Source organism: Dromaius novaehollandiae, chromosome Z, assembly GCF_036370855.1.
Source record: "Dromaius novaehollandiae isolate bDroNov1 chromosome Z, bDroNov1.hap1, whole genome shotgun sequence".
NCBI classification, from domain to species: Eukaryota; Metazoa; Chordata; class Aves; order Casuariiformes; family Dromaiidae; genus Dromaius; species Dromaius novaehollandiae.
In genome coordinates this window covers 78817545-78889633 of record NC_088132.1, presented here as the reverse complement: position 1 = coordinate 78889633, position 72089 = coordinate 78817545, and the positions used below count along the sequence as shown (strand labels likewise).

Here is a 72089-nt window from a genome sequence, read left to right as displayed (position 1 = left end):
CAGAATACTGGTATTTCAGTACTGTTGTGAGTAGAGGTCACATCTTTCATTTGTAAGGTAGAATTTAGGGAGAAATCCTGTGACTGCTGTTTGAGTGCGTTTGGTATTTAATGATGTGTTTCTAGAATGTAGTTGCTTCATTCAAGGACTACATTCAGACAGAGTGAACCACTAGGAAGATCCTGATCTGAAGAATACATTGTTTCTACTCTCTGCTTACTTCTAGTATATTGAAGAGAGTTGATTAATCTTAATGGAGGACCACTCCTCTAAATTTCAGATCCACCTCTAAGACTCAGATAGGACTGTGGGTGTCTAAGTATCCCCCTTTTTTAGTTTGCAATGAGATAGATTCTTCTTTAATTTAATTCAGCCACTGTCTAACTTTCTCTGTGCTTTCTATTATCTACGCATAAAGACTTGTTATGTAGGGAAGCTTGCTTATCTCTAAGTCAGTTACAAAAAGATGTTATGAGGCTCAGAAAGAAAGCTAATGGGAATAGTAGTTTGAACAGACACCTAAATGCCTTCCTGATGGCATTGTAAGCAAGAGTGACAAGATTTCTTCCTGAATGGTGACTGAAAAGGAAGACAGCAAAATAGCAGGGAGTTCATAGAACTAGTGTTAAATACCGCCATAGGGTAATATTTCAAACTGGGTAAAATTGCTCTTCTGTTCTTGTTTTCAGATTTGATGATAATGACTATCACTGTTATACAGTGTCCCATTTTCTTCTAATAACTGCGAAAACATAAAGAGATTTTACTGCACTGATAAATTCTTGAGGAAATGAAAACACAATTAACCTGAGCTAGTTAATCTCTTATACATCTTAATTTAGTATATATTCCTTTCTCAGAGCAGGCTTGACCCTTGCATATTAGCCAGTGATTGCAAGGCCTGTGATAAAGAGATAGACAGATCCATTCAGAGGAGAGATAAGTGAATCCTGAAGAGCTGGAGGATTTGTAAAATCAGTTCCACACTGAACCTTTTGCCTAGTCCTTGAATTAACAGGGGGTGAGTTTATGAAGAAAGATTTCTCTCACAAACGAATGAGAAACCACCAAAAATTCAAGAATGCATTTTTAACTAGAAATAAAGGGAAGAATGACCTGTCTCTTGTGTTCCCATTCATGGTTTCTTTATTCTGCCTTAATGTAAATGAAATCAGGCCTTTGACATTTATCTTCCATTCTGTTCATGCTATGTGTTTTCTCTTTTTAACCTTGTTTTTAATGGATTTTCTTTACCCTTTTGTACTTTGGAGGAGATAAATCAGGAATAAACTTGGACCTGGTCTTCTTCTGTATAGATGATGATTTGTATCATGCAAACTGAGCAAAATCACTTGGAGAAATAAGAGATGCCAGTCAGGAATATAAATAGGAATTCTCTCAAGAGGGTCGGTGACTGAACTAAGACTATAATTTTCTAAATAGTTTGCATGTCCTGAAACAGAATAACTATAATCAGACCACAAAACACAGTATCTTTTTAATGGCATTTTGTTTGTATGTTTTAGGAAATACCTCTTCTCTGAGGAACAAAATACTAGAAGGTATTGGAAATGCCCCAAATATTTTTTGTATAAACCCACCCAATTTAGTCATGCTAATCTAAATTAACAGAATAAAGTAGTAATGTATATTTTCTTTTAAAAAGATCGTCTAAACTTGTGCTAGTCCTTGACATATGCCTTTGCAGAGTCAGGGCAAGTATATGAGGCAAAATTCTCACTGTTAGATCTTCTCTCCAGTCTGGCCTACAGCTTTTCAGCTTCCCTCTGTAGCTACATCAGGTTACAAGTCAGGAATTCAGATTAACTTGTATTTTGAAGATATTTCAGCTTCTGCAGGACACTTGGTTTTAATGTTAATTGCAATGTTTTGTCTTGAACAATAGTCTAGTGTTCACATCCTCCTATGAAATGGAGGATTGCTTAGATGGAGTAAAATGCTTCAGATGAGCACTTCATTTACACTTCCAGCCTCCTGTTGTGTGGGACCTTCTTACCAGCTTGAACTGGGCTTTTACAGAAACTGGAGAGGCTTGGAGAAACTAAAGCTGCAAGTGCTTAAACATATATATATTAAGACTCCAATGGTGAGAAAAGGTAATTTCACAAGAGCTCTCCCCTCTCTTGGGAACTCGAGCAGTTTTGCATATGTAAGGCTTTCTGTCTGGAGACTTTGAGCTATTGTAACAACCACTTCCTAAAAAATTTTCTGCCACTATTGGTCTCTCCAGGAGGCCCTCTCCATTGCTACTCCCTTATTTCCTTTTCTGTGATCTGCTCTTCTTCCTCGCAGTAAGTCTGAGGAGCAGACATCCCCATAATCCTTTCACCACCTTCACAACTGTTTTATCTTCACACCTCTGCCTTGCATCACAGAGGCCCAGACCTTGGCAAGGCATAGGATCTTAAGTGAAGGCTTAATTTTAAAGCCTCTGCTGAAACTGAGCATTGTCTTAGGAGGTGATAATGGGTGTGGGGGGAATCTTTAAAATAGTGAAAGGCTTAACCACCAATGTGATCAATATGGTGACGCGCAGGTGCTTGCCTCAATTTATACGGAGGCACATCCATTTGGGGACTTCCCTGCTGTTCCCCTGGTCCTCTACTGACAATCCCTGTTTCTGTTCAGAGTGCAATCCCAGCATCTGCCCATCTTTGTTAATTCTTTGAAATCCTTTAGTTGGCTGTTTTATACTTTCGACTGACATTCTTGTTATTGACTCAAAGGGACTGTTCCAACCGAGCAGAGGATTGCAGTAATGTCCCTGTGGTGGATCCCCAACATTTGGGCTGCCTGTCACTCACTGTACATAATGGGCAGATTGACAGACCCTTAACGAGAACTGCTGTAGCAGGCAGCAGTCTAATAAAAGTAATCCTATTTACAGCCTGCCTTGAGACGCTGCTCTAAGTTGAAAAGTTCACCTCTGGCAGTTTCCTGGGCTTGTCACCTTTCCTGCCATTTTCCTTGCATTTAGCTCAAAGGCTCAGATTTTTATTAAATGGAGAAACAGAAATAATAATAAAAGAAAAATACAAACTAAAGCATGTTCTTGAATATGGCAGGAGTCTAGTCTCTTGGAGTTTAATGGCAGCACGTTTTTGTCTCCCTGTCAGAGAGACAAAGCATTTCTTATAAACCTAATCTACAATATCACATATCCTTTGTATGTGCCTGATATTATTATCTCCTATCCATGGGCATTCAATCCTAACTTAATTAACTTGGCAAGCAGAAGTATTGTGCTGTGGCACAGTCAGTGTCTGTTACGCTCACAAACCACCATACCCAGCTGGGTATCAAGACTCTTTAGCTGCCTACACTTACTTTTGATCTGTGTGACATGCAATAAATCCAGTCAGCAACCCCGTAGAGTTTGGCTCTATATCACTACTTTCTGAATGGACAGACTATTTTTTTTTTCCCCTGTAAAATTAAAAGCCTTCTCTGCTCCCCAAATGAACCCAGACTAAGCCTTATTTTTTACCATTTTATTATATTCCTTGAGCCATTGTGTAGAAGATCAGAAAATAGGGACTATGAAAAGCCACTAAGATCTATTTTAAGCACCTACAGTTATACTGTTTTACACATTAACATTCATACAGTATGGATTCAGATTCCAATTATGTGGTTGTAAATACAGAAAAAATATCTGGTCTGACATGGTTTGGCACTCTAATATGAGCAAGAGAGACACTGGGATTGATTGACCAGATTTTTAATTAAGAAAATGGGCACCCTGAACCTGACCCTTTTTTGAGGTTTGAATGATTTCCAGGAATTAGCATCTCCTCCATTCCCTCTCCACTGATGTTTGTTCATCTTCATCGCATTCTGCCAAATTTTAAATGGAGAGGGATGTGCAGAAATATGACAGACTTTACAGCATGTCTGGAAAACTAAAATCTTATCAAAACAACATCTTACTGTAGTTTTATAGGCTATAGCAAGTGAAGACAAGGATCTTGTTAGAGATTATGAAAATTCTTCACTAAATGATCTTATTTCCAATATTTTAAAGTGATTTTTGATGACATTTTGGAAGGTATAACTGAAAGTACCTAAAATTTAGATATCTTTTTTTGTCAAAAATAAACACAGCATTTTTGCTACAAAATGAAGACCAATAAAATTTCATATTTTTCATTTAAAAACGTATTTCTAGGTTAATGTATATCAAATCCCTTATCAACAGATGCAGTTAAATAGCCTAAGCATCAATGACGTTAGGCTCTTTGTGGCATAAATGTGTCAAATAGCCATCACTTAATCCCAAAGTCCTGTTCCAAGAGATACGAAAGACTGGTAAAATCTGAACAGCCAGCTTTTTGCAAAAGGGAGGAATGTATTTCAAAATCTTGTGTAGGATTTTGTTATAGCATGAATTAAAATCTATACAAGAGCTATTCAGAATTCTCATTCTCTATGGTTAATGGTAGCTGTGTATCATGGGTTAATTAAAGACTAAGAGTCTTTTTGTTTTTCTGCAAGAAAAAAATGCTATAGTTTAAGTGATAGCAAATGGGCATGTTTAGATACAAAAATAAATACTTTGAATTGTTAAACACTGCTTGGTATATCTACATCTAAATGTTGGAAGCAAAAGACAAAGCCAGTCTGCCTTAAAGAGAGAATTCATTACAAAAACTGTTCTTTAAACTTTTGACACCACAGCAATTTAATAAGATTTTTTTTTTTTTACTGAAATTAACTTTTATGGTTTTAGCTGTATGACTAGAATATATATGTGAATCCATATATCAAATTAAGAACACTAATTCCTGCAATCACTTGATTGTAAGTCTCAAATATCATTTTAAACATTATAACAGCCATCTGAGGTAAGCCAGTCACATCTTGGAGTCCCTTTGAGCTATGGGGTCTTCGAAACATCACAGAAAAAACAGAAGAAAGGGAGTATATGTGCCAAAAGAAGAAAGAAAAGGTGGCACAAATGGTCGATTCAAAACCAGGCTTTTTTAATGAGGAATAGATTTGAGCCAAACTCCAGAGAGAAAGCCATTCCCACATGAGTCATTTTGGAATTCATATTAGGATGCAGTGGACCAAACTTTCCTAATAACCACAAATTTATGTAAACACATACTTAGCAACTTCTCAGACACAATAATCTTCACTTTGTTACAACATCTGGCAGCTGAAGGCTAAAGATTGGAAGTCTTAAAGATGTTGGGAGTTCACGTTGCCCCTCATGCGTTCCATCAAAGTTGGAGTGAATTGGGAGTCACTGACTACTCAGAGGTGGCAATGATGCAAAAAGTGAAACAGATTAAGCTGGTACTTTTTATTTTTCCTTGCAGCAGTTGATTATTTCATAGAAAAATACTAAGTTAAATGAGCAGATAATTTGTTAAAGTGTATGAAGACAAGACATGGAGGATGGGATCACCTTGGTTCACTGTAGCTGCCTATATAGAAGGCATCCAAAGTCAGTGACCGTCTAGTCTCCTTCCCATAGTCACTGCTGAGAAGCAATTGCCCTCAAGATCAATTCTGCCTGTCCTAATACTGATGACTGAGGTAAATGGTACTAATAACACCCTGAAAGTGTAAATTTCTCTCATATATTACACAGAGAACCTAGATGATGACCTTGGGCCAGATATTTAGGGAGCAGTGCAGTGTGTATCTGCTGGTTGTGCATCCTGCTGGGAGCCCAGATCCCTCTTGAAATGTGTGTTTCCGTAAGTCCTATGTTTTACCTGCCAGCAGCGCGTAGCAATATTTCATACCTGAAGATATCTCTAATGGCGCTGGATTTCTATCTGCGAGAAAATGAATCCTGCTCTTAGAGCGGCGTTCAATGTAAATGTCTCCAGTGCTCAACAACATTGGTGCTTGCAAGGTAGGCCTGAATCCTCCTCCCTCCCTCTGTCTTTAAACGGTAGGTGATGCGGCTCTTACCTGCCGCATCCAGCATAAACAACCGGCTGGCGGTGGTGAAGTTGCCTGGTGTGAGGGGCAGCCGGCAGCCGCCCTGTGCCGGTAACAGCAGGTTCCAGCCGGTTCTGTAACAGCCGGCGCGGCCCCTTGCGCCGCAGCTGCTGCCCTCACAGGGGCGTGTCGGCAAGATGAGCTCGGGGAAGCGAGGCGGAGGAGACAGGTAGAAGGGGCCGCGGCTGGAAGCGCTCCATGCCGGGGGGGGCACCTCTCTTAGCCGTTGGGATACAGCTCTGCTCTCCGCACAGAGGAAGGCTTTGGGGTCAGCTGGTGGAGGGTTATGAGGAGCAATGGCCCAATCCTGCCGATCCCTCAGAAAGGTAGTGATCACTGATACCATGGCCCAGAAGCTGGCTAGGTGCAGTTACTAATGCCCCTCCAATACGGTTGGTGGGATGTCATATCTGGAAGTTTGGAGAAGCGAAACAGAGGAGGCAAGTAGAAAGGGATGTTGTTGGGGACACGGCTGGAGGCGCATCTCTGGAAGGAGGTGGTCCATGCTGGAGGAGATGCACCTCTGAGTGAACTGCGGCCTGTGGAGAAACTCACAGCAGAGCAGGTACAACTCTGAAGGCTGCGGTCCTGGAGGAGCCCATGCTGGAGCAGAGGAAATGAGTAAGAAGCCAGGAGCAGTAGAAGAAAAGAGTAAGAAGCAAGGACTGGCAGAAAAAACCATTAGGCAGTGATCTCAGCTGCCTGGTGCCTCATCAAAGGGATTGGGAGGGCCTGAGTGTAACACATGGCAAAAACAAGCGAGGTGGAGACCAGGAGAGGTGTTGGACTGAAGCTGAGCCTGGGGAAGGGAGAGGAAAGGTTTTTCCTTAGGTGTGTGTTAGCTGTTTGTTGTTTTTTGTTTCTAAATACCCAAATCAGTAATTAAAAGTTTACGTTGATTGACAATTAATTAAATACAGTGAAATTCCCAGAGTCAAGACTTTTTTTCCCACGATACCTGGATGCTCAAGTAAAGTGAGGACGGCAGAAAGATGCAAGCAATCTCAGTTTAGATCCTTTGTATGTGCTGATTCAGTGTTTGGGAGTATGACTGAAAAGCTTCCTTAATCAGACTGAAATAAGAATTTAGGTTTTTTTTTAATCTCTCAACTAGAAGGCTGTAGAAGGAGTTTCCATCTCAGTTAATTTCTAAAGGTTTAGTTTTCAGCCTGGTGGGATGTGAAAACAGGAGCTGATATAGAACTGTTACTTTCCACTCAGCCCTGTTGAAAACCAATGTCATGCATTTGCCCCATCTTTCTCCATAGGTGAGTCCTATGATATCTGGGACTTCATAGCTGTCTCAGAGTACGTCTCTGTGACAGGGAAAACTGAACTGGTCTGATTTGTGGTAACCCTGGAACTAGAGGTTATTTCCAAACATAATTAGAGGCAGCTTCATCAGTTACTAAGCTGGTTGTATATGAATCACTTGGGATCCAAAAGTCACACAGATGCTTCATTTTGGTTCTGCACCTGAGCCTTCTGTACTCTCACTCTTTGGTAAAGGTCCCCTCTGCCTCGCTCTGTATGAAACAAAGGCATGCCCTAGAGAGTCTTATAAATGATCTTCATGCCACACATCACCATATTGTGTTCAGCTGAAAAAACTCAGTGAACACTGGATTAGGCCCAGGTAGTCATGAGGAGCAGCACTTTAATTTGACTGTCAGTATCTCATAGCAATATAGTTTATGGTAAGCCTGACAGCTGATTTCCTGCAGGATTCTGCAGTTCATCTTTCCTAGTAAGAAACAAAGCCAAAAATACTGTTTTTCTTTCTACCCCTATAAACAATAGTTGGCACGGTGTTCTCTTGTTTACAGATTTTTCCCTTGCAGGCGTGGATTTCACCTATACAAACTTTAAGAAGCAAAACGAAGGAAATGTAACACTATTGCATCTAATGCTATTATGATCTAGGCCCTTCATTGCTGCACTGGAGAAAATTAGTGTCATGGTGATGAAATCCAGCTATATCACTATTTCAAGTGATGCACTAGTAGTCATGGCAACAAGGTATTCCCTTCCAGTAAATGCCTGTAATGGTGCTTTTAAGATTGTACATCAAAGCCAAAGCATAACGTTGAATCACCCTTGAGCAAGTACTGACTTCAAAGCAAAAAGGTCAGAACAATAGGTTATTCATAAACAGAGAATAATTCTTTTCCAATTTATAAGCTTTTCTTTGGGATATGCCCTGAGATAAAAGTGGGAGCAATATAGTGGATAGAGCAGTACAGTCACGTACTCTAAAGTTACTGTAGAACCTCCTATAGTCTCCTGACTTTCTCTCTGGCTTCTGCTACTCTCTGTGGGCCTGCTGTGCACTGCTTATCCCTTTGAGCTCTACAACAGTCGACATGATTCAGTGTGGCAAGGAAGAAGGAGGTTTACAAACATTGGACTCAGAGGCAGTTAAATAATTTAAATAGATGGTGTACGTGTTCTGTTGTAGGAAGGTATTCTACTAGCCTTATCGTAAAATGATAACACTGAATTAAAAAGCTTGGTGACGTAATGGATGTTGAAGGAAAAAATAGACCTTGAAGATGGCTTTAAAACAAACAAACAAAAACCCCCCCCCAAAAATAGATATTCATGTCTCAGGAGTATCTGGGTTTTCCACAGGGTTGAGAACTTATTGCCACTTAATTTCATAAACCACCAAAATAGGAGCTGAGGAAAATTCCCTTCTTAAAGGGGAATTTTTTACACATAGTACTGAGGCCTGTTACCTTTCCTGAAAACTGAACATCCACATTTTTCTGTTGTAAAATCATTTCTGTTAAATGTCATGACAGAAGTTATTTTATTGTCTGATATATTTTTGTTTTTGAACATTTACAATGTAATATTCTTTATTGTGTGGTGATTGTAACAACCAGGTCATGACACTGATGCTTTAGAGGATGGTAATTAACAGTAACTATATACAGGGAAAAATACAGGGAACTCAAAACAACAAATATTTGGCTGAATGTCTGGAATGGCTTCCAAATAGAGTTCAGTGTTTTTGTGATTGAATTCCTCATTCAGCAGATACTTGAAATGCAGAGATTTTATTTAAGGGAAGCTGCGCACGTGTGTGTGTGTGTGTGTGTATGTATGCATACGTGTGTGTGTAGGATGAGAACCTACCATGATTCAGAGAAGAACCAGCTAGGGGCATAAGAATAACATGAGAACTTAAGTTATTGTTTTAAAACCTGGAGCCTGAAATTTAAAATCTCTTCTAAAATTTGGAAATGTTATCTCACTGAATCTGGAAATTACATAACTGACTACTTAGTAACAGCCATTACTAGATTGTTGGGTTACTTAGGTTTCTTGTCCATATGCTGTAGGAAACAGTTTTGAACTAACCATGTCTTGGTAAAGACTTGTTTTCTTTCTTTGCTTCACTATTAAGACTAAAGGAATGATGGGATATTTGAGGAATGTGAGGTGGAAGTGAAAAATCAAACAGAAAGGCGGGGGGGGGGGGGGGGGCAGCTAGTAGCAACAATAGGCATGAACTGAAACCTGAAGCTGATGTCTTCAAATAATGAAAACCTGAAGATTGAATTAGAATGATGTGATTCTTTTCTGTGAATGTCAGGTGGAACTTCCTAACTGCTTCATCTTGTACAGTCTCAGCAGGCTTCCAAAGCCAGTGTCCTCAAAGTGACATGAGCAGCCTGTAGCTCTGAAGCCAGTGAACTGCAAGTGTTGCACGTCAGCTATTCGCCGGTCTTGGAGAACAGTTCAGATCTTTCATTCCAGCTTTTCACAGTGACGGTTTCTTTTCTTATTCAGTTTCAGTCTCTAAACTCTTTGCTGTACCGCATCTCCTGCAAAGGTCTCACACATGTGCTGAAAGCTTAGTTTAAAATGAGATTTACATTCACTGCTGACTAATTCTATCAGATTTCTGTGGAGTTTTTCTTGCATCTGTGTGTTTTCCTTAACCAGAGGAGATGAGAAGACAATTGATTTTCTAAAGGTTAATACTTCACACTGCTAAGTCACCAAACCTGTTTTTTTTTTAAAAAAAAAAGTTCCATTTGAATTATTTAACCAATCTTTTTCCAGACAGCTTATTATATATTGAGAAGTCAGATACTCATCTTTGTAAAAGCTTTCATTCAAGGCATATCATGTGCTATTCATTACTATTCAAAATTGTGGTCATTTTGCTCCTATGAAGGTCGATAATTGTAGTCCAATAATTGTACACTTATATTGCTGTTTGTCTGCTTCTCATTTGAGAAACGAGGCTTAATTAGAATTCCAAGTGTAATCCGTTTGTTGCACAGAAAAAGCTGCCAAGCCTAAGATCTGACATTCAAAACAAAATCAATACTTTTGTAGAACATTTAAACATCTCAGGTAATATCACAGGACTGAAGTAATTTGCGTCATGTGCAAAGCTCTAATTAGATATGCGACAGGAGTAAGAATTGTATTTCTTCATTATTCAGTCTGTGCTTTACTCTTCTGCTCATACAAGGCTATTGATTAAACGTTCATGTTTATTATATTCCCCCCCCTCCAATCATGAGTGTGAGAAATGAGAGTTAGGATAGATGAAAAATTTTCATTCTTTGTCAGGTATAAGAGGCACTCAAGGTCAGGGGCAGGTAAGGAAAAGGGAAGAAATTGAAAGGTTTTGTTTAGTTAGTAGTCAGCTATGGTTGAATTCTATTTCTGTAAATGTTTCCTGAATTTCTGTCAAAGGAGTTAGGTATCAGCATAGTTCTTACTGTGTTAAATGTGTTAGATTTCCTGAGCTCATGGTATATGGATCTAGAAGTTTCTCTAGCACTGGAAAAAAAGAATTCATAGAGCCAAATTATGAAAGCTTATTTAGATGGCCAGAAATGTCACTGTAGGTGTAGTCCTTTTCCCCCCAGTGGAGCACTTCATGGATTAAAATGCAATTCAACACAATCAGAGGGCTGGCATAGACTGCAACAAGTCATGTTGTCTGCCTTAAGTTCCTTTTTTTTTTTTTTTTTTTTTTTTTTTTTTTTGGTAAATGTCAAACTTTTAGTTATAGACTTCCAGTGCTGGAATACTATTCTATAACTTCCATGGAGTTCCACTTTTTCACTCTCTGTTAGAAAGACTTTCCTCATGGCCAGTACGTCTGCAGCAGAAGTTCCTTATTTCCTGTCTGTTCCACCTTGGACATAGAACATAGATTCCCTTGCTGTCTGCTGCAGTTTTTTTATGTATTTGAAGCCTATTACCCTGTCCTTACTAAATACTTAGAGTATGGATCTCCATCCTGAATTCATTGAAATTTCTATATTAGAAATCTTGTTGCCAACTGGAGACAGGTAAAAAAGTTGACTCCATGAAAAGTTTTGACTCTTAAGTAAGTGGGATGAATCAAGTTAAGCTGGATAAGGCTAGGCTTAAGTATTTTGTTTTAGAAGGCTTTAAAGGCTTTATTTCATGTGGCAATAAAATTCTCAAAAGATAGAGATAGGAATAATAGAAAAAGTACAGTTACTTAGGTCATCTTCCGGTTGTCTGCTGCTGAAAGTCAAGAAATGAACAAGTAAGCCCAGGGGCATCTTAAATCATTTTGAAGAGGTCAGGTATCAACCTTAGAGCTAAGCCCATTTGTTTCAAAAGGAGCTGAATGGCTATTTCTGAGGGAAGAGCAGAATAGAAGGATAAATACACTGTCAGCAATAGAAGACGGAAAAAGCACAGCTTTTTTCATTGCACTTTCATAGGATTTAGAGGCCGAAGCCTTACCACCCCTAACTGACATGGAAGTCTACTCAGAGAAATGTTCAAATTGTTTACTGAATTTGTCTTCTGGTTAAAGTTTTCTAGAGTATGTGTCTGCACCCCTAACAGAAAACATAAGCCATGTCTGGCTTATGTTTGTTTTAGTTGCCCTCATCTAAGTGTCTTGTATGATTTGAGATAGCCTGTGTTGTGCTGTGTGGCCTCCAGCTGTTGCTCCAGAAGTACACAATCTCCCTTAGATCCTGTGTGAGATATGCCAGTATCATGCAGATGTTTTGGATACCCTACGACATCTCAAATAACACTAGGCCCTCTAAGTGTGGGCAATGGGAAGAAATATTAAGTCAGTGGTAAAACGGAATGCTTTTAGAGATGGCCAAACAAGAGCCAAGAAGTCATACAGAAGCATTAAGGTCTAACCCTAAAGCAGTAAAGCCACATCAGCATAACATTACAACTAGGATAATTAGCGTTAGTTTTCTGCAAAGAAAGTTCACTTGAGAATAGCTTGTCAGTGTTACTTGGGTGGTTTCTGTGCTTGTGGTTGAAACATAGCTGGTAAGACTAACTGTGCTGAGTAAGGCTTCGTAGGAGTATACAGAAACATATCTAGAAAAATAAATTTTGGTAGTGTTCTGGAACAGGCATATTTATGCACGTCTGAATTGCGTGTCAAGACATGGAATCCTGTCAAGAAGAAGCTGTCCCAGTTCTTAAATCCTAGTCTTCTCAAATTCAGAAATACTCCTAAAATTAATATTTTGACTTGAAATGTCCAGTTTTCTGGAATTCCATTATTTTCTGATCCGTTTGAATAAACAAAGTTCCTGGATAATAATATGTGATTGCTACGTGCATATCTGTTATTGTACGGGCTCAGTGGGGCAGAAATCTTCTTGTTAATCTTTGTACAGTACCCTGTACAGTGAAATTGTTCTCCATCACCAGTTTTCTAATTGGATTGCAATGCAAATGATAAATACAGGGATTTATGCAGTTTCCCATCCTATGGCTGATCTTGTTTTCTTTTACGTTAATCTGAAGTGTGAGAGGGATGATAGAGTGCACAGCTGAAATTTTCTTCAGCGTCTTTAAAGAAAGTATCTTTAATAGCAGTGTATTTAAGGAAAATGCAGTATTTAAGGAAGGTATTCTATCAAAAGAGGGATCATAGAAAAAGGCAGAAATTTGCTTTTGAGATAACTGGGGAAATGGTGATAAAGGCTGCTATTCTATCAAAGGAAGTGAGGATAGAAAAAGTAAAACTAAGATTTTCTTGCTACCAGAGGTAATATTTAATAATGAGCAGCAGAAAATGTGAAGCTTTGGGAGTCTTATTTTTAGGATTCTTTTTGTATAAGATAAAATTATATAAGAATGAATATTATGGAACAGCCTTCTGGAATATATTTGCTGATAATGGAAATAAGGCTGGCCTATTCATTGAGGTTATACACTGAACAGTTCTGCACTGTATTAAAAATTACTGAGTCTTTTCAGAACTAAGCTAATGCACTGCATGTAGCCATTCAGGTTCTGCTAACCATTAAACTAAATAGGATACTATTTCATGCATGATTTCGCTCAGTTAGCTGAAGAATGCAGTAGTGAGTCCGAAAAGGTGATGGGTAAAAGTGGAAATAAAAATCCCTTTGTTGAGTGTCATTTCCTTGTGATTTTAAATGCCTTATTAAGAGATCATTATGGATACTGCATTCATGTTTGCCAAAAATCTTAACAGATGATTCTATTCTTGATTCTGATAACACAGCTGTTTATATTGCTGCCAGTAGGAAAGGAACAGATTAAAAGTGACTGCTGATGATCTTGGAGCCTGAATTCGCAGGTAAGTAAATTCTCTAAGTCTCCTTGAAAACAGTAGCTTGTGGCATCCAGTCGGTCTAATGAGCAAAACCCTATAACTAAGGACAAACTTAAGATGCATTTTACCTGAAGATATCTGTCATCCTTCCATGTATTTATTCTCTTTTTGGATATGAAGAGTAGTATTTGTTATGTGCAAATCTAATGGGACTACTTTGCTACTTCAGTGAATGGAAAGTAGTCTCTGCGCTGAAACATTATGTAGATCTGGACGATACTTACTAGTTCTAATGTGCACTGCCATCTTGCTTATGCTTCTCTTCTGTTACATAGCTCTTATTTCTAATTGCTTCCTTTTTCTGCCACTGAGCTTGTAGCCAAAGTTGTTTCACTCAGTGGCTGCCGAATCATAGATTTAGAGTCAACTAAATTATTCTGAAGGAACTCCTAAATTCCATTCAAGTTTTACTTTTTCTTCTCTGATCAGTATTGCTTGTAACTTTCTTTTGGCCTTGGAAAATAGATCTTTTGAAGCACAAAGTAATGTGAATATTGTTTTCTGTTTGTCCATGTTAAAGGTAATTGATGATTGTCAGGAAAAAGCAAATCCTCAACTTCCATACATGCTTAATTGCTCTTCAGTCACCGTAATAGACTGTCCAGCAGTTATGAGGTGATGAAAGTTGACCTCTTTTCAAGATGGTTTTATGTATATTATAGCTATTGCACTGAGTTCAGTTTGTACAGATACACCATACAGGAATTTAAAATAGCTTGGGTAAGGTAACATAGCAGCTGTGAAAACATGAAACTCACTAGGTTAACTGTCAGGTATTGCCCCGGCTGATGGAGTGCAGGCTTGACAGTGTCAGATGAGCTATGGTATGTCTCTTATTCTATTATCAATACCCGAGTTAATGGTTTAAAGTAAGGTCATGTATGTCTATGTGAATTGCATAGGCAATTGTTGAGTATCTCTGCAAGCTTAAGGACATTTAAGTAGGCCTGGGGATTTAAGTGAAAGTTACACCATACTAACTGAATAACTGAAGTTATATTCAAGTAAGGCATATTGCTGTTCAAGAGCACTAAAAAAGACTTAGCATGAACACTTAATAGAATTTTATGAGACTGACTTTGTCTTATAATGCATTTAAATCATCTCAGAAAAGGAATTTTGAATTATACTTTAAAGAATCCTTAACAAGAAAGCTTTAATGTGTTATACATGTGATGGTATCAGTGGCAAACCTCAGTGTCTTTGCTTCCACATTTAGATATCCCAGAGGAGACTTCAGTAGGCTGTGCCACCTAAAAGTATCACGAGCGATATCAAAATTTTAAGAAACGTTATAGTTAACACAAACAGCTCTCACCATTTCCTGGCTCCTGAACTCTTTCATAATGCTTTCAGTCAGAGATGATAGCAGACTGAAACATTTCTGTATAGTTTCTACAACTATAAATTGTATTCTGTGCTAGAATTCTGTCTGTTTTGTTACAATCAACTTTTTTTATTCATAAAGGTTCTTTTCAACCCCTTTTTTACCTTTTAAGGGTTTTTCTTTTCAAGGGATAAAATTATATCCAATTAATCCTGTTACACTCCCCAAGACATTGGAACTGAAACAGCTTTACAGTAACCTGTTGTCTAATGCATCTCTGAGGTGGCAGTACAAGATTGTTTTGCTGAAATTTGTCAGCATCTGTGATCTTTGTCTTTGTTTTTAATTTAACGATATATTTAATATATTTACAACAGAAACCTTTCCATGCCCTCTAAAATGCTTTGCACAGCATCACTTTATCTCTCTGAAGAGTGCAGAATTTATAGCTTACTAAGACTGACAAAGATTTTCTGCTCTCATTTCCTTTGGTACTTGCAGTATTAACAAATCATTTAAGCGTAATTCCCATTCAGCATTTGTGCACTTAACAAACTAATAGAACAATATAACATAGCAATACTACTGAAGATAGCCCTACAAATTAGAGAAAATACAATCAGTTGGCTTTGAGAGTCAGTTTAAATGAGGGCAACAAAATGGTCTTTATTTCTTTAAAGAGGCTAATCAACAGATAAATGGCTGCAAAAAGAAACTATTCACATGTGGTTTCCGGGGAGTTGGTGGAATATGTATGAGCTGACAGTGGAAGATCACTACAGGATGGCTGATAGGGAATGAGCAAGACAATAAGACAGGGAGAAGAAGATGGATTGTAAAGTCTATTGAATGGTAACATCTAGTGTTGTGCTGGCACTGCAGCACTGATTACTGTCTTGCACTATTTACAGATTTATATAAGAATGGGAGATACCTAGTACCTCTAAGTCCATTAAGCAGTGTGCTCTGGAAAAGGAGGAAGACTAGATTGGCAGAGTACTAAGCGTCCTAATCCCTGTCTGCGAAGAAGTACCATTTCTAAAAGGCGGTAGCCCTGTATAAGGAAAATAAAGTTTTCTGGGTATCAGTGGGAGCAGGAGACAATAGGCTAGAGTCTGAGCAGGTGTAAATCCCTCTTCAAAACCCCCTCTGGGAGTGTTTACAAAAAAACTTCAGATGCATCAGTTTGATCATGAAAAACACTCAGGAGAGTATTAACAGTGTCTGTTTTAGGGATCTGACTGGTTTGGGTGATCATAGTCTTTGGAGAGAAGAAAACTTCAAATTCTGATGCTCTGGAGAAGTTATCTTTCTATGGGGGTACATCTTAGACCAGATCAGGAGTGTGCTTTTGCAGAGAATACACAGTTGTCCTTGTTTATCATACATCATGGCATAGTGGAACATGCAGACTGGATTACTTTTGGATGAAACTAAACCTGAAGTTGTGCCTCAGTTTACTAGTGGGCTCACAGTCTGTGGGACCAGAACAGAACTGGTTGAAAGTAAAACTGCTGAAACAGATCTACTCTTATTAGCCCCACTATTTGCTGATATAGGTATAGCCATTTAGTACCTAAAAAGTTGAAGTTACTAACATTGCCACCAAATTCAAATGCCTAAGTAGATGCAAGTACAAAATATTAAATTGCACTTTCCACTTCACTTGTACAGAAGTCACCTAATGTTCATCCACCGCTAGTTCAGTCTCATTCACTGGCTACATTTTTAATAGTGTGGATTGCTCCTTTTTTATTCCTCCAGTTGTCTGTAGTAAGCTCTGGTCTTGTAAACTTGTGGGCAGAAAACATGTTACTGTTTTGAGTTCTACAGCGTTTGACACCAGAAGGCCCAGGATGCAACTGCAATGTTATTGGCTTTACATTATATGCAAACTTAACTAGTTATGTTCAAAAGCTTGTTCGGGGCAAAAAAAGCAGCACACATTATATGTAAATAAAGAATTTCTTGTTGGTATAATTGACATTTTGACCATCTAATCAAAACCAGTTCATATATGATTATTACAGAAAAAGAAAGGAATACTATTACAGAAAAAAAATCTCAATATGAACAATACAGTTAAAATTGCCATACACACACTTCCTAGGATCTACCCCTTTTCTTTGTTATGCTTATCCCTTCCACTGTTCCTCAGTGTCCTAACGTTGATGGCCTCAGTCTGGCAGGTGAGTCATCAGCATCCATAGTCTTTTGCAGGGAAAAATTATGGTGCTGACAATGGTGGTTTCTTTCTTTTCAGTCTATGTTTGCTAACATGTTTTACATCTTTTTCTTCTTTGGTCTTTAAATTCACATTACATCCAAACTTACTGTATATAATGCAGTTTACGTAGGTCAGATGCTATTTCTTTGTGCTCTCTGTTACTGTCAAACGTGGTTTTGCACAGCTCCAGGTCTACATTTCTTTAACTGACCAATTGGTGACTTGTTTGTAGCTCTGGGCCAGCTCGTACGCCATTTTCTACCATCCCATGCTCCTAGTCCTCCACACCATGTCCTGTGCCTCCACTTCTTAAGGCCTCTGCTGTCATACCAGGTCTGTGTTTCTATACACTAAATCACTACATTACTCATAAATATCTCATTATACACAAAATAAATGCCTGTTGCATCTATCTGTTTAAAAACTATCATTGTACCATACAAATACAAACAAAACAGATTAGCCATAGCAACCTGGTAGTTAGAAAATTTATTTAAGCTAAACAAGCTAAGATAAAGCTCCAGTCACATCAACACATGCAGGCAGAGCAAGCCTGACGAGCCTCGTTTCTTAGGCCTTGCAAACTCTTAGCACCTGTTAGTATCAATAACAGTACAATATTTACAGGGCAACAAACCTTATTCACATACAACATACAACAATTTATAATAATTCCAATTTTAGTAGATCTAGTCTTCAAGATGACGGCATCAAAAACTTTAGTATACAATTTTACTTTTTTTTTTGTCACTTCTGAAATGGACACATGAAATCTTTGAAAAGCCCATCTATCACAATGAAGAAAGGAAAAGCTGGAGCCACATAATCCTAAATTGAACTAAATCTGACCTAATCAGGGATGCTACCCAAGTTCTGTCTCATAGTCAGTTCTTCCTGACACAGAATATTTTCTTCTCTGGCCAGCTGTTCCTTTGCATGTGATTGCTTCAAGTATTTTCCTCCAGGCTTGTGCCTAGAGGTTCCTAGTCTTGGGCAACTTTGCTCACATAGTTGTTGCCTCAGGGACACTGTGAGGATAAATCTATTAAGACTTGTAAAGCGTTCAGATGTAATAATGAAAAAAGCCGATAAATGTATTACGAAAAGTACAAGCTGGATACATTATCCAAGGCTATAGAATCTGCTTTGTAGAATACATTTGTGACAGAGAGAGCTTATGTTCCCCTGATTTACTCACCAGTAAAATTTGCCACTATGTAATCAGTTCTGTACACTATCAATTGACTAGTTAAATGCTTTGGGGAGAGTATCATAACTAATCAGTGAACCATTTATTTACAAATAGTTTTCTTCTCTTGAGCAGCTGCAATGTTGATTGATCTGAGGCTCTTGATCAGATAGTGAGATAAACCTACATTCATTAAGCGTAGCTCCAAAGCCTGTTGAAGTCAATGAATCTCTTAATTGACTTCCGTGGGCTTTGGAACAGCCTCTATTTCTATAATCTCTAAAAGCCTCCAAGAAATGATGTTTCCAACTTTCTTCCTCTATTATTCATTTACAAGAAAGAGGACAATATCTGAAAAACTTTTCATTTTCTCATTGTAAGCCAAGCCAACTGAGACACAATATTGGCGGGGGAATACTGAAGACATAAATGGAGTTGAGAAGATGCACATGTGAAGAGAAGAAAAAAGAACAATTCCAGTGTGAATGATCAAGGATGAAATAGCATATAAGTTTTTGAAGCTGAGGAACAACATTATTTAAATTAAATGTACAGCCCTAGACTGTCAGGTAGGCAGGTGTGGTGTAGAGGACATCACACGGGGAAGACTTTTTAAATTATTAACCTTTTCCGATCTAATAATCACACAAAATATATTCTTTGTCTCCATTTCCTCTGATTGCTTGTGCTTTGACCCATATTTAGGTTTATCTTGCAAGTTTATTCTTTTTTTCATTGTTTTTCTGTTTTGAGGCATGAAGAAGTTGCTATTCTTTTTTTACTGCTACTTCAGTTCTGAAATTACGTAAGTATTCCTATTCATGAAATGGAGACTTTCCTTTGGAGATTTCTTTATGAATATTAAACAGCTAGAATCATGAAAGGTGTTTACAAAATATCACAACATGATGAGGAAGTGCTAAATAGGAAAATAACAATATCTGATGCTGGAACTACTGCTGGTTATAAATGGTTACAGCATTTTAGAAGCCAACTGGATGGACTCATGCCATCATGCACAACGACTGAGTCAGGGTCCTGACAGGAAGAAATTTTTTTCAAAAAAAAAGACGACCTGTGAAATTTGTTTAGCTTCTGAGTTCTTAGTGCATATGTAGAAAGGACTGTAATGAGTCACAGAGAATCACAGAATGGTTGAGGCTGTAAGGGACCTCTGGAGATCATGTAGTCCAGTCCCCCTGCTCAAGCAGGGTCACCTAAAGCATGTTGCCCAAGATTGTATCCAGAGGGTTTTGAATATCTCCAAGGAAGGAGGCTCCACAACCTCTTTAAGCAACCCGTTCCAGTGTTCAGTCACCCTCACAGTGAAGAAGCTTTTTTTCAAGTTCAGATGGAACTTCCTGTGTTTCAGTTTGTGTCCATTGCATCTGGGCTTATCACTGGGCACTACTGAGAAGAGTCTGGCCCCATCCTCTTTACACTCTCTCTTCAGATACTTATGCACATTGATAAGATACCCCTCAGTCTTCTCTTCTCCAGGCTGAAGAGTCCCAGCTCGCTCAGCCTTTCCTTATAGGAGAGATGCTCCAGTACCTTAATTTTCTTCATAGCCCTTGGCTGGACCCTCTCTGGTAGTTCCACATCTCTGTCATACTGAGTAGCCCAGACACGGACAAAGTACTCTAGATGTGGCCTCACCAGGGCTGGGTAGAGGGGGAGGATCACCTCCCTCAACCTGCCTGCAATGCTCTTCCTAATGCATCCCAGGATACCATTGGTCTTCTTGGCCACAAAGCTACATTGCTCTCTCATGGTTAATTTGTCATCCACCAGGACTCCCAAGTCCTTTTCTGCAGGGCTGCTTTCCAGCAGGTCAACCCCCAGCCTGCACTGGTGTATGGGGTTATTCCTCTCTAGGTGCAGGACTTTGCACTTCCCTTTGTTGAACTTCATGAGATTCCTCTCTGCCCATCTCTCCAGCCTACTGAGGTCTCTCTGAATGGCAGCACAGCCATCTGGTGTATCAGCTACTCCTCCTCGTTTTGTATCATCAGCAAACTTGCTGAGGGTGCACTCTGTCTCTTCATCCAGGTCACTGATGACTAAGGTGAACAGTATTGTTCACCCCTGGGATACACCACTGTCTACAGGCTCCCAACTAGACTCTGCACTGCTGATCACAACCCTCTGAGCTCTGCCATTCAGCCAGGTCTCAGTCCACCTCACTGTTCACTCATCTAGCCTGCACTCCCTGAGCTTTTCTGTGAGGATGTTATGGGAGGCAGTGTCAAAAGCTTTACTGAAGTGACAGTGGACAACATCCACTGCTCTCCCCTCATGTACCCAGCCAGTCATCCCATCACAGAAGGCTATCAGGTTCATTAAGGATGATTTCTCCTTTGTGAATCCATGCTGACTACTCCTGATCACCTTCTTATCCCTCACATGCTTAGAGATGGCATCCAGGATGAGCTGTTCCATCACCTTTTCAGGGACTGAGGTGAGGCTGACTGGCCTGTAGCTCTTTAGGTCCTCCTTCTTGCCTGTTTTGAAGACTGGAGTGACACTGGCTTTCTTCCAGTCCTCAGGCACCTCTCCTGTTCTCCATGTCCTTTCAAAGACGATGGAGAGTGGCCTAGCAATGATGACCACCAGCTCCCTCAGCACTTGTGGGTGCATCCCATCAGGGCCCATGGAGTTGTGGGTGTCAGGTTTGCTTAAATGATCTCTAACACGATCCTCCTTGACAAAGGGAAAGTCTTCCTTTCTCCAGACTTTCTGTGTGGTCTCCAGGGTCTGGGATTCCTGGGGGCTGGCCTTAGCAGTAAAGACTGAAGCAAAGAAGGCATTCAGTATCTCTGCCTTCTCTATATCTTTCATCACCAGGGCCCCTGCCCCATTCAGTAGCGGGCTCACCTTTTCCCTAGTCTTCTTTTTGTTACTGATGTATTTGAAGAAGCCCTTCTTGCTTGCATAGGCAGTTGTTGGGTATCTCTGCAAGCTTCTTGCTGTCCTTCACATCCCTTGCCAGATTAAGTAGCAAATGAGTCTTGGAAAAGTTGTATGGACAATGTGTAAGCTGGTGGGTCTTAAGCACATGTTTTGCAACCTAGTTTCCTTTCTCCTTTGTGTGTCTATGTATTGGATGTTTTGAGAGGTTTTTCAGTGCTGCTTACTGTGTAATTTTTTGACATTAAACCTTATGCTTTTAATGTTAAAGGTCATTACTGGGCAGGACAGATCTTCTCTGAGCTTTCTCATATAGTTGTTGTTGAAGCCTAAAATATTGCCAGACATGGAAGAAATTAATCTTGTGATCCATTTTTGCCTTGGTACTTACTAGCGATTCTGCTGATGGTCCTCAGATACTACAAATGAGAAGGAAGGATTTTCACTTGCAGTTCAGAGGATTGATACATCTGCTTGTAGAGATGAAAAATTGCTATGTTGGTCTTCGTGGACGTTAATAGTGAGGAGAAAGCTATCAGAAACACATTAGGTGCTTATTAGTCCCAGGACTGTAAGATCCAACTATATTACCTCCATCTGATGATCGCTACTAATTCTGCTATTACCTGATTTCAGTAACACCACACAAGCTGCTTCCATCTTAGACTTTGTGAAGTGCTCTAAGTTTAAAAGTGCTAGAAACAGTGTGAGAAAGAGGAGTGCAGGAGATGTGACTCTGAACATTTTAAAAATAGTTATATTTTAAATGGGGAGGACTAAGAAAGAGACAGTGTCTATCAAAACCCATATATTTTGAGGCTGGGCAGATCAGATCAAATGAAATCAAGTGACACTGCGAATCAAGTGACCATGGGTCATGAGTCCTTGGTTGAGCATGTTTTCTTAATAACTGAGATGTGTGAGGTCCTAGAGAAGTAGAGCCTTTTTTTTAAAAGCAGCTACTCAATGTTGTATAGTCTAGACACATATTCAACTTGTCTGAGGAACACCTACTTTTTATGTTGCAGCAACTTACTTACTCATAATCGTTTGTTCATGTTTTAAGATTGTAGAATGCATTTGAGAGATATGCAAAATCTGAAGGAACTAATTTGGTTCCTTGGGTTGTTATACATGGAAAAATGCATGGTCGCTTCCAATATTTCATTTTGTTGCATATAAATCTAAATCTTCTCATCTCAAAGCCAGGCATAAACTTAACTGAAATACTACTGCTCTGTGGATCCAAACAAAGGATATACAAAGGTTTTCTATTTAGCACTTAGTAATTATGAAATTATTGTGTATTTAGTATTCCTATTATGCTACCATCAGTTACTATGCATTGTTATTTAAATTCAGTTCCTCTTAGAAACCATGACTTTAAAGATCCTATTAACTTTGGAAAGAATATCTCTATTCAGTACCTAAAGGAAAAACGTCCCCAAAATGTAAGGTTCTCAGATGTCATACAGACTAGTTCTTTACTTCATGTGTTTTTAACTAAAATTTGTCAAAAGACTTGAGCTAACAATCTAATATTTAAGTAAGAAAAAAGGCTGATCATGAGACGTAGACTTTGCATTTGTCTGTGGTTGCCCAGGTTTTAAATGCAGTACTTGTAATAGTCAGATCCCAAAGATCTTTTTTTCCTTTTTCAGGGAGGTTGGGCAGAAATGGATGAGATATTTTCAGTTTAGTTAGGGAAACATTTCAGTGATGAGTCCTTGTGTGCTTAAATGTGCAGTTGGACAATATATTTTACAACATACCTTGAGTGATGTGGTAGATGCTTTTGAAGTAAACGATAAATCTTCCCTAATCAGAAATGACTGTGTGAACAAAGCTATCTCAAAGTCACTCATTATGTGCATAACAGCATATGAAGAGTGTGAACATCATTTGTTACTGCTACAGAGAGCCTATTTAAAGCAGCTCACACATATTGCACTACTTTGCCATCTTTTTGCCACCAAAACAGAATAAAAAATAAAGCCATCTCACATTTAGAAGTAGATGCAGGACCTAGATGAGAGGAATTGAAGATTGTCCCAGAATTCGTATCTCTGACAAGCTCATCTGGCACTTTAGCAAGGCCTGAACTTCTATACTGTGGTTAACAAATCTTCATAGTGGATCTTACCTTGCCATTTTGTCTAGCTGAGCTCTCCATACAATTGCACAGATTTTATAATATCACTTTCTCTTCAAGAAGGCTCTAGAAATAGGGCAAGTGTGTCTTGGGCAGTTCCACTAGACATGATTCTGTCAACTGTTATTTAAATATACGTGCAACTTGATGGAAATATCTGAGGGCTGAGTAAGTATGGTACCTTTCTGCGATCTGAACTACACTTTGGAATTGTCCATCTCCCTCCATTAGCTGAGAAGGGAAGGGTATGGAGACCATAATCTCAAGCATTCATTCAGGCATTTTAAATTCTTCGATGAAACAGTGGAAAAAATACATCCCGAGAGTTACACACAGCTATTGAGATGGCAGTTTGCTAAAAATTCTTGGCTGTTAGGAGGCAACAGATTAGGAGTGTTTCTATACAAAGTGCTTGTGCAATCAGTGTCACAAAGTTCACACTGTTATGATAAATGGATTTGATCCTAGGATGGAAATTCAGATACCTAGATAGCCCACAAATGTATGAGCCCTTTCATATCAACTGAATTAGCTTCTATGTTTCCATATAAAATCTCTTCAGAGTCATTATTTTTAACCCAGTCTAATCAGATATGATTCATCTCACCTCACTTTAGCCATATGAAGAAGTCTTAGCTACAAATCTAGGCTCCCTCTATAGTTAGTAGAAAGACAGAGACATTTCTAGGATACAGTTCATCAAGTTTGAGATGTAGATGATTTGCCCACTTGTGTTACCTGTCTCTAAATAACTTACTGCATAGGTTATTTAAATGACAAAGGTACACTAAATCTCCGAGATAAATAAAGCTGAAGTAAATTCCTCATATATAAGTTGAAATGACTGCTTATCAAACTACGTTGAAGGTGGTATTTTTTTAAGAGTGGAGAGAAAACATTTTTGGAATGAAATTGCTTGTGATGTTAATAAATGGATTAAAAGGTCCATTACATTTCCATGAAGACCCAGATTGTCTCTGGGCTTCCCTGTGAAAACCTGTTTATCTGTATCTAATAATTTTTTCCTCTTATTTGTTGTATTTTAGATTGTCAAGGGCAAGATTGTCATTTGTCTATTTCTGTATAGTAGTTTTTACAATTCAGTCATGATTTAAAACTTACTATTGTATCACCTTAATCAAAATAATGACAGTTTTGGAAAGCATAATCGCTGAAAATTTTTCTGATGCTAGTCTCTCTTCTCTTGGTTTCTTGCAGCGAAAGCTATATCTGTGCTTTTACACATGCCATCTGATTTATTCATATGAGATGCATCTTCAGTTTGTTACATAGCCTGTTCATTTTCTGATAAAAATGACAAAGACTATGAATAGAAAATTGTAAAGAGACCAGTGTGACAGAGGGGAAACATTTTTGAAGTCAGACAGTGAGGAAGTATTAGTGATAAACTGCCAGTTTTATGCTTTCTCTGGCAACCTATGTTACCCTTTTTTCCCCTAATACTACAATGCTGTTGAGTAGGTCTCTGACACAATGACTGCATTATCTGCTGATAGAATAAGCAGCTATTATTGGACCATGTTCCTGCATTTGACAAGGGGCAGCTATAATTTTACTTTGTGCGTGCAGTTTCACCTGCAGCCTTTCTGAAAGCTCTCATTTGTATGCAGCAAAGCCAAGCCAAGCAAGTACAGGTTCTGCCCCCGTCCACAGCATGTCACAATGGCAGCACCTAGGAAACCCATTAATATTTATGGGAAGGGAACAAAGAAATCAAAGCATCTCTGTCTCTCAATTTATTCCTTTTTTTTTAATTTAATTTTGAAACAACTTTTGGAGATGTCAGCCCTAGAGCAGTTACAGTAAGACAGGGATGCACGTGTGGTGTTCAGTCATAGCTGAGAAACGTCATGCTGATTTTTCTTCAGTGAGTTTGTGACTTTCTCCATCGTTTTATGAATTTAATGCTTTTTAACCTCTCTCTCATTGAAAAGGCAATTAATTAAGCACTTCCTCCTCATTAAGTGCCTCTTGCTGTTCCTTGTTTTGGAGGCACAATGAGCCCCTCTGTTTCTCCTGTAGTTGAGAGATAGTCCAGGCAGAACCATAGCATTGGTGGCCACATGTATGCCATGCCTCCTCCTTCATGCATGGAACCATCCTGGAGGCAGAACGGGCTGTCAGGAAGTAAGTCCACAAATGCCACTGCAGCACTGGCAAAGACAGTAACTCATATTTCTCCTTCTCACACTGCAAGTAAAATTGCCATAGTGCAGAGTGACAGAGAAGTGCATATATTTGATCATGCTCTGGATACTTCCTCCTGCACTCTATTCATTTCTATATGATCTGTAAGTAGAGGTTGAAGATTAAATGCCTCCTGGTGGGAATGGAACAACTGCAGTACCTAGTAGAAGGATGTCCGAGGCATCATCTAATAACTGAAATCTGCAGTGCTGTAGCTCTTTCCATCTGAGCACTTTCAAGCACCTCTGCAAGCTCTCTGGGATCTGAGTGGCTAATGAATCTCCAAAACTCTTGTGAGGTGGTCTCATTCTGTATGCACCTACACTGACACAACAGGAAAAGTGAAGTTTCCTGCAAGGAAGAGCAATGGATTGAGGCTTTGGAAACTGAGTTCAAGTGCTGCGCCACATCTCTGCCACCAAATCCCCTCCTGCCCCTTATCTAATCAGATGGTAAATTCTGCAAAGTAGGGACTGTCTCTTCCATATTTCAGCTGCCTAGAAATACAAGGTTCTCAGTAAAGGCTGATGATAAGTCATTAGAAATGGAGACAGGTGCTCCCAGCTGTGAGTGAGGAGGGACAGGCTTTGAAATATCTCTTCTCATACACATGGCAGTTTCTTCACACTTGGACAAATCGTGGGGCGTGACCTTCACATTGGATCTTGTGATGGCAGCTCCCGCATCTCTACTCACAGGTAGCTTCCTGTGGGAAGGGAGTGGACACAGAAGCATGTGCTGCATTTACACTCCTGGTTGCTATATTGAGCGCCAAAACTGTCCTATGGCTTGGAATATTGGAAGAAAGCTTTATGTGTAGCCAGGACTGTGATAGGGGAGTGGGAACGGGTGCTGAGGAAGGGACTGCAGCACCTTATCACAATATTGCATCTGCACCTGGAGATAAGATCGGTTTCTACACTCTCTCAGTAATGTAGCTTAGTTCCTTTCCTATGTGATGAGTTATGTTCTTCTTTCTTTATGAATAGTCTTATATTCAGCCCAGACACTTCCAGGTGCTCTCTTGAGCTGCAGGTCTCTTCGAAGTCAAATTGCCTGTGCTAGTCAAAGGGTTATTAAAAAGGAGGGTTGTATGAATCATAAACAAAGAGTTCAGTTCTTGACTGCCTCTTGTCCAGACTGCTGTGGCAACAAAAGGCTCAGAAGTGTTACAGTCCTAGGAGTCTTAGCCTTAGCTCCCCGAGTTGGTTGACTTCTTCTGAGAACTCTTCCTTTTAATATGTGCATGCATAGAACTCCTTTATCTCTTTTCACTAGATTTTGGGTTTCAACCTGGCTTCCCTTTGTACTGTTTAATTTACCTTTTCAGCTCTACAAAGTATTCTTAAAAACTTACCAGCCCAGTTACAAAATCTACAAAATACACTTCATATGAACTTCATGATAGATTGACAAAAAAATACAAATACAATTCTTCTCCCTTCATGCGTATAGAACATACCTGAAAGAGTGATAGTTCACAATGATGTACTAGGAGTTTTGTTTGTTTCTTTGTTTTCTAACGGTTTTCCAGTGATGTCTTAGCATATAAAGGGAAAGGCAAATGAGTTGATCTTTTTAAGGAGAGGCAGCCTTCCACACCTGGGGTTATTCATAATGGTCATAACAGAGTCTTGGTATTTTCACATGCTTGCTACTAACTTTGCTGAGCTAAAATATATCTGGTTTATCATTTTACAGTTCTCTGACTTGAATGTCTGCTCATGTGTGCTGTCTGTTTACTGTCATCAGCTAAATGTATAACCCCTTTGCCAACTGCTCTACGGCTGGTTCCTTACATGTCCTCGCAGCTCTGGTGAAAGCAGAGGAAGAGTGAGCTGGTTGGAGTGGGAGGCGTTTCTGCAAAAAAACACCTCCAAGACTTGGAGCAAAAATCCACAAGCACACGGGAGTGTATATTTTAACTATGAGTGGTACCCATGACATGAACCCTGCCTCTAATTTACTACCATCATATGAATAACTAATTCGATAATCATGCTGTGAGTAGCCATTTGAGCATAAATTACTCCTGAAATCTAGACTTGGTTCATCTCCTTTTTGGGGGCCCTAGCTGAATACCCTCTAATGTTGTTTATCAATGTTGGGCTGTTTTTTGTTTTTTTATGATCACTCTTTTCCCTAAGATTCATCTATGTCTCATATTTTGGAAGAGTAAGAGAATGCAGAATCAGTGCCACAACTTCTATGATGGTTTAATTCTCTGTATTATTTACATATCAACATAACGTTTTTTTTTCTAAACAACGTATTACAAGTGCAGCAAACCGTCATTACAGCTCTGCACACTTATATGAAAGCCTAGGGCAATAGTAATTTAACTTGTTTGCCACATTAAATTTCTTTGCTTTCTCTAGTTTTCTCACATTTAGGGCAGTAAATATTCCTGAATTTAATATTGGAGCAAGCTTATTTTAATCTGCAAAGCCAGGCACTGGAAGAAGGGGCTTAAAAAAAATTAAAAGTCAGTTAATTGCGTGGCTGACATTCTTGCTGTAGCGATAAAGTGGAAGCCTTCATGAAAGCTACATTTACTTCAGCTACATAATAAAACAGCAATAACATATTCACCAGATTAGTCATTCATTTTCTTCCATGGAGAGCAAAGTTCGAATTTAGCCCAACCAAAGTCAGCAAAATAGGAAGGTCAGATAGCTATAACAATAATAAAAATATTGATAAAATAAGTTCAGTGATCCCAGTTAAAAGTGAATAAGCTGGAATCCACATCAGAAAACCATGATATGTTTGACACATTTGATAGCATGTGCTCCAAAGAGAGGTTTAAAATTAACTGAGCGTGGCAAGTGAACAAGCTTCACAATATACTGTCCTCTAGTTAAAGGTTGATACGCTCTGGTGAAGCCAGAGACAATATCAGGTGTATCTATCTCATTGAAGTGTCACTGTCTTACACTACAAAGTAGCTGTGACTTAAAAATACATATATCTATTAATAATAACAACCTGGTAGCATGTGCTGGTTGGAGAAAAAAACTGACAGCTCTACCCTTTCACCTGCAGACAGTGATTTTGCTTCAATATGTGCCTGAAAGCTGCAAAAGTGCTGTACTCAAGAGTTTACCAAGCTTGCTGAGTGTGTTTAGCTTTGGTGCCAGTAACAGTGAAGTTAAGACAAAAGCGCTAAATCCACCTCCACTTGTGCCAGGTCTAGATTTATACCACAAAAATAAGGTATGTCTAGATCTCTTTTTCAACTTTAAGATCAGGAGATCAGTGTGATCATTTAGGAAACAGATTGTCTAGTGTCCAGAAGGAATAATCAAGAGGTTGGTGAAATCTTTATAATAATAGAAAAACATCAATTTCTTGGAAGAGCTAGAAGATTTTCACTTCTAGTTCTTTTTGTACTGTACAGGCTGGAGGAATTTAGTCTCAGACAGGGTTACATTATTTTTCTGTACTGTTGTTCCATCGAAGTGTCAGTTGAGTTACTGAGTTATATCTGGCTTATTCAAGATACATTTCTGGCCTATTCCCATATGATAAAGACAAATAATAATAGTAATAACAGCAAGAGTAGCAATTTGAATTTACTTTATTTAAAAATTGCTTACCACCAAGCCTGTTGGCATATGAGTACTCTATTGACCATATGGCATTACACTTCAGCAGGGTTGTGCTGCCATTCAGAGAGATCTCAACAGGGAGGAGAAATGGGCCAACAGGAACCTCATGAAGTTTGATAAGATGAAATGCCAGGAAAACCCCATGCACCAGTACAGACTGAGGGTCAACTGCCTGGAAAAAAGCCTTGTGGAGAAGGGCCTGGGGGTCCTGTTAGACAACAAGTTGGACATGAGCCAGCAATGTGTCCTTGCGGTCAAGAAAGCCAATGGTATCCTGGGCTGCATTAGGAAGAGCATTGCCAGCAGGTTGAGGGATGTGATCCTCCCCCTTGACTCAGCGCTGGTGAGACCAGATCTGGATTGCTCTGTCCAGTTCTGGGCTCCACAGTGCAAGGGAGACAAGAATGTACTGGAATGAGTCCAGCAAAGAGCCACAAAGATTATTATGGGCTTGGAGCATTTGTCATACGAGGAGAGCCTGAGAGAGCTAGAATTTTTTAGCCTGGAGAAGAGAAGGCTCAGGGGGTATCTTATCCATGTGTAAAAGTACCTGATGGGGGGGACGGACTAAGGAAGACAGAGCTTTTCTCATTGTTGCCCAGAAACATGACAAGAAACAATGGGCACAAATTAAAAGACAGGAAATTCTATTTAAACATAAAAACCCCTTTTTCTGTAAGGGTGGTCAGACAATGGAACAGGTTGGCCAGAGTAATTGTGGAGTCTCCATCCTTGGAGATATTCAAAACCTGACTGGTCAATGTCCTGAGGCACCAATTTTGGATACCTGATTGGGATTCGGTTGTCTGTCCCTTGCAATCCATTCTGACTTCTGGGTTATTACAACAGCAGTGCACAGATTTATCAGATCCCTTAATGCAGGCACAAAAATATATGCTTTTTACCAAACATGCCCTAGAGATCTGTTAACAGCTTGCTTTCTTATGCACATGCATTGAAAATTGTATGGTAGTCTGCATTTTTTTTTTCAAAAAAAATTGTCTCCACAATGAAACACTATGCCTTAAAAAAAGACCTCTTTTCCTGCTTACAATGCTGATTGCCTGTATTCTTGATAAGTGAAATAATATCAAATAGATGATATGTGTAACAGGACATGACAGCATCCTCAAAAAGGCAGAAAGAAAAGCAAATAAAGAGCAAGCACCCTCCCATCTTTCAGACCCAATTCCTGATCCTCAGTTTTAACTCTGTTATTTCTTTTAATCTGTTTGGAAAAAACACTTCTAAGCAGGGCATCCTTATTGCAGGAAACATTAGTTTGAAGAGAGGGAAACGCAAAATAGGGAATTTGTATTTCAGTCACAAAATGGATCAAAGAAAACTTTCCTAGGGCAAGGTGCTGTTGTCAAGACTGTCCTGAAGAAAGGAAAATCATTACAGAGGATTATCTATAACAGTAGTTCTCTACCTTTCTTTCAGCCTGTGTACCCCAAGGCAGAAATACAGTGTGACTGATTATGATTACCACACTTCCGCACAAAGATGCACTCTTCTACAGATCTATTTTTGCATGTGTATTACAAAGTATTGTGATGTTTTTCCTAAAAACTCATCCACCATGTGCATATACATAAGCTCAGCCTAAAAACAGTAATAATGAAAAAGTTGTATATTCTCTTCATTCTCCCAGTCAGTGTGAATCAACGAATCCAAAAAATGCATCCACTGCTTTGGAAAGGATGTGACCAGAGATTGATTCCATAGCTCTTCCTTGATTAGCTCTCACTGGAGCTTCTCAAAAGGTCACCATTTTAAGGAGATTTTTCTGGAGAAACACTTATCCTTTCAACACTGATTATCCCTAGATATGAGGTGACTGGTGAAAAGGTATCCTTTAATTCTATTAAGTGCACCCTTGGATCTTACTTAAGTACCTGGAAGCACCACCTACATCTGTACTATTCACTAAAAGATCCCATTCTCAAGGGTCCACACCCTGAGAACAGCCCCTTGGAGCGCCTTGCATCTGTATGGCTAAGTCTCCTTCCACCACCAAAGCAAGGTGGCCTCATTCTTGCTGCCTATCGGGAACATAGCTTTGTTGTGCTGTGTCTGAATATCAGACAGATTGGGGTAAATTGTCATGGGCTGAAACTGTGCCAGGAAGCATGCTCACAATTAGCCTTTGTTAATTAATTAAACGCAGTTGAACACAGCACAGTGCTCAGGCCCATACTGTGGTCCTGTGTAGATTACTAGTGTAGATACAGCTCCTGGGGCTACAGGAACATTCTCAGCTCATGGACAGGATGATTTCCAGAGTCCTGCTCTTTAGGGAAGGGATGTTAGAGTTCTTGTAGTTGTTATTTATTACTCAGAACAATGAAGCCCCGGTCCAGAATTTGGCTTAGAGGTGCTCCCACAAACACTAATGAGAAGGGTATCCAATAGCAGAGGACTCTAGGTTCTTTCATCAGCACTTGATTTCATAATGTTTCAGTGCACCCAAACTCAGCTTGAAAGCTAAAAGATGTTGAAGGTCATGTTATGATCTTTCTGAAAACATATAGCCATTGCTGTCCCTGTGTTAGGCATGAAAGAGAAGGAATCACATGTAGGAGAGGAAAAAAAAATTCTTGCTTCCTATTCTCCATGCTCTACACCAGGTTTGGTGTGGGACTATCACAAACCATTTCTCCTTTTTTATTTTTCCATTATCAGAACAGAAATAATATCTTTACGCTGTGACTGTGAGGAAGGCGCTATTATCTATAGAGCCCTTTTAGCTCTTTGGCTAGAAGTTGTGAGGTTTTAGTGAAGACATTTTTTATGACACATTATTCTGATATTTGTTAAAGGGGTGCTGGTTCACACTCCGGAAAAAATTTCTTCCTAAAATGATCATGAAGAAGCACAAAGAAAAATGAAGACTGTCAACTTCCAGGCTTACTAAAATAATAAAAATATTCTCCTGTAAAAATAAAAGTGTCTTTAAAACTAAAAATCTTGTTAATCAAATGTTAAATACAAAAAATATAGGGGACCCAATATAATAACAATTAGATCTTTATGTCCTGCAGATTTTCAAAGCACAAAAGGTGTCACAGCTTGTTAGAGTATAGGGCACTAGGAAAGGAAAGGTTCCTGTGACTGACCTGCAGTGAAACTTGGCAAAATTTGTTTCATTTTTCTTTGACTTTTTTCTTTTCCCATGCTTTTCTGTCTATATGGTAAGCTCTGTCTTGGAGGGAGGATGTCAGAGAGTACTTTTTACATGAGTGAAAACAACACTTTGAACCGTGAAACTCCATCTTCTGGTAGTCTTCTAAACTCTAGCAAAACAAGCCATAATAAAAATAGTGTACTAAACATGTTTCCAGACATTGATAAACAGAGTTTGTATATGATGAAATCTTACAAGTTTTTAGTTACAAAAATATCAAGATTTGTTACTCCAAAACTGGTTGTTTTACGATACTGATCAGCGACATCATTATTTAGAACTGTGCTTAAAATACCTGTCTGGTCTTTCTGTTCTATGAACCCTCTTTGCAGCTGTGTTATCTTGGAGCTGAAAAAAGCAGAATGAAATGAAGTTGCCATCACAGCCTGCTTCAGAGACATCTCAGTTCATTGTGATTCCAGATGCAACTCACTTGTACATTTCCCTTGGAAGGAAGACAGCTGTGCATGGCCATATAGGCACAGCAGATGCTGAATGCGAATTGCCAAACCCTAGTGGTTAGTTTAATTGCCCCTTTCCACCAATTTAAAGTGTTGCAATGGTAGGAAAGCAGTAGAGGTTGCCGTCACTCAAGCTCTCTGAACTTACAGTTCTGCCTGAAAAAAAAAAGTAGAGGCAGTAAAAAGGAAAGAAGCTTCCACAGGCCCGTGACAAGATAGTAAGCAAAAATATGAAGCGGAGTAAGAAGAGAAGGACGAAATTTTTGACTCAGTTGTAGATTCAAAGATGTACCTGAAAGTTTCATAAAGCAGCCGCAAGTGTTTTACAAGAGACAGGATCCTCAGCAGCAAAGTTACAGCACGATGGACTCTGACATTCTGTAAAACTGTAAAATGTGTCAGTAGCTTTAACAAGCAGGAATGCTTTGACCTCCTGAGGTTCCTGTCCAATTTAGCCATAGCAACTGTTCAATTCATACAATTAATGGTTACATTCAGTCAGGGGAGGGAGGGAAAAGGGTGACAGAAAACATCACCTTAAAACCAAGACAGCATTTCTTTTTTCTGCTCTATCTCTCTTATCAAAGACCCCCCTCCAGTCTCCACTGTAAGCTAAAAATTTCAGTAGCTCTGATTTTCCCTTGGCATCTGTATTTGTAGGCCTCTTGCCCTGTAAATGTGTATTAATGGGATAATTCCAAGCAAGTGTGATCCTTTGACTAAAAAAATCACAAGGTTATTTTGCAGACATTTTATTTTACATCTGATAGCTATTACACAGATTCCATGTTAGCCTGGTTGTTTTGTTATTTGTTCCTATTTTGAGGATAATCCTGATGATGACTGTAATTTAGGGATCATGGCTTTTCTCTGGAGTAAAAGGGGTGCTTCAACTCCTTGCACATCCAAAGAACAAGAACAGAAGCAAGGGGACTTAAATCTGTGCTTAAAGGATGAATCTTGCTAGTTACTGGTAGAGAGGTGCCAGTTTACAGAAAGCACTGCAGAGTGGAATCATTTTCTTTCCTAGCAGTACTGAAGTATAGATGAGACATTATAAAATTGGAGGATACTCATTTTTTGTCTTCTTTACATGCACATTTCTATGTGAAGGGAAGTGGAGAGGAAAATGTTCTCCAGGAAACCTGAAGAATACAACTTTTGAGAAAGCGACCATTGTCCAGACAGCAATGTGTGTTGCCAAGGCAGCTCCCCGAGTCTACCCTAGGGGCTATGAGCTGTGGAGTAGTATCAAGCTTCATGCATTTTCAGTTACACTATGGGAAAATTCAGAACTCACTCAGGGATCAAGCAGAGAGATGTTTTCCACTGGCACTACATAATACCATACATTTGTTCCAGATTACCAACTTTTAGAAGAATGGCTACTGGTTATTTATAGTTCAACTGTACATAGGACTTAGCATAATGTAGGTTGGAAGGGACTTCAGGAAGTTAACCAGTCCAACCTTCTGCTTAAATCTCTCTTTTATTGCATTTTTCTGGTTGTGGCTTCTCCCTTTTTGCTATGTTATGTAGAATCTGGAACAATCTTTTGTAATGTCTCTGTTGCAAATATGGTGGATTCAAAATAAGAAAATCTACAAACATATCACTGTGGCAGAAGAATATATCTATTTAAAGTAACCTAGAAAGTTAGAGATAAACAGAATCTTTAGTGTGTGAACAATATATTCCATCTGAATAGGCTTTACAACTGCCATTTAATCCTAATGCCTATTTCTTCCTGGGATTTTCTAGACATAAGTAGAGGAATTAAGTTGTGGAACTCCTTTCCGAAGGGTATTGCAGATAGTAAAATCTGACTACAGGTCAATGGGAGACTGGACAAGTTTGCAAGAATGCAGTCTTTGAATTCTATGTACTGAAAGCACTTTGGCTCAAGAAGTCTTTTATCCTCATTTGAATGCTGGGGGAGTGATTACAGGTGGGATCACATATGCTTGCTCTGACACTGTATTTTTGCATTGGCATCCAGTTTTCACTACTGGTGGAGACACCAGAAGGATCTTTTTGCCTTATTTTTATCTTAATTTCTATGCTCTGAGAGATCCTTAAATATGTTCCCTCAGCGTGTCTCTTTCCTTTCTCTAAATATGGAGGAAAGCATATATCAAGTCAAGATGCTCCAGAGATTGTACCAAGTGTCATGAGAGAGAAGACTACCTTTGTGGGAAAAGCTGACAAGAATGAGTAAGGTTTTGCCAGAGAAGCCTGGGAAAAAATGTATAAGACATGAAAACAGAGATGTAGAAGAGGACACTTGAAATCTTGTAGTTGAGCACAAGGTCTAGTAAGAAGGAAAATCAGTCAAGTGTCAGACTTCTTGTACTTCCAGACTTACTTAAACTAATATTTCCAAAGTCATTCACAGATGTATGGTATTTCTATTGAAGGGTCATCATAACTCAGTAAAATAGACTGGAAAATCATAAATGCTTGTGAGACAGGATTATATCTCCCTGTTTGTTCATACGAAAGTTAGCAACAAGGATCTAGTCCTTGATGTGAGCAATTCCTGAGGATACACGTTCAGTGATTTTGCATCTTTTTGAGATGCTTATGTGAAATGTCTGTTTTCCCTCCACCAAGCAACAGTAGATGCTGAAGTCTTTACTGGTAAAGCCTCCTAAAGGAGGATAAATCACTAATGAATGTGTAACTTGCTATATTTAAATATTTCTTTTTTTTAGTGAAATAATACAGTCAAACCACCTGCAGGATAATACTTTATTTTCAGTTTAACTACACATTTTGAAACAATTCATTCTTGGGGAGAACGGAGAGAGAATTCCACATTACAGAAATGATTAAACGGAATCCAAGGAAGAGACTAAACTGTCCTGTCATGCCTGTGGATATTTTTCTCAGAAATAAATCTCCACACTAACACTTCGCATATCACATACTGTAAGACAACACAGAAATAGAATCATGAGAAACAAATGTCACAAATTTCTTACTTGAATTTGCATGCTAAAATTCTGCTGATTTTTTATCTGTGAGTCTCCATTTGTACCACAGAAGAATGTGACTCTCAGGGCCAGATTTCATTTCTTCAAATATACTATACATATGTGGTAACTAGAGGTGAGGTTGACCAAGCAGTCTGTTAGAGTCACTGCAAGAAAACAAATTTGCTGTGTCGTGGAATAAAATGCCATCCCTGACAGTATCATACCAGTTCTATTTTCTCAGAATAAGTAAGGAAGAAAATACCTTTGCCCTTTTTCCTTTTTACTTTCAGCTCTTCACTGACCATGAAACCTTTCTATTGCCACAGAAAAATGTTTGTTAATAGCCACATAATCTTCTATAAATATTATGTGAACAAAACTGCAGGACAAATAAAATACACTGAAAACTGAAACCCTTATATTTTATCATTCTCTATCCAATAAGAAAGATATTTATATCATTCTTCTCAGAGCTGGTGAACTATTTCAAAAGATAATGGATAGATAATTATATGGATACCTTTTCCATTAAAAAAGCTCCAGAAATACGATTGCATTAATGATTTATGGTATATTTTACTTTTATTGCAGTTCCTATACAAAGTATTTAAAAGGTGAATGCTAACTGTTAGGGTATAAGCTTTTCAGTACCCTTGCAAGACAAACAAATATCACAGTGCTTATATTATAGATGGGGAAATTGGGCCATGAAGGATGTGAGGGCCATATTCTGGTGACAAAAATTGCTCTATGTCACAATCCACCCAGCACCTTCCAAAAGCACTTTGAATTAGATATTTGAAGCTTTCTCTATTGACTAGTACAGGCACTTAAGTGGAATTCAGATTGTCTGAATTCATCTCAGAGTCCATTCTCAAAGCCATGAGGAGAATCTGAGATCTAACAAAGGGAATCCTACCAAAATATTTTTTTATTTAGAAACGTAAAATAATTTCTGACGAATACAGGTATGGCATGGATCTTGTAGCATAAGCCAACTTTTATATGTGTCCCAGGGTAGTATTAGGTTCATGGAAATCACTTTTTTGATGTCTATCCCTTTCTTTTTCCTGAGGCGACTGTTCCTACAGAACTCATTTTATCACGCATCACTTTTCATAGACAGCACAAATACCTGTGGATTCCAATCACAGAATTTTTCTTTCCAGGTTTACAAAGGAAAACAAAGGGGGGGTGGGGAGATAAAATTAATTTTATAACATTTTTTCTTTCATCTGAGATTCATCTCACCTAACTTTAGCCATATAAAAATTAGTCTTTAACTACAGTAGTCAGCTAAATTTCCTCCCTAATGAAAGCATGGAACAAGGTCACTTCAGAGAGTGTTTTATCTCACACTTCTTACATATTTTAGGATGGGATGAATTCCCCTCTGGTGATACCTTGCTCTTTCCAGTGACTGTGGAGACAGTCTAAATAATGGGCTAAGACTAGAAACACATAGTATTTAAATGGCTAGAGTTAGACAAGATAAATGTTACTTGCAAGTTTTTAGGATTTTTCTTCATTGTGCTAGCTGCTGTATGTGCACAGAAAATGAAGTTACCATTTAACCCTTTGTACAAGAATACAAAGAACACTAATTATTTGGGCAAGAAACAGTGGCAACACTGTGCACATGTGTGATTTAACAGTACAACAATGTATTTTGAATTTCAAAGACCTTGGCAAAATTTTGTCATAATATTGTCAACTGATGTTTAAAAGAAAGAGAATTTCAGACTCTTCATAGAAGAAGAAGTAATTGTCAGAGGAAAAAAATTGCTATGAATTTTTTCTCATTTTTAGTTGCTTTGCTTTTCAAAATCTGCCTTTCTCCAAACCTCGTAGTGAGTTTCTGAGGGCCACACATTTAACATATTTCCAAGAAACTGCATAACATTATTAATAAGGGAAAAGTGTGTTTTGATTACTAGGGACATACGCATGTTCTGACATTTGGATTCAGCTTTTCAGGTCTGTCATTCATGTTTATTCATATCCATGAACTGCAGCATTTCAAAAAAAAAAACAGGTTGCAGACCATGAGAACAATAAGGGGGAAAAAGAGATAACAATTTCATGCAAAGCTTTAATTAATGTTAAGCCAATTCTGGGCTGTAGGAAATGTCAGGTTCCACTGGATAAATCAAGGATGCTTCCTGGCTTTGCAACACATCATGTTCTGTGTTCAATAAGATGCCAGGTTGCTTATTTTGCCTGTCATTTATGTGCAACGTTTTTCATGTGGTCCTAGAATAAGGTGCCAAAGTTGTCTGGTTCCCTGACTTTATTCTACCATTAATAATGCATTAGCCTAGCAAAATATTTGCTCCTGCTATTACTCTTGAGATTATGAAATTAAATGTATATAACTGAAAAATACAGTAAGTGTATAGGAAATAAATCTTTCTCTGATCTTCCCTCCCCATTTTCATTAAGGCAGCTCTTTTAGTTATAAGACCAGCTGTGGCATTTCAAAACATATATACAAAAAGACTTCATTAAACTTGCTGAGCTCTGATTTGCCTGCTTCTGTGAGCTTAAAAGTCCATCACTGCATAAACCTAAGTCCTATTCACCACCGTGATAACGCAGCTTTACACCAGCACAGCTCCATTCATTCCAACAGTGACTGTCACATGCATCAGACCTTATGAAGCTTCATATAATTAAGAATAATATTTTAACGATGTGTAAAGAAAGTATATAGAGAGATCCTGATCTTTCCTCAGGAGCAAAGATGGAAACCTTTACCCTGTTTTCAGACCCAATGCCAATCTGTGCTGCGTTACATTTCTGTGTTTGCTCACATGCTGTTCTATGGAGACTTTCCTCTCCAGTGGATGTCCTGAGGCACAGAGAGAGTAGCACTTGCCATTTCTGCCCTTTGTGTTTATATAACCACTTAGAAGCGTTTTGCTTCCGCATTTCTTAGGTCTTTCCAAAATCTTTTGCTCCCCTGTGCTCTTTGAAGAGTCCCTGGGAGTGTCCTCCAGCTCTGAAAGCAGCTGGTTGAGTTGCACTCTGGTCTCCTCCAAGGAGCTGGGCAGGCATTGGCTCTACCTGCTGAGAGAGAAGTGCTTGGGCAGCACTGAAATTCAATTTTATCTCCAGATTTGACATTTTTAGCTTCACACACCCAATGCTATGTTACATGATGAGCTTACTTGTCCAGTTCCTTCACTCTCCTACCTGCCATCTATCAGAAGCAAGTAACTCCCAGTGTGGGACATTAAAGATTTACATGTTCTACCTCTTTGGAAAGCTGTGTGAATGAGTGATCCTTTGGTTTGGCATCTAACCCCAGAATATTAGTGTTAATAATAACAGAGAATGGTTTTCAGTAGACCTCAAATGATTTTCTTTTTAATTGGCGAAACTGAAGAAGAAGTTTCAGGTTGAAGGAAAAACTTTATTGCATTAAATGTTTATAATTTCTTTCTAATTTATTTTCTGAAAACCTTATATTTTCACAGTTTTATAAGCAAGCAGCTGCATTATGAAATGAAGAATCAAAATGCTCAATTTAAACTGAGATGCTCAAAAAACCTGAAAATTTTACATTTCTATTTTTTTATTCTTCCTTTTCAAAGCATTTGCAAAGTTTGACCTACATTTCTTGCCTTCTACAAACTGTCAGAAAAGCAGTAATTGTTATTTTTTAAGAGGACTATTTCTATTACTTCAGCTTTAAATCTCATCTCTGTGATAATCAATGCCTGAAGAGACCCTTGTGAACTTCAGAATAGTCTTCTCATTTCAAATGGAATTATCTGAATTTCCTGCTCTGTATTCAGCTTTTTGTATCAAATATGTTTGCTCACATTCTTTGCAGACTTCTGCTTATGTTGGTGACAGAATACTGGGCTCGGTGGCTTGATATTCTGACGATGTAAGGTTGTCCTTACATTCTGCTGTTATCTAATATTAATGAGGATGGATAGCAAGGAGGAGTGGGGTTGGGAGTACAGATACCTTTGTAATGGTCAGAAGACAATCAGAGAGATAATTAGTTTGCAACAGCAATACATAATTAATGCAATATAATGGGACAAATTTCAATCTGTTGCACTGGTGGTAAATCCAGAGTAACCCTATTAATGTCAGCGACAGTTGTTTGCATATGTTGTACATTGATTTAACTGGGTTTTGATTCTGGCTCATTAGGTGACACATTTTTTACTCATAGCATTTCTATGTGCAGACTGTGGATGATTAGCCTCAGCTTGAATGCCACTATATATGAACTATTTTAAGATATGTGAATTAAACTCTGACCAGATGCCAGAGATCCTCTAATTAGAAGTGCAAACCATCCTGTGCTAAATTCAAGGTTCCTTGAAGACAACAGGCTCCACAGAAAGTTTATGATCACTAGCCATGGGCAAATCAATATTTTAAAGCAGTCACTAATCAAAACAGAGAATAGTATTTTATGTAACTGCATGCAGGTTTGTTTGTTCATTCCTTTTTCTATTTGCATGAGCAGCATAGAAAATGTCTTGTTAAAAGAGGAAGAGGTTTTAATGAAAAGGGACAAAACTGTGCTTTGGAGTAATGTATTCATATTATTTATAATGGACTGATATCTCACCTAATGCATGCTAAGAGAAGCTGTGACGGAGAAAGAGAGGCACTACCCTTTAGATGAATCACCCTCCCAAGACGCCTTTCTTTCATGTGACAATAGGGAGAGCACCAGACTCCTGGCTTAGCTTAAATAACCAGCTTTTAGACACGTATAGTTAGGTAAGATGATTCACAGCTGTCTTACAACATCTAAAGAGTCAATATAGTCATAAATGACCAGGTGCCTTGTTTTGTGAGCTGTCATTTCTTTCAAGACATTCAGACTTCTGCTGTTAGATGCGATTGTCTTTAGTCTGTGTCTATAAAGGTGAATCAAACATGCTGGGTCCAGCAAACAGAAAGGTCATTAATTTGTCTTAGGCTCCAAAACAGGTAACTGCATGCAAACTACCTACTGGGAAGGGTCCCTGGCCAGTCTAACTGCCAAACTGTTCCTCTCCTTAAAATCTTTTGGCAGTGTACTGGTTTAAAATAAGGTCAGATTCATGCTAGAGAATAATCTAACAGTATGTTATCATAAACAGGTGCATTTCAGTGCTTAGAAAAGTTCACAGATGCACTTGACTTTATTATTATAGAAATGGCCTACAGTATTCTCTTAATTATTGTACAGCATAAGATGGTAGGATTAGTATTCTAGGGGCCAACTCAGATGTAGTCTGAGTTGATGTAAATCAAGCTATGACAATTTCCTGATACACAGGGTGATTCAAAGCCCAATTAAGTTAGTAGTGAAACTCCTTTAATCTATCTTGGTCTGAAACAGGCCCTCAGAAGGTGTTGTGCATGTGTAAACTGCCTTCGGCTTATCTCAATATCACATTCAAAGAGAATGAAAAATGCTGCCCTGTCTCACAGAGGGGTTGCACAGGTAAATTCATGAATTTCTGCTAGACATTTGGATACTACAGAGATGTAGTTTCCTGACTTCCCAGTGCTTATTTTTCCAGTCCAAGAACATTCCCTTATTCCAGGATTTTACTTTTCATTGAAAGGTGATGATTCCTCAGGAGCTGAGGTTTTGTTAGCTTTTTCCTTGTTTTGGTGCACTGCCTGAATTTGTTGACAAAACATTTTTTCTATACTTTTTCTTGAAATAGTAGAGACTGTGGAAGCTGTGCTAGTGTGAGGGTTTCTTATATACAAAAGAACTAGCTTTACATTATATTTCTGCCCTACGCTTTTCTGTGACTTTGCACAAGTAACTGTAAATCTTTCCATACTTTCATTACCTGTACTTTTCCCCTTTTGGACATTTTTTCTTTTATGCAAGCTCTGTGGTATATAGCTGGGTTATTTGGTTGGGTCATACAGATAATATGTTTGTTCTATTCCTTTTTTCCACTACCTACTCCCACTTTCAAAATTTCTTTGTATTTTTCCTTTCTCTGTCTTTCTACTCTTTTTTGTGTTTTTATGTTTTTTCTCTTTTTCTTTTTCCACTCTTTCAGATGCAAATCAAAATTATTTCCCTTGATCCCTTGTCTATTCTCAAAGTAAAAAAAAAAAAAAAAGAAAGAAAGAAAGAAAGAAAGAAAGGCAGGTAACCTGTTGTTGCTGTTTTCCTAATTCAACTTCCAGATTTCTAATTTTTATTGCTTCTAGCACCTTGACAGCTGTTTGACAACAGTGTCTACGTTTAGTTACACCTTGAACATTATCAGAAGCCATAAAGAAAGCTTGGTTTCTCTAGAGAAAATTCACTCTTGCATCTCATGTTAAATCTGCAGGTCTAACATGACATGCAGAAACCAAAAATGAAGCGCTCTCATTATTATTTAAGCATGGCGATGAGCTTTTCTGTTTTATCTATAAAGACACACACTGAGCATTTTCTTCTCATTTAGAAACACGACATCAGTACCATATCATAGTCTGCATTTTTTTTTCCTTTGAGAATTGCCTATAAATCTAAAGGTCTATACTGAAAGTCTGAGTTTGCAGTCAATAATGCAAAGGTGGACTACTCCATTGGCCTTGAACATGGCAGTCTAGTATCTGGGTAAGAAGCTACTTCAAGAATAAAGTGGGCTCACTGAGATCAGATGGAGCTTTTGGTTTTCACTTTTCAGCCAGAATATTTAACAGCCTAGATAACAGCCTTAGCAGTCTTGCATGTGACATCAAGGACTCCAAAGGTTAGGACTCCAAAATTATTATTTTTGAATCCAGAAGGGAATCACAAGATTATCTAGGACTACAGGTAAAAAAACAAAAAAAACAAAAAAAAAACAAAAAAACCCCCAAAAAACTTACCCCATTTGTCTTCTGTTGTCAACCTGAAATCTCATTAAAGTTTAGCTTACAAAAGAACACCCAGCTTGAACTTGAAGACATTAAGACATGATGAACATAACACTTTCCTTAACAGATGGTCCCAAACTAAAAACATAAGTCTGTAGATTATCTGGCTAATCTTCATTAACCAACTTGTGAGAAGATCATGAAAAAACAATTTCTTTTATTATTCTTTCCTCGTGTCCTTTGCAGAATTTTGAGGAGTTCAGACTTCAAGCCAAGCATTTTACTTTTGTACTCACTCTCCCATGTTGTTCACCTCCACATTTCTGACTTAAAGTGATTCCAAATAACCTGATAAATTTACAACCTCTATTACATGTCATATAATATAAGTTAAACACGTATTTATGGCCTAATAATTCTGTTGGATCTTTAAATGAGCTATGAAGTATTTTGTAACAGAGATTGTCTCCTTTTTTATTTGCCAGTAAAAGCAGTGAAGGGAAGCTACAAAAACTTCATGTTTTCATGCCAGTGAGGATGGCCTTGCTGCTGTACAACATTGAGTCTGACGAGCCAAACCACTCTGTGGTTGCAGTGCTGAAGGAATTGCAGGTTTCATAGTGGGAATGACAGTATACAACTGACCTAAATGGATCAGGAAAAGGCAGCTGAGTCACCTTTCGGGATTTAGCTCATCTGGAATTTGTTGTTGCCTAAAACAAGGAAAAAGTGCTTGTATTTCTCTACTCTGTTAAACTTTGGGATAAGCAGATCTAAAAAGTGTCCCCAATCTAACTAGATCTATTCTGTCATGTTGCTCCACTGAATGAGATGAACTGGAGGACCCTTGAAATCTCCAGGTTGGTGACCCAAAATCACAGAAATCTTACATATTTCGATGTATTCCCTCCTGTCTTTGTGCCACTATAAATGCAAGAGGAGATAACTGTGTTAAGAAATTTTAAAGCTGATATGCAGAAATCTGAGCACATGCTATATATACTGTAACATAAAGAGATAGAAGAGGTAAGCACTTGTTTCTGGGTGTAGTTTGTAGTACAGATTTGATACCTTGCCTTTGATTTCTTGTGAATTTGCTCTGACATGCAAGAGATTACTCTTGATAAGTCCTCTGTTGTGTCTATGTCATTTGCGCCTAGGAACCCCAGCTGTGGGCCAGGACCCCATTATAAGAGCCAAAAAGTAGGTATTTTATTTAGTTTATGTGCACAAGCACATAAATGGGATCAGATTTTTTACTTCAGTTTAAGCCAGTGCAAATACTGAAAATGTGAATTCCTTTTTCTGTATTTCATTTATTTTTCTTGCTTACACTTTGTACAAAACCTAAATCTGGAAGAATGATAAATCAGAAGATCACTTTATCACTATTATTCTTTGGACCTCAACAGTGTTTCAAAAGAGCTAATCAGATAATCATTTGAAAGTGTTTATGAACTGGTGTGTATCTCCTTTTGTGTATTTTGCAACTACAATTGGTGTCATCTGGAGATGTTACAGTATGCAGAGAATTTTACGTTGGATTTTTCTTCATGAAAGAAGCAAGCTCAAATGAGGTGTTTCATTATTATTTCGGTAGTGCACAATCAGCAAAGCTTTCATGCATCTTGATTGTTGATAGCCACTGATTAAATAGGAAGAGACAAAGTTCTCTCAGGTGGAGACCCCCAAAGATGCAAGTCACCACAGCTAAGCAGCATGTCCATGTAGATTTACGTCTCAGACAGAAAAGGCAGAATGTGGAGGAGGGGTATCAACACCTATTAAATTTGGAAAGGGACAGAAAGAACAGCCTTTGCTGACTGACAGACAAGGTTATGTGGCTGAGCAATAATTTGAAGGCTTGAATTATTCATGTCCAATTCAAGGTAGAAGGGCTTAACCTGATCATAATGTTTTGTTGCGATATTTCACTAGGGCAAAAAATGCTATTTTTTTTCCTCTCTTTTTTATTTTTACTAGCTTTCATATCTTATATATGAAAGTAAGGGCATGAAAATAACTGCTGACTTTTAGTGAAAAATATATGCATCTGTATTAAGATCCCAGAACAGATCATTGTTTAAATTAAAAAAGTAAACAGCTAGCAGAACATTGCTGGTGCAAAGTCTGACAGGAGATCATTAGGCTTTTCTTCCACTATACCCTATTCACCAGAACTGTCTTTCTTCCATATAACTTTCATCCTTACAGGATAGAGCTGAGCATGCTGCTGGGATTCCAGCCTATTCTTTGAGAAAAGAGACAAAATATAAGTTACATTTCTGTGCTAACAGGAAATAAAAACAATAACAATTACATTACCATCATCTGTCCTACCATCAGATAGGACTTCCTAATATCTCTTCATGCTATCCACTGATCATGATGAAGAGGTAATGAACTACCTAACGCTGTCGCACAGCTAATTCCTATAGAAACCATCAACAAAACAATGCAGGCTCCACATAAAGAGACATACAGATAAGAATAAACTTTGGAAAGGACAGTTCTGATTAAGATTCCCTTTTTCTTCTTAGCAGTAAACATTTTATCAATGAATCACTTTAGCATGGAACAATATTCCTTCACTTCTAATTCCAGTTAGACAGACCTGAAAGTACATATTTAGTTGCCCGTGCTCTCGTGGAACTAGAATCATACAAAATGTCCTTCCCCCTACCTTGGGGATGCCTTTCCTGCTAAAATGTCACCTACCAATTCCATCTGTCCCATTTTCTGCTATATTCTGTACCGTCAAGGTCACACAAAGTGTTTCAATTTCTGAACCTGGAATTAACTCTAGGATGCATCAGTTTTCATATTTTGGATCCTTTATTCTGAACCTCTGATCTCAGTAGAGCTCCAGAGGAATTTGTGGTGCCGAGAGGAACTGAGCCAAGGACGCGGTTTTTGATCCCAGGTCAGTGGCAATTTACAGCAGTCATCAACCACCATTTCCTTTCAGCTGTTCCACAAGTATCATCAAATGTTGTTCCCTTTCCTAGAGTTCACTTTTAATAAAATAAATCTTGCATATGCCCAGCTGAATACTCCATTTTAATTTAGTCATACAGGCCACTAGCTTCTTGATTTTGCTTTCACAGACCTCTTCCAGACTTCTTACCAAGTCACTGGTATCATTCCTGCTTCTTTTCATATTCTATCCAGAGATGCTTCTCCTTCTCTGCCCACATCAGGTCTCAGAAAGATCTTGCCAGTTACAGGAAGACTGTGGTTACTTTCCTTAAATGCTCTGCTCATTCAGTGACATGCCCTGTAGTGATCTCAGAGTAATTACCTGCAGGTATTAATCGGTGTTTTTCAGTGATTGCTCTCTTCTTCCAAACAGTAGTTACCAGCCCACCATATGTATGACTCCAAAGGCACACTGGAGTCCTTGAGCCCGGCACTGAGCAGGGAAGAGTCATCTGTTTCAGTGTTTTCTCCCATGCTTCTTCGGTGCTCTTGGCACAATCAGCCTGTGTTGTCAGGATCAGCTCTGCAGGACACTGAGAAAAACAAAAAAACAAAGTGTCATCTTGACCAGAAATACTCCCAGCTTTGTGTGTCATGGAACTAATTTTCTTACAGCTTTGAGACATTCAAGTGATTTGGAATAGCACATGCTCAGTGTTATAATCTGTTGGTTTTATTTATGCAGAAATGAAGTTACTCGAGGGAAATAATACCTTTTCTTAACCAGACTCAACAGCAAAGCAACTGGTAAAACCTAATATTGGCTTGGCTTCCTTCTTGGATGTACATAGTAACTTACATCAAGTGTAAACAATCATAATTCACTGATAATTTTGATCAAGCAAAATGAGGAGTGCATTCTTCAAACCAGATAGAAATTGGAACAGCATGTGAGAAATCTTACAGTCATCAACTCACTCTGGACATTATCTCCCAAGCAGATAAACTCTATTCAGTATAAAAGTAATATCCCTCTGGGAACAGAACATGAAGGAGAAATCTGATCTGAATATAAAATGCCAAAATACAGTAACTACTGTACACAGTGGACTGCCCTAAGAAACATTTCTTTTTTAGCCTTCACTTGGGACTAAGCTTAGAAACAACTGGTCTATTTTATGCTCTCTTCATCCAAAGATGGTTTCACAGATTTTACTCTTTCATCAAATCCTTGGGGCATTTTAGCTACTTCTGTGTCATGTAATCCATCACTCACTAAATAATTAATTTACTCATGTAAGGAGGATCTCTTGGGGTTTAGGAATTCTGAATAAGGAGAGGTGACAGCTGATGTGCTATTTAAGAATGAGAGGGAGAAACAACAACCTTTTGCTGCTATGTTATTTTCCTGTTTTTTCATATTGTTATTCACTTTGCAGTTGTCAAACTTCTTTCTCGGTTAACCTTTTCCATTAGGCAGATTAGGTTGCATTCCTTTGGTATTATTTTAATAAATAGGGCTGGGAAGCCATCTGTTCTGTGTTATTCAATGTGCATATCAGGCCAGTAGGGATTGAGAACCAAGTCCGGCTCCTCCTATAATCAATTGCAACACCATAGGAGCAGGAGCAGGTCGTTACTAAGGAGACATTTTCTGTCTTTGTACTGGTGGCTGTAAGCTGTACATTTTTCTCACCGTGCTTGGAGAGAACAACCAGTGTTTGAGCAAGTCTGGGTATGAATGAACGGCACATGGCTGAGAGCATGAGAAAGGCTGCAGTCATCCTGGTGAGACTGGTGAGGGGCACAGACTTTGTTGGAAGGAGCCTGATAGTAAAACAGTTTTTATGAACAGCGTATGTATGTATATATATCTATATATATGTGTGTGTGTGTGTGTGTGTAAACACACATACATACAAATTCTGCTACTGAACATGCTCATAGCTTAGGGAACCTATCTGGATTTTTCACTGCCTTTGAATGATAAAATAGCAAATGCAACCAAGCAGGATATATTAGATATAGATAGACATATTTAAATTGCTTGGGCATAGTGATTTCTTCTCAGTAAATCTTACTGCTGGGATTAATCTTCAATAAGGTAAGGAAGAGACAATGCCCTCTACCTCCTAGTTCCTTCATGAATGATTGTTACAACGCACTAAAGCTACCTCAGAGCTTTTCACCAGAAATACATGTCATCACCATTCCCATGTGTGAACTAGTCATGTGTTCTGTGACCTTTTTTCCTTCTCTTCAGTCTTAATTTAGACCTAATGATTAGATAATAATTATTCTCTCATCTCTGGTTCCTTTTAATAAAAAAGAGCTAATTTACAGTTGTGCATTCTCCATCTGAAACTTCATTTGCCTCCACTGTTTGAAATAACTCATATTAAAGGGACATTTCCATACTGTCTCCAAAATTATCTCAGTTCATAACTGTTTTGATAGATTTCAACTGTAAATTTTCCACAGCACATCTAAGAACTAAGGAAATACTACTTTTTCATTATGTTTCTTGCTGAATAGCTGCTTTACATGAAGACTTGCAGATGTTGATCTATAGGTGAGTATTGAGAGGTTTGTTTTAGGTTATAAAGTCTTACTTTCCAGGCAAGTCACATACGGTTTGTGGTATCTAACCTGAAAAAGTAGAGTAAAAAATCTGAGAGAGTTCAGTTTCCACTGGAACTTTCCTCAGCCCTTTTGAAAATTGTACTGTAATTGGCTTTCATAACAGATTGAAAGTTTAGAGTGAAGTCTTGCTTCTTTATGCTACATTCCTGCCATCTGATGCATCAGAGCCAGCAGAGCTTGAGCCTCACAGCAGCACCAGAAGGAAGCAGTGAGTGAGATAGTAGTGCTCCGTGCTGTGGAGGACGGAGGCCCCCATCTGCTGACCTGGCCTGTCGTCTAGAGAGGTTTGCTGCTTGCCAGGGCTTGGATCAAGGATGCTATGGAGAGACAGCCAAGGCTTATCTAGGCCTCAGACAAGCCCTCTGCTGCTCTTCCACATGGGCATCAACAATACTGCCAGGGGAGACCTGAAGCATATCAAGCATGACTATGCAGCTCTGGGAGCGATGGTCAGGGGCATGGGAGCCCAGATGGTTTTCTCCTAAGTCCTGCTGGTGAGGGGGAAGGGCATAAGGAGAGCTGGATGGATCCTGCAGGCCAACCATCAGTTGCAGAGCTGGTGTCGGTAACAGGGATTTGGTTTTCATGACCATGGGACCCTCCTTGAAGATCAAGGACTGTTAGGAAGAGACAGGATCCACTTGAATAAGTGGGGCAAAAGTGTGTTTGCCAACAGAAATGGACCAACAGGAATGTCATTAAGGACAACAAAGGGAAATGCCAAGTCCTGTGCCTGGGGAGGAATAATCCTATGCACCATTACAAGGTGGGGACCAACCAACTAGAAAACAGCTTTGCAGAGAAGAATCTGGGGTTCCTGGTAGACAATAAGTTGGACATGAGCCAGCAATGTGTGCTTGTGGCAAAGAAGGCCAGCAGCATCCTGGGTTGCATTAGGCAGAGCATTGCCAACAGGTTGAGTGAGGTAATCTTCCCCCTTCACTCAGCACTGGTGAGACAACATCTGGAGTGCTGTGTCCAGTTCTGGGCTCACCAGTGCAAGAGAGAGAAAGATCTACTGGAGCAAGTTCAGCAAAGGGTCACAAAGACAATTTAGGGTTTGGAGCATCTGACATATGAGCTGAGGCTGAGACTGTTCTCAGTGAGGCCCAGTAACAGGGGAAGAGGTGATGGGCACAAATTGATATCGGAAATTCCCTGTAAAGAAGTTTTTTACTGTGGGGGTGATTGAACACTGGAACAGGTCTCCGAGTCTGTATTCTCAGAGGTACTCAGAACCTGACTGGACATGGTTCTGAGCAGTCTGGTCTAGCTGACCCTGTTCTGAGCAGGGAGTTAGATGAGGTGATCTCTAGATGTCCCTTTCATACTCAACTGTTCTGTGTTTCTGTGATTCTTCCCTTTTTCAGTGGAAATACTGTACATGCAAATCTTTAACTGAAAGAGCCTGTGGAAACTGCAACAGTTTCACAGTGAAATGGGTCTTTAGGGCTCAGTTAGGTCAGCTGCAAAATTCCCAAGGACTTCCAAGTGAGCCAAATCAGACCTTTCATCTCTCTTTCCCTTTCCTCTTTCTTATCTTTATTTCTTCTATTGCAATAACTCTCCAAAGATTCCTGCCTGCTTCCTTCGGATGCTTTGTAAGATGGTTTGCATGATTTCTCTTTGCAAAACTAGCTAAATAGGACCTTTGTCCAGCTTAGTTAAAATGGATTTGATAGTGCAGTGAATTTGATATGAAACCAACCTTTATAATTTTTGATATACATCGAGAAGTGACATGATCCTGCACAGAGAATAAGATGCTGATCTTTAAAGGGCTTGTCAATAAGGACAGTGCTCATGAAGAGCTATGCCTACAGACTCAGATATTATCAGGTAAGCCAGATAAAATCCTTTAGCTACTGGAAAGAGCCGAGGATGTCATGGGTTGGTATAGCAACATGGAATCTTTTGGTCATAAGTTTGAATGGGGAACTAGGTCAATAATAGCTGAATAATGTTTCTAGCTAGTATTTTTCCACTGACCAGTGTGAAATGAACTGTTTTACTTAGTCAAGCTTTTACTTGATCGACATCCATATGGAAATAATAACAAACAAGCAAGAAAAAATAGAGTAATAGGTGTGGACTCAGTGGGCCAGGTGTGACAGGCCTGGTCCTAACAAAGTCTTTGATACCTCTGCTGAGGTACAGTGTTATTTGATGTGTGTAAATTAATCAGATTTTGCCCCAAAAGAAAACCTTATCCCAAGCAGTGCTGCTTTTGTGAAAAGCTTAGAGCAGCACAAGGACAATACACATCTTTTCACTTTTGATGCCTTTGCTGTTAGGGACAGCATTTTATTTTGCTGAGGGCCACGTACTTTTCAGGACAGAAATTCACCCTTTGGTCAGACATGGAGCAGGAAGATTCCACAGGGATTAAAAAGTACAATAACAAAAGGTACAGGGGAAAAGAAAGGTTGACAGCAACACAAGTTTTGCTTATTCCTGAAGTGTTTTAGATGATGTTTCCAGGTCTATGGATAGCTCCGGTGTGACAGAAACATTTTTTGGGAAAAGAGGTTATGAGCATGTTAATCCAGGGAGTTGATGCAAATGGATACAAAGCCATGTTTTTCTCATTATCAAGTTGAATTGCCTGGAAAATTCATTTAACTAATTAAGGAGGAAGTTAATACGTTTCTTTTTTAAAATCTTGAAATAATATAATTTTTAGAATCTCTGAAATAAAAAACATGTTAATGTAGCATTATAGCTTGTAATTTGGGAGTGGATGATAAATCTAGCTGTGACTGTACTGCTATTAAATCTGGTGTGTGATTAGAAAACTGTAATAAATGTATTTATAAAGAGACAATGTTATTTTCTTTGTTCTGCACAATAATTGAATGTATTTACATTTTAGGAAAAGATTTTCAACTGGTATAAACTGGCTAAGTTTTCTTAATATCTGTGGAGTTACGCCAACTTATATTAATTGATGATCTGTCCATTATGTTTTTATCAGAGTTTTTCAGCTGGCTGAAAAATAAACTTTTTTTCATGTCATAAAAATAGTATTCTTATCAAAAATAATTAAAATAGAGCAGCATTCATATTCTGAGGCTCTATGTCTTCAGCCACTTCCTTGTGTCATTTATTACTGCTAGAGACTGTCAGTTGTCAATTTATGAATATTAGAACTGTGACTTAACTTGGAAGTAATAAAATGTTCCTAATTTCAAGAATGAATCTAGACACTCTTTTTCATATGTATGCTAACTAATACTTGCCACATTTTATTTTGTAAAAATGAAAATGCCTGCTTAAAGTCAGAGTAAGGGATGGCATGACAATGAAACTTCTGATACACACTCACACAAGGGTTGAAGTTGCCTAACTTAAGCCATCAGAATTCTTGCTAGAGTAGCTGTATTTACCAGAACAATTCTAATTATCTTGTATTTTGCTTGGAAGGTGGAAATACTCACTGCACAGACAAGTATTCCCATTTGATATTATTCAGAGTAATAGCTACTCACATGAATAATGATTTCAGTTTTAGGTAGTTTTTTGAATTTCAGGATCCTCAGGGGCCCAGTGCCATTAAATATGATATATTTCTCATGTTCCTTGTAGATAAACCCATCCAAAATTATAGATCCCAAGAAAATCTCATGTCCAAACCAAAGACCAGTATGCAACTGAACTGTGCACGTTCTTTTGTTGCTTGCTAAAGCTTACTAACCACAGTACTCACAGACATGGGTCATGGTCCTGTTCATGTCAGCAGAGCATGTGTAAGTCTTCCCAGAAGTGGAACCTCCATTCCAAATTCAGCCCCCATGTCCATACAGTGCATCAGACCTTAGAAACACGTACTTTATTTATAAATGTTTGTATTTATAAATGTTAAATATATAAATATATTTATATTATAAGTATATATAAATATAAATTAAAATTATAAATTATAATTTAAATTATAATATAAATTATAAATATAATTATAAATAAATATAAATATATTTACAAATGTTAAATACTTTATTTATAAATGTTTTCATGCATGTTTTCACTGTGCATGTTTTCACAGTTCTTGCATTGGCCCAAATTTAAAGTCCACCAGAAACCAAATTGCTTTGCTTGTATATTAAAACCAGAACTGAAGCATATTCAGGACATCTACGAATATCTCTAATATGCAAGCAACCCCGATGTTGAAAGTAGGTGTTACAATGTACACCAAATACAGCTTCTTATCTGTTCTCCTCACTGCTTTAATGTCATGCTTCAGATGTGGCAATGTCTCCTGTGTGTGATGGCTGGAGATCATGACCCTTGCTTTGGTTGTATTCCTGAACTGAAACCTGTGCTGGAACAATGTTGTATAACCCCATCTGCAGTCATACTTTACATGGCATTCAGTCCTGATCTGTGTATCAGGCCAGCACTGGAGTGAGAAGCATTGATACATTCATGTCTGGACTGGGGGACCACTGTTACTGTTGGGAAAAAATAGTAAAGTAGCACTAATGAAGCCAGGCTTTTTTATTCTGTCTCAATCTTTTTGCCATCTAGCAGAGTTTGAACTTAATAGTTTTCCTATTTGGGAGACCACTAGCATGATGTCTCTTCTATCTGGCCCTTTCTTTTCATTAAACACATAGAAATGCACCTACTTGATTCACTTCTGTCCCCATCTATCTACCCTAGGATATCTAGTTATAATTAGTCAACACATTAAAAATTTCTTACCTGAAGACAGACAACCACAGATATATTGTGACTGCATAAACCATAGTTCCTCAGAAGCCAGGAGGAAAAAAAAAAAAGTGGAAGAACCCGGAAGGAAAGGAGGGTTGGAGGGGTTAAGAGGCCAGGGAAGCAATTCCAACTTCTTGCATCATTTGTTTATGGCAGATGGAAGCTATAAACAAGAACAATGTCAATGAAACTGAATTACTGTTTCGGCTGCTTTCACGCTTGGGATTATTACTATTATTACTTTTGTCCTTTCCCTGTTTTTTAATATATGGCCATTAACTAAAGTAGCAAAGGGGGAAAAAGATATTGCTTGTTTCACAATTACACTGGAATGTTGCTTTGCTAATTAGTTTGCAAAAGCTGTCATGCTGGTCGATACTCTCTTCTCTGCTGAAGACAGCATTATTGTCTGATTTATGTTTTGACTCATCCCCTTGTCCCCTTATGTTAATCGTCTGCTGTTGATAGCCATTTAACTAAATGTGTCTAGGGAAACAGGGTGAATAACAGTGATGTGGAAGACAAGGATTATAGCCATTACCCATAAAAAAAAAAAAAAAAAAAAAAAAAAAAAAAAAGATTTTACACATTCACAAAAAGATGAGCCAACTATTCCCTTCAAAGGAAAATGTCTGACCTCTGGGGCACCTCTAGTTTCTCACAGCAGATCACAGAGGATTATATGTATGTAGGTATATATATTTATATGTATACCTACATATGCAACTTTCATAACCTTTAATATTGGTGTATTATTTGAGCACTTACAGGAAACCTTACAAAACAAAAATTCCCAGGTGGAGTAATTTGCAAGACTCTTCATCAGAAAGGTTGACCATTAATTCTCCAGCATTGGACTGGGGGCTCAGAACAATGTTTTGTGATCTTCTTACTGCTGTCTAGTAGATTTTATGTTCCTTCTCTCTAAATTTGCATTGTATCATCTGAGCTGTAGGTTTCACCAAGATGTTCTGGCATTACCATTAGTTCTAGTGCAATGATTTCATTTTTGAATGAAAAACTGGTTATTGGAAAACAAAGTATTTTTTTATAAAATACCTCGTCCACCTGCAAATGCTTTTTTTTTTGTTTGTTTGAGGGGAGTGTTTGTTTTGTTTTGTTTTTTGATTTATATTGTTTTGCTGAAAAACTCCGAAGAAATAAAATCATAGGAATGTAGACCTGGAAGAGATCTGGAGATATCTAGTCCAGCCTGTACTGCAAGCAAGATGAAGGATACCTAGGCCACCCGGATAAATATTTGATTCAGAAATGGTATCTTATGGCTCATGGGGTTACAGTTCAGGAGCTTTGTGATCTTAAAATACTGCATTTGGTATGTCTTCCGGCCACATGATATGGTGCCCTGAAGAGGTCTATTAAATACAGCATCTACCCTGCTTAGGTAGGAAAAATGTCTATGTCTGAATTCTAGTGGTGGAAGACAATAAAAGCATGAGATACCCAAATGTATGTGGCACCATGGCCATATTATGAAAGCAAAATATCTTCAGGTTTTGGTGAACATTTTTTTTTCCTTTCTCTGCTAAAAGTCAGCATTTTCCACAGAAGGAAGGGAGTTTTCTTACTAGTTCTAATCACAATGCAATAAATGCTAGAAAGATTTGCCCATATTTTGATACCTGTAAAAAAGATGTAGACCTGAAAAAAAGCTCTGCTTCCCTGTTTTTTTTTGTATTCTGAGCAAGAAGCCAATTTCAGTCCTGAAAAAGGACAGAAGTGAATTTAATCCATTCCTTTCACTTACAAGAATGTTGGATTTAGCAAAGCTGTTCAAGCCGTCGGAAATTATGAGGCTCTGTAGTCTCTCTACATTAATTATGATTTTTAAGCAGTTTGTTTTTATTTTTTATCTTGCCTTCTGTTCTATATACCACTTTGAAATCTGCCTTCAGGGCGCTTTAGCTCATAACAGGTAAACACTCAATATGTTCAGCAATTTGACCTCATTGGATATTGGGCCAGAAATACATGAGGTCCTTCAGAAGTCATCTCAGAGCACTTGGATCTGCAAAGCTCCGCTGGACATTGCTAGAAGTGTTCTTGCAAAAATGCTAGTAAGGAAATAAATAGCACACAGCAGATCTCTCTTATGAGCAGTTCTTTCTCTTTTTAATCCCAATGAAGCTAGAAAATGCAAGGATTGAAATTAATTCAATCAGCTGTTACTTTTATTTTAATTGAATAAATATTCAAAATCATGTATCTGGGTTTGAAAGCACCTGTCCTTTGACTTCTGAGGGGAAATTTATCCTAAATCATGCAGCTCTTTTAGTAAACCCATCTATTCTTTTTGGTGCTTTTTATTTTATCTAAAACAGGTTTACCTTTCTGTATGACCCCACCTATCCTTTTCTGCTATGGGTTATGGTGGAGATGAATGAGTATTTGTGGGACTTGTGTTTCCTACAGCCTGTGCTAGATTAAATGGTCCTGGTCAGAAACGAAATCCTCTGGTATTTCAGCCCCTTTGCCAGTATCCAGAGAAGATGCTGAAAACTTTGCACATACAAATTAATTGATGTTTTAGCATGGGAATTATGAAAAACTGAAGAGGAAAAGAAATTTCTCCAATGAAATGCATATTTTAAGGAGAAACATTCATTACATGCTGAACAAAATGTTCTGTTCAAATTTTAAACACATCTTTCAAAGCTATGTTCCAATATGAAACACTGAGGGATGAAGAGTCTAAATGCTTCAATCAGAAAATATTTGACCTTTTTCCCCCAATAGCTGAAACTAAGCACCAAATACCAAGGTAGAACTGCACTTTTCATTCGTGTAGTTCCCACAAACGTTATCTGAGCCCTCTACATAGTATCTAATCATTTACCACCATACAGATATGCAAAGCACCTACTCTTTCCACACACTAATTCATCATAAGCAGTATTTGCCACTAACATGCACACATACCACACTTGGCATGTATATGTTGACACAAAGCAAAGTTACATCCCATACCAAGGCAGCCAGTGTGTCCTTCACCAGGTGTGGAAATGTAGGGGTTATGTAGCATTTCCTTTAAAAATATATAGAAGTGAATAGAGAATGATTTCTTTTTTATAACTTTTCTGAAACAGTAAAAGGGATCAGATGAGTATTAGAGGCAGAATTATCACCTCAATGTTCAGCGCAGGTTTTTTTCATTTCTAAAAGTAGCTTTGTTACAGGTAGTGAAAAATGGGCTCACTTCTCTATTCCAAAATGCTAGAGGGATAGTTAACTGGTAAAACTGGTCTTTTTATTCAAATAACTGGTTCCGGATAGGTAGGAGTGAAACCAATTTCATGCAGGCTTTTTGAATCAAACCTATTATCTGGTGAAATGGTATAGAAAATCATTGGTTTTGCTCTAAGCTTTTGATGTGCAATCGCATCTGTTTATTATGACAGTCTATTTAAACTTATTCTGAGTAACTCACAGAGGCCTTGCAGTTCTGCTCTGTGTTGCACTTGGCAACAGAGAATACGTTTTGCTAATTAGAGGTGGATTAAAAACAAAAAAAATCCTTCAAATTAATATGTTTTAAAGAAAAACTCTGAAGCTTTTTTCTATTTACTTCACTTGGTTCAAAATAGAAATAATTAAGTACTTGAGAGACTTTTTATAATCTTATAAATGAAAAATAATATCACAGTCTTTTTTTTCAAATATAATTTTGTGGAAACCATAATAATAAAAGGCCACTTTGTTAGAAGAGACATTTAGATTAAACATTCCCAGAAATAGACCCAAAAGTTTTTTGATTTCTGTTTTCTTCAAGGAAGATGAGTCAAGTCATCGTTTTTATTAAAGGTGAAAAGACTCATGGATTAACTGAAATATATGTCCATTTGAAAAAACAATCAGACAAACCCAGCGAGGCTTAAGTGCCTTATGGTACCAGATTTGGCAGCTGAGAGGCAGAAGCACAGCCCACCTATGCTAGGAGAAGCACAAACACAGACCACCAAAGGTATTTTTAAAGCACACGCTGTAATATATTAAAAATCTCCTGCCTGGCTTTAATAAACATAGTTCAGATACCTGGCATGGCCTAGATGAAGTTCATCAAACAGACCATAAGTAAATAAAGGATAAAAAAGCCACTGTGTCGAGACTGCATTGAGGTCCAGAGCTGCTTCTTATATCCTGACACTGATCTCCAGTCAGTAGTGAGCAATAACGATTGGATGTTATTGCTTGGCCAGGACAGCCCCAGAATACAGGGACTGTCCTGGTGTTCAAAACAAAACAAAAAGAATCAGCATCTTATTTTGTCCCAGGTGTCCAGTGGACACATCAGGAGTGCAGAAACCACAGCTGTGGCTAAAGAGGACATTCCCACCACATGTAGCTCACTGCAGGACAGTGTTTCCTCCGTTACATGGCCTGATGTAGGCAGCACAGCTGTCTGCACCCCGGGAAGGAAGGAAGGAGAAACAGGTCACCTCACTATTTAGCAGTAGCAACACTCCCGTGACATTTGATCCAAGAACCCTTTGTGGGTTCATCAAATTGTAATGGCAAAGCCTGGGTCCTGCTTTTTGGACATTAATGACTTTCTATTGCTATGGTGGGCATAGGGTTCAGGGTTGGAGACATTAGTCATTATCAAATAATTTTAAAAGATTAATTTGCTTTCTTATATATATATATATATATATATTTGTTTGTGAAAGAATTGAAGTAATGTAGCCCTGAAACAGGATTCATTTTTTGAGTTTTATTTTTGGAAATACATTTTCTTTCTTTGAACCTTCATGGACCTGGCCAGTAAAGACTAACCGGGGAAATGATAATTCAGTTTGTATTTGCTATATGTATTATGGATCCTTTTGAATTGACAGAGAAGTTCAGAAGACTGTTTTTCTCTTCTATACGAAGGATTTGTTGTGAATAAGAATTAATCTCTGCTTTGCAGATAAATACAGAAGCATGACCTATAAGAATTTTTATCTCTCTCCTTTCTTTTTGTTGACAAACTTTGGGGCATGCTTCCCATCTGCTGTGAGACAGGAATTTGCATAAGTCAGAGGGCACAGAATAATGCCTTCCTTTTTGCTATTCCTACAAACCAAATGTCTGCAAATAAGCTCCCAAACCCTGCTATGATCCAGAGAGGTGATCAAAGAGCAGGAAGATAAATGGCTCAAAAAAAAGCCATCCTTGGCCTTATGTATTCTTGAGGAATAGTAGTATTACTTCTATTTATTTATTTATTTATTTATTTATTTATTTTTGCAGGCAGGAATATACAACTGGATGTTATTTGCTGGATTTGAAATAAGAAGTTAATTTCAAAGTACAAAATTATTGAATCAAGGAGTATAGCTTTCATCTCAGTTATGCATTATCTATCCCTTATATAAACCTTTATACATTTGAACATAATCTACAAATGATTCCTGAAAGTTGCTACATAATTTAATGGGGACAAACCTAATAGGTTTCTGTAGAAATACAGCAGAATTTCCTAATACAAAGCAAACAAAAAACAGCCCATTAATAATCTATAGAATTTAGTAGCAAATTAAACCTTTCTGTATTTAATAGATCATTTTATCTGCACATAGGTTTAGAAAATAAATATCATTCTTCATTACTTTACTTTATTTGAATCTTTATTTTTATTATTAACAAAATAAACCTTAAACTATACATGAAAGTATTTGAGGGTATGTTTTTGCTTAGAGCAAAAAGATTAGCTACTATGAAAAAATACTATAGAGATGTAGTGAACTATAACCTTAATGAGGATTTTTAAATGAACAAAAAGAATTTTAAAATAGGAGTTTAATTCTTTTATTACACTCTATGGTTTCATAATTCTATATATAATTTAAGGACCATATTCTCATTTACATTAAAGGTCTTTTGCAGACATTTCATAATGATGTGTTAAAGATGTTCAGTTTACCAGAAATTATATAAATTCAAATGAAAATCAGACTATAAACTTCTCAAGAAGTCTTTCTACAGGGCCGTACAGATTTCACACACTTGTAAAAACCCCTAAAAGATTTTTCTGTGAAAGAAAGGAAGCAGTATACCTACTACTGTCATCTCACACAACAGATGTGAATTTGGTGCTATTGAGGACATCCTACTAAAGATTTTTTCAGGATTGGTATAAAATATTCTATCATTACTCTAGATGCAGTTTATCTCTTTACAGTTAGCCACCCCAAACTAATGGTTGGGAACCAGCTCCAGATTCAAATACCTCAGTTTAGGTGCCTACACTCTATGTGTCCATGTGTGAGCTAGACATTTAATTTCCAATTATAGCCAGTGGAATGAAGGCTTGATTAACCTGCCTCAGCATAGGCATCCAGAGCTATCCAAGATGGTCTGCAGAAACTTGCCTGGTCTCTAGCTGCTGATTTAAAACAGCAGAGGTTACCCTCAGGTCCTGTGTAGTGTCAGATGATACTAAGCACCTGTGTTCAGGTGACTGAACTGAGCCTTAAATCTCTATGTCTAACTCTTACATAGTGGTAGTTACATGAGATAAATCTTAAACTTGATTATTTACATTTATTTTTATTACAAACCATTCCAAAAGAAATAAGCAACATTTGCATTATTGAGAAAAAAATCATATTTTCATTGTTTTTGAAAAAGGGATGCATTGTCTTACTTTTCTGCATATTTAAAGTATTTTTTGAATATTTAAAGTTTTGTTCCTTCCTAGTGGAAAAAAAATGAGAGAAAGGAAAGATGAAACAGGGGGTCACTACAGCAAAACTGTATGTACTTCTCTCTCACTAGCTGTCCCTATGTGTTACCACACTGTGTAAGGTCAGCAAACAGCAGAGCTGGAATAGTTGCAGTCAGGCAATGCCTACATCTGTGCAAGTCCACTTGTCCTCTACTCAGGGCACAGTCAGCCCAACACTCTTGTACATTTGTCAGGAATATAATTCAGCTTTCTATAATGAGAAAGTAAGAGGACATGAGTTTTTAGACATGAGTTTTTAGCTATGTAAGAACAATAAAGGGCCATACTGCTGTTATCTTCAAGGTCAGATTTTATGTTCTCAGATCTACAAATGCAGATTTTTTTCATCTTGAGAAAACACAGGATGGAGAAACCAGCAAGGAAAAATGGAGATAGAAACTCTGCTTAAAAAAAATAGAAAAAATAGAAAAAAGTTTTAAAATAGGGCAAGTCCCAGAAAGAGATTATATCTGGACTATATCATATACTGAATGAGAGAGGAAAAAGGAAGGAGTAGCACCTGCTTATCTGTCACCATTTAGGCTATGAGATATTGAGACTTGCTTCCACTTGCTAGGGAACCCCAATACTTTGTGCAGTTATTTGTTCTGGAAATGGGCTTTAGCCATGTGGAACAAAAGCAGGATTTCCTGAGTTGTCTCAGTCTAAGAGACATGCAGTTTTGTGAGGCAATTGAATTCCTAACAATAAACAGGGAATATTTCAGTCTTTTCCAACCTGAGCCAGTTAATTTTTCTTTCTGCTACAGTGCTGATCAGCTGAAACAGCAATGATGGGGCACTTCGTTGAAAAGTGCTTATTTGCTCTCACTAATTAACCCCTAATTCAGTGGCTGGACAGATAAAGATAATCAAAGTATAAGACACCTGGCATAATTAGAGCTTAAAAATGTCTTCTGCCATCTGTATATTTTGCAGTATATGCGTTTTCTCTCATCTCCATGCCACAAATCTTTGCTCAAAGGAGTCATTTGTCAGCATAAAAAGCTGTGGTTAAAGCTCTCTTCCCCCCCCCCCCCACCTTACAGTTTTTTTTATACATAGGCTATTCATGATACAATTGCTTATATGTGTTTTCTGACAAAGACGTAACTTATACTATAATTTCAGAGCACTGAAATATTAGTATTTTCTCCTGTAATTGTCCTTAATATATTTCCATGAGAAGAAACTTTAGACAAAGTAGCTTCTTTTTGGGTGATCCCAAAAAAGAAAAAATCCCATCCAAAATCAGTGGAAGGCAGGGAGTGATGTGGACCAAATATATAAATGGTTCATATTCATAAGGATTAATCTATTGTTGTTATTAAATAAAATGCTCAGATCAGCTTTCAGAGCAGCAAGTCTAATTTTCTTATTAGCTTTCTTGGTTCAAATCCACCATTTCCTGACAAGTACCTTATGATGACTACAATGGGACAAGTGTAGCTGGCAATAAGTATGTTTTTTCCATCAGTGTACAACACTAGCTTCATTCAGGGATGACTATGTCTTTCAACCAGGGTATGGTTGAAAGCTACTGGTATGGTACCAGGCTACCAGGCTACTAGCGCCTGGTAAACGAAGAACAGGCCGACAGCTGTGGCATTTGAGGAGCTAAGAGCTGAGCTCAAAAAAGAGTTAGGTGTAAAACATAGGTGCCAATGATGTGACTCACTCTCAATGATGTGAAACTGAAGTTGAAAGCTTAAATATCTTTGCAGATCTGCATCCAGCCCACCTGTCCCGGTTGTCTGCTGGTGGACTGATGGCTCATTTATTTGTTCCTATTCTCTTTGTAGAATGAAACAGAAGATCATACACCTTTCATAACTTTGTGGCAGAAAAATTGGGAATGTAAGACTGGAAGAGACCTGCTGGATCACTGAATTCAGCATATACTGATAGGAAACTAGGTAAATAATATTTATTCCAGAAGACACAACAGAATAGCAATGCTTTTGCCTCCCTCCTGAAACCAAGAGACATAAAACACTTTCCATTATTCAAATGAAAGATAGGAATAATTATTATTTTCCATTAACTGGTTTAGGTGTTAAGAGTATGTTTGGCTTCTTGAATATCCCATTCCACAGTACATCAAAGTGAAGCTTTCTGAAAACCTTGGCAGTGGTCTGCACCTCCTTAGTTGTACTTCTGGCTGATTTATCAGTTCAAAAATGTGTTGTAAACTGCATAAAAATGGAGTCTGCAAACTGATTTGGATTAATCAGGTCTGACTGTAATTCCTTTTGGTATCCTCATTTTAACAGCACATCAATCAGAATGACCTCTTTTGATAATAATGTTACTGTAATATCTAATTTCGTATTAATTCCATTGTAATTTAGTGGGCATTCATTCTAACAGTAATTCCTATGGAATTACATCTGAAGTCCCCATGAATACCAAAATAATTCAACATGATAAATGTTATTACATCGAATACCAAAGGAGGCAATAATGATTTGCCATTTATAATAAAGTTTTGCCCGCAAACCATTAGTGGACATTACTGCATAGTGTTAAGGATGTTTCTGTGTAAATCGGTTCACATCCAGCTACATCCTGAATGTCTCCCCTGTGTGTCAACATGAGCCTGAGTAGAGTTGCTCAGACACCCACTTTCTGGACTCAGGATACATATGATTTATCATCAGCTGCTGAACCCATTCAATCAGTGATCTCATATTGAATCGCACAAGCCAAACCTAGCCAGCCTGTCAATGAGCAAAGCTTGAAAGAACGCAGAGCTGGTTTCCAGGAGTGGTTGTGCTGAGACATTTCCTGATATCCTCTTTCAGTAGTGTTAAATTAGTCCCTTCACACAGCAGTAAGAGGCACTCAGCTCCTTATGCACTCTGCATTGTGGATGAGGCACAGACATGAGCTCTTGTTCATTTTTGTGTCTGCATATATATTATTATACATGTACATATATATCTTTATATTTATTCAGTGCCTATATATCTCAGTTGAGGTATATATAGCTTACAGAGGCAGAGGGGGTGTGAAAGGTGGTTGCCAGCATGATCTTACAGAACAAATGAGACATAATTTGTTCTCAGTTTTTAGACACACCATCATTCTTCAGGAAATAAGACTGGCCAAAACAGAGTACAGGTATCCCTCACTTGCCTGGGTGACAGCCCCAGGCCATTGCAAGTCAATTCAAGGGCTCATGACCACGTCATGAAAATGGAATTAAAGAGAAACTGGTGCCTCAAGCTTTGTACAGCTTGGTGCATGCCATTTCTGCAATGGCTTCTTGTGAGACTCACTGCTACCTCATAGGGCAGCAAGTCTCTATGAGACAAAAGCCTGGTCCTTTTTAGCCGGCAGCATTGCTAGACCTAATGGTTGGTGTGTGTATGGGCTGGAGGTAAATGAAGAATGTAATTTTGTTTTGTACTTCTGCTGAGCAAGAAGAAATTAAGGCTAAGGTTCAGATGAAATTTCTTTGCCACTTTTTACAGTGAACCCCAATGAGAATTGCAAACTTTTGCGAGCTGCTGTAGCAAGTCTTGAGCACTTGGGGGGTGTTTCCCCAACTCAGTGTTCAATCTAGGCATTCCAGCAGTGGCAGAATTTTCAAGCCTGAATCCCCTGCAGCTGCTATATTCAGTAGTGTGTGGGCTAAACAGTACTAGCAAGTCAGTAATTGTTAGATGAGTGGAAAGCAGGAAATATTTTGTATTTTTTTCTTGTGATGACCATCAGTGATTAGACTATTTTGAAGATAGTCTAGATATTTAATATACTGATCGAGGGACTCATATTTGTGCGGAACCACCTGTACTCCAGCTTGATCCTTCCTTTTGTGCATTTTTTCTGGAAGCTGAAAAGGAATGGGGGTAAACTCAGCAATTGACGGTCTCTTACCATTTCATGCCTGCACAAGTCTATTCTTGCGCACATTCTGCGAGTATTGATTGCTTTCATTGAATGTGGACTTGGTAGGAAAATAGGGGGAAAAAAGGCTTTTCCCCTTCCTTTAGATAGGAATGGTCTTCTTAGAATATCATTGGTTACCTTCTCTAGTAACCACTATAAGATACACCTTGGGGAATGGCCTGTTCTTAAATTCACCAGGATCACTTTTATTTATCTAATTGACTTCTTTTTTTCAGGCATTTCCTCCTGCATGTGGTCTAGAGGCACTACCCTGGAACTGATCACTGATCTACAGCAGCAGTTTACAACAGCAGAAAAACACAGATCGCCTAAACAACCAAACATACAGTTCTCTGCCCTTTCTTCATCAGAAGTATGTCAGTGTAGCACTGAAGGTGTTCAAGTCTTAAATAGCCTGAACTGGTGTTGAGAGCTAAAAGAGCAGGCGAGGGTAAGCCGTGGGTGTTAGGTACATTGCAAGAGCCAGAACTGACATAAAGCTCATAAAGTCTGTTGGCAGGTAGGTATAAGAACGGAGTGTACAAAGGTTGTCTTAGGCTTGTATTTCCTACCAATACAACATACAGTGTTCATCTAAGAGCATTACAACAGCAGGTTCTTTTTCATAAGCAAATGGATCAGATTGTTCCATGGACTTTAGCTGTTCTGTCTGTCTATCTGGTATAAAATAGGCAAGTGAAAGAGGAAGTATCTCAGATCCTGGCCGAGAGATCCATGGTTTGCCAGTTATTCAAAGCTTTTATAGGATGGTACTGTATTAGACGCTGGATTTAGCTGGCGTGGAGTAGAGAACATTATTGTGATTTGGTCACTTCTGCTTTGGAGATGGGTAAGTGGTCCGTACCAGGGAAAAATATTTATAGTTTTCCATGTTTAAAGAACAGAAGAGATCACTGTAGTTAGCATAACACAAGGACATTCTGTAATTAATTTCTCTTTCATCTGTGTGGTCAGATAAAACATACATTTAGGAAGAAAAGAAAAATTGATTTAATTTTTTTAATATTATTTATGGTGAATACAGTGCAATCCTTTCACTGTCCACAAATGGGATGTAGAATGAATGGTAGAACTTGATGTAATATTCTGCTACCAAGCAAGCACTGGCACCAAGCACAGAGAGAATGGAATATCCTTAATTTTGTTCTATAATACTCTATAATCTAACGACATAGCCCTAAGTGACACTTTGGAGTACCTTATCAGACAGATTATTCAGCACTGTCCTAAGTACTACTTGCACCAGGAAAAGTCTTTTGGCCAGTAAATATTGCTTACAGCTTTCTTTCCTAGACGTATAGCTATATATTTTATCTTATCACAAGCTTTTCCAGGTTGTTCTGTAGGAATGCTGTGTCCTTTCTGTTTTCTCCTATTTGTCTGTTTTTTTCTTTTGTGTTAGCTGCAAACTCAATTAGTGATTTTTATATATGCATAAATATATATTTGTCATTAACAAAGATATTAAATAGCATAGAACAAATGGTCAGTCGCAGAAGAACTCTTCATGATTTTGGTCAATGTAAAGCCTCAAAAGGAATTTGTGATGGGTAAGAAGAGGTGACATATGAAAAGAATAGAGGTTGATCAGTTCACAGAAAATAGCTGTCTTGGCTCCCAGTTCTCTGGAAAAGCCAGAAAAGTCCTGAAAGTTTATTGCAAAGTCCAGTCTGTGAGCACAGTCTGGCACTGCATTGGCATCGTTTCCCATTCTGTATAGCCTTGCTTCAGCACTTTGGTTTATCTGCAGAGCACAGAGACCCATGCTGAGTTTTGTGCTTTTATGTATCATTTCACTTACATATAAAAAAAAGTAAAATTGAACATATAATAATGTTTACGTTCTGCTCAAAATACCTTTAGTTCTTTCTCACATTGGTGGACTACACTTGTTCTGTAGAATTAAGCACCGTTAGCTTTAAATTAGCAAGCTTACGTACAATTCAGGCATAAAGCATGCAGCTGAATATAGGGTTTTTGCCACAGAGAGAGGTTTTGCTGTATATGCTGTTATGACTACACAGTATTGACTGTTCTTGTACTGGATAATTTAAAACTACAGTAGACTACAATTATAGCAGGACTCCAGACAGGATCAAACCATGCTCTCTTTCACACACATATGCATCCACAAATTAAACCTTTTCTAACTCACTGAAGTTCTTCCCTTTTTTCCAGCTTTAAAGTGAAAGTGAATGCCCTCTTGATAAAACCTGGCAAGTGTAATTAATAGACAAGCACAGGAAATGACTAACACTAATGCAGTAATGGGAACTGAGTCATAGCTTCAGCAGATGACCATACCATTTCGAAAAAACGACGATGACAACAAAACCTGAAGGCAGTAGCTGCTCACAAGAGCTTTACCTTTCCTGCCAATTTAGGAACAAACTGAGAAACGATGAAGAAAATAGACTAAACATTAGCAGTCAAGTTCCCGCTGTATGCATATTGGTAATTCTTGAAGTCAGTGTCAAACTGACTGGCAAATATCCTATAATATATAAATGGTAGTAGACTGAGGTGTACCTTATGATTTGCAGCTATAGCATTTTAAAAAGAAAGAATTATATACAAACAATGATTCGGAGGAGACATATTCAAAAATCTGAGTGCTGTGTTCAGCAGATACCATGCATCAGGAGTGAAGATGCACAGAAGGTCAGAGGTTATTATCTACCTATACCACTGTATGAGCATAAGCATAGTATAAGCTTGCGACTTGAAACTGGAACTCTAGGGAAAGATTCAGGTTTGATGTACTCCTTCAAAAATTCATAGGTAGTTCCATTAGTTTACTTTGTTTATCTATATCCAAATAGAATTTGACCTAAATACTTTATAACACATATGGATATTTATAAAATTTTTTCTGCAATGAGTGTTAGATTATAGGGGTTTTTTTTCTTTTTCTTGTTATGGACTTTGATGTTTTCGTTGTAACTACCAGAACAGTGTTCTGCACAGCGTGAGGATTTCTCAGGTTTCAAAAGAGGTCTTTGGCTAGATAGCACCTATCAAGATTCATGGAAAACAGACATGTGAGAACTGATGACAAACAAATAATAAGAAAAACAAGTGATGTAAGGCTAGATAGCTCCTTCACTCCACAACTCATTTTAGGTTGTGGTGTTCTCTTTATTTCAGATTTTTGTTTGTTTGTTTCTTCCTTTTTCTAATGCTTGTTGAATTTTGAATCTTTAGTGGAAGTGTGGCAGCAGCACAGGCTGTGCCATCCAACTGAGATGAATGTGGTATAAGTTGCTTCTGATAAATTAAGCTCACATGCTTAATAAATCTGTTATAACAAGCTTGGGATGAAGAAAAATAATTCTGCCTGAAACATCCCTATTTCACAGCCAGGTGACATACCTCTTGCCCACCCGTAGAAAGTCTCACACACAAAGAAATTGTAAACAACCACCACAGTGACCAAGGAGAACCAGAAAGCAAGCTGACAGCAATAAATATTCTCATGAATCAAAGTGCCAGGCTTAATTCATAATGGTTCAGAGGTGCAATGGTATGTTGTCCTCAAATATTTGAACAATCTGCTGGTATTTATAAAGATGATTGCAAATTCCCCAAATGTCCTGAAATAAAACATGATAGATTATACCCCCTGAAAGCTCATACTGGAAGTCAGTTATTAGCATTTATTTATCTTTTCCACACGGGCACTCTGCTACTGTGCAAATTCTTCGTAGCTGTGTCTGTCCCTTACAATGTGTTCATACAGCGTGGGGCACAGTGGGACTTTGATCTTTACTGGGACTTCTTAACATGAAAACAATGGAAATAACGAATGCAGAATCATTTCATTATCCTGTTTATAATGTGTCAGTCTTTGAAACTGAGAGCAAGAAAAAAAAAAGAAGAAGAATTTATCTTGTTAGTCGCCCCTGAGTCATAGTACAGGAAGCAAAAGTATCATTAGCAGCCTCCATATTTACATGAATTAGTCATATCATTCGGTAATAATACCTCACATTTCTTTAACCTGTTCAATCAATGCATAGAAAGGCATGGCTGTTCTTGCTCATGTTGAATTTTTATGTTCTCTGAGGATATGATGTGCTTGAGCCTTTGAGATTTTTGCCTGAACTAGAAGAAAACACCAACTGGGTCAATGTAGCAGATTTGAGTTCATCCCCACAGGACCTTCATGGGATAAGAAGAAATGGGAAAAATAACGTTCTTTCCAGTCAGAATGCAGGAAAGACCTCTTGAAATCACAAATTCTGTATCAGCCTGTAGAAACCAAACATAGGCTGTTTCTTCAGTAATTTCCATTGTATATGTTACCAACCTCTACATTACAGATGAGCAAGCTGAAGAAAGAGGGGTGGTCCAAAAGCCACCTGCTTATGTACTAACCTGTACTAGCAAATTAAAAAAGCTCAGGACTGTTCTCCTGCTGAGACTAGCTAGAATGGGCACTCCACTTCCACCCTATTAAACTCCCTTATTCTCCAAGCAAGCCTAAAATGCCTGTTGGGAATGGTCACTGGGTTGCTCTCATTTGCAAACCGGACCTGCAAATTTTTGAGGAGAGTGCAGGTTACACTAAGGGCTTTTCCAACCGTCTAACAGTATAGATAATGGTCTTCTGATCCTGGGAACATTCTCTGTCCCTGCTCAATTTACTGGTCTAAGTGTAGCCACTGAGGCCACAAGGAGACTTTTCATTCATATCAGTGAATTTTGGAACATTAAATAAGGAATCGGGCTCCAGATGAAAAGTCTGAAGCCTTAAACCAATTTTCTGAGAGGAGCAGAACAACTTTCCATTTCCTTTCACTCCTTCTCCTCCACACATTACAAAGCATATATTAGCGTAAACAGAGCAATTAGATCTTTCTTTTACTGAAGTGACCTGTTCTGCGAGCTGTGCCCTTCTGACCACACTACCAATTGCATCCTGGCAGATAGATTTGCCCTGTGTGGAGGTGGTCGCAGTGTGTCCTTAAAATATCCTTTAGTCCAGAAAATAAATTCTGCTGGTGTCTGCTGCATTTCTACCACCACAGCCAAAAGCTCTTTTGCAAGCCAAACATGCTTGCTGCCATTCCTTCACATCTGTAACATTTTACTTTAATGCCTCTGCCCCTGAGGAGCTGCAGAGTAGCATTTCAATTCGCCATCCACGGATTTGTCCTAAAGAATTAGAGACATGTCAGCTTATCAGTCTGTGACCTTTTCTATTAACATTGTCTTCAGGTTGACTTGGCAGCGCACAAGGAAAATAAATCTTGTTACCCAAAGCTGGTCTGGCTTGCCAGGATAGTGCAGCTGTGGCTCAAATCTGTTAAATTTTTAAATTGCAAACATTGCTATGACTACATAAAATTTATTAGGTAGAATACACCCTGGGAAGGGGTGGGGAGAGGAAAGCAATGGAATAGAAACCATTAAAATAGATATAACAGAGGGGAGTTTTGCAAAGCCTGGAAAGTTGCATTGTTTAGCTTATTTACAGCCTGCCCTGACATCCTGGAGATAATGCAAACAGAGCCACCATGTAAATTATGTGACCTTTTCATGTTGCAATCTTTGGGAGATCTAAATGGAAACACTTCCAAGCAAGAAGCATGGAGTTTGTTTATCCTCCTCCCAGACTTTTGCAACCTCCTTCTCTGTTGTGTTGCTTTGATGATGAAGGGTTGGAGGGAAACATGGTGACCTCAGAATTTGATATCAGGGATAAGTCTTCTGACATAAAACTGTCCAGGCACTGCGGTCCCTGCATTTCCCAATACTCTGATATCCTGTGGCATCCCATTACCAAGCACTGCATGAACTGCCCTTTTCAGAATACTTTCCATTATCATACAGGGACATTCAGGGCTCTGCGTGGGTGCCTCAACACCCAGTGGTTTCTGAGATAAGCTGGAATGACTGAGACATCCACAGCAGACTTTGACATGGGACTTATGTCCCCTGGGCTTGTGTGCTGGTTAGGCAAAGATGCCCTAAGCTGTCTCAAACAGCATGATATTTAGACAAATTAATTAAGCCCCAATAGTGGGATTCAGCTGCAGGTTGAGACATCTCAGTTAGTGTTTGTGAATCAATTAAGTCCTAAACTTCTGTTTTAGTCAAAGGATACCAAGTTAATATAGGCAATACAGCTTAAAGAGAGAGATGCAGCCCACCTTAAAGCAGATACCTATTTTTGGTTATAGCTTTTGTGACTCCATGCATTATATTGAGCAGATTTCCACTGACTGTAACAGTAGTTTAGACACCCAATTCACACTTAGACACATACATGAGGGCACCTAAATACACTTTTAAACTCAAACTGAATCCTACACTTGAAAACTGAAGGGAAACACAACAAAATGGAGTTTTAAAGGCTGTTTCACCTGTACGTTAGTATAGTGAAGACTGTAAGATAGCTTTTTTTTCGTAGTACTTTCTAGAAGTGATATTGGCTGTTTTCTTTTTTTAAACTACTTATTTTTTTTTTCATTTGGGGTCTCCCATTACGCTTCTACAAGTGTCTGATCTCATTGGTTCCACTTCGGCCCTATTATGACAGTAATATATCAAAATTAAAACATCAGAAAGATACGGAATTTACAGTAAAAAAGAGCAGTTTTGATCTATGTTGGTAACAATTTCAGTGCAAGTGTGCGTGTGATGTCATAAGGTAAGGCAGCCGAATTCCAGGCTAAGTATCTTCACAAAGCCATTTGTACTGACATAAGTAAACCTGGCTGATTTTATTTAGTTATTTAGTTATTATTTCTGACCTCAGTGAACAAATTCATCTTTTCATTTAAAAAGGGGTATTTCTACCAAAAATAAGAAAGCGTGGTCTAGGAATTCTTTTGATGTCTTATATGCTCTCACTCTTTTCTATAGTCCAGAAATAAATGTTGGATTACATCTTCCATGATGCACAGTATTCTCCCTTTTTTGGTAAGGGGAAGTGACAATAGTAAATTAACTGGCGTAATGAAGCAGGGCTCCAAAGCCTGTACAAGAAAACCAGGAGATGACACACCTGACAGAGGAACAGCATCTGCATCTTCTGCAGTTCCTGAAGGCAGTTTCCTTCAAAATACCTCTCCCTTATTCCAACTGTTTTCCAATTGTTTGTGATTTTAATGTATTTGAAATTGGAGCAGTGGCTTAGCTTGTTGACAGTTCAGACAAGTTGGAAACTTCATTTCTATTTGTGAGTGGTTCATTTAAGAGGCAGCATAGATTCTACTGCAATTAGGCAAATTAATAGAGGAAAGTTCTTTTAAACAGGAAATCAAGAAGTAAAACCTCAGGGTCAGGAAATCCCTGCACGGACGATTTCTGGAAGCTGCCAGGATATACAGGTTGCCTTGTTCTTATACCCTCTGCCTGAATGTCTGTTCTTACCTACTGTAAGACATAGGATTTTAGGCTAGATTTTTAGGGTAGGCATTTTTGGTCTGATTCAAAATGGCTGTTATTAGAAAATGACCTGAGCAAAATTCTGCATTGAATCAATAGTCTCTTTTTCTCAGAGGCATTTGAGGTTTTCCTTGAAGATCTCTTAGGCAAGTACTGAGCAGCATTGGATAAACGATCTCTTGTCATGGGATAAAAATTCCTACATGACAACAGAAGAGAAACCTGTCTTCAAAAAGCCACTTTATCCCAGATGTCCATAGGCATTTATCCAGCTCTCATTGGTCACAAAACAAATCAGTTGCCTTATTAATCAGGAGGATATAGACCTTATGATCTTAGTACTGTAAGCCTCTAAATAAAGTCACAGTAAATCACAGTAAGATTAAATACTTTTTGTCAAATTGGAGTTGATGAAATTTAGAACTCTTAATGAGTCTGATCTCAGTATCCTCAAAGTCCTGAAATCAAATGCTGAGGAAAAAATCTCAGCTTTAGGCTGAATTTTTTTGTTCTTTGAAGCAGGTGTCGAGAAGAGTTTGGATCTGTGCCAGACAGCCACCTAAAGAACCCAAAGAAAAAGGACCCTTTAAATTAAAAAGTAAGACTTGTAAGTAAGTCAGAACAACACCTACTGATTGCTTGGCTCATATTTTTACATAGTGTGAGCTGATAATAGTCTCCTCAGAGATCTAGACAGCCAAAGATCTGGGCGATAGATCAAGATAATCTAAGTTCCTCTTTGTGCAGGGTACATGCCAGAGTGTCCTAGGCATCTCTGCAAGCCTAGAAAGAGTCAAACAGACAACATTTAATTGGAAGATCAAACAGTGAAATAGCATGCCAAATTGCTGATTTGGTGGCTGGCTGCCAATCGCATTTTCACTAAATAACTTGCTGATTTATGACCTGGCTGACAGTAACAGCAATAGTTCCTCTCTTCAGCACGAAGGCACCCAAGTTTCTCACTGAGTTCGACGAAGAGTATCATGCTCAGTATTTTACGTTAGCTAAACTAACACCGAGACTGGTGCTGTAGGCTTATCTTCACAACTTCTCACCTTCTTGTGCATTGTGCAAAA

General features: G+C 38.3%; 1 long non-coding RNA gene across 1 annotated transcript; it reads left to right on the top strand.

Annotated features, from left to right (window-relative positions):
• Positions 1-13435: 13435 nt before the first annotated feature.
• On the top strand, positions 13436-64104 carry LOC135325014 (uncharacterized). The gene is made up of 3 exons (XR_010386236.1): positions 13436-13573; positions 61503-61616; positions 63831-64104. It is a non-coding gene; the product is annotated as an uncharacterized LOC135325014 (long non-coding RNA).
• The last annotated feature ends 7985 nt before the right edge of the window (positions 64105-72089 follow it).